Genomic DNA, 71434 nt, shown 5'->3' with positions numbered 1-71434 from the left:
CATCTCGAAGGTCCTGAATAGTATCAAATGCAAATATCCTTAAAAAAAAAAGAAAGAAAGAAAAGAGTTGGTCAGAGGGTCTAGAGGGAAGAAGGGATTTTTGAAGTATGCACTAAGTCAACAGACCCATGAGCTGTGGGACAGTAAAATTTCACAGTCAGGCTTTGATCTGGATTTCAGAAAAATGAAGCCATAAATGTAGAATGTTTTATGAACCCCAAAATAAGAAACTCTTTGTCTTTTATCTAAAATGTCTACTGAGAAAAATCAGAGGATTATCTAAACGTCGAGCTGGTTATATTTTATTTGTGGCAAGGTAAAAAGAGAGCACACAAATATTTACCAAGGTTTGTTTTAACTCTAAATAAACTAAACATTGTCTTTAAGAATATGTATATACACATATTACATATTTCTTTTTTTTTTTTTTTACAAGTGGGTTTCAATAGGCAAATCTATCAGCCCAAATAGGTAGAAATGAATGCATTTTCTTGCTGAAATGAAATTTCCCCTCAGAGGCTGCCATGACCTCAATGGAAGTTTTGTCTGCTGTCGGCTCTGCAGGTAAAAAACGCTGCCTCCACATTGCTACTCACCCGCTCCACGTCCCAGTCGATGTTTCTGAACTTCAGTCGCCTTGTTTTGCACGCTGAGAGGACTGAACAGATGAACCCGAGGCCCCCTTCTACCAGGAGTTTGTGCGCTCTCAAATGGCTTCTTTTTTAAGAGGAAGTGGGGGAGAGAAAGAAACTTCTAAACAAAGTTTCTAGTAAAGACTGCTCTCCTAAAAGAAGGGGGCAACCTTCACCCTTTGACAAAGGGAGTTGGGGAGGGACCTGCTGCCCAGCTGTGTCTCACCTGAGCCAGGTGGCAGGAAAGAAGCTGCCAGGTGAGCCTCCAGGGGTCGCCAGCTGGGTTCCCGTCTCAGCTCAGTAACTGTGGGGAAGCTACCTCACCTCTCCAGGCTTCAGCCTCCTCACCTGAGAAGGGAGAACCCAAGGCACCCATCTCAAGGCCTTGCTGAGGGCATCAGGTAAGACTGTGCAGGTGGCAGGGCCTGGCACGCAGGGGCGCTCAGTCAACAACGGGCAGGGTCCCTCAGAGAGGGTCCGTGTCAGCTTTTCTTGACCTCCATCTGGGCAAACAGATGTCTCAGGCTGCCAGGATGTGAGCGTGCTCTACGCAGGAAGCAAAGCCGCTTCGGGGTGAGATTGCTCAGGAAAACAGGGTTCTCTATGCAGAAAACCCGAAAACACTCACAGCGCCTGCTCCCTTGGCTTTCCCACCGCACAGAGCTCCATTCGGGGCTAACGTGTTTTTAATAGAAATAACTCAGTTATTCATCGTCATGCTGCGAAGCAGGCAGGCCATCACGAGAATCTCACTTATAGACGAGGCAGCAGGCTCAGAGCACCCATCGGGTGACCTGTCCCAGCTCTAGCCAAGCTGACTCTCAAATGCAAAATCTTGGGATCCCAAATCTCTTTCCAAAATCCTCAGGGCTTTGATCGCTTTTTTCCCCCCTGAAACAGTGTGGTCTCCTTCTTGGTGAAAACTAAAGCACCAACTTCCTGAAAAGCCTTGCACGTTTTATATTTGATTATTCTGCTATTTGGGCAAATAATGAGAATTTATTTTTTTTTAAGTTTCATGTCTTCACCTAATATCCTTTCAACATCATGTGATAATAGCAGAAGTTGGGAGGGGTACTTGTGATGTTTTTCTTTTCTTTTAAATTAAATATTAATAATAAAAAAGAAGCAACAATGAGAACCCTTGCAGTCACTAAATTCTTTACACAATTATGTCCATCTTTACTGCAAAAGTGCTTGTATTAACGAGGATATTATCTGATATTTTGTACTTACTCCCAAATCTTCAAGGAGCCAATGACCTAATGATGACAACTGACACATGTGACAGATGCCGTCACAATGCAAAAGCCATCAGCACCTTACATTTGTCATCTCTCTTACTTCTCTGCACCCAGTGCCTATTTTAGTACTTGCTGCATAATTGATGCTCAGAAAACATCAACCACCTGAGTCTTTTCACTGGAGTTAAATCCTCACTGGACAGATGCCCCTGAGCCCATTTTATAGCTAAGCAGACTGAGAACAGAAGAGCTTATATAATTTCTTCAGGCTCATGCAGCCAGTATTTAAGCCCAAAGGGCACATTTTTTCCATGGCACCTGCTGCTTGTAAAGTCAGCAAAGAGACAGTGCAAGGGAGGGAAGCAATCCAAGGAAAATGAAAATACTACCAGCACATGGAAAGGAGAGAAAGGGTGATCTGAACAAATTGCTCAGAGGAGGAAGGGATCCTTGTTCCCTGGTACCTCCTCCTCTGCACACAAGCTGGAGCTTATAAAACACGCCAACTTGGCTTAGCAATTGGAGAGGCAGACACACAAATGCTCTGGATGCCTTGATCCTATTGGATACAAGGTCAGTGTTTCTGCTGTCATGGATTCACCTCTACAGAACCCTCCCTGCCCCGATGCACCGGGCTTCCATCTCCCCACTGACTCCAACCAGCCTCAGCATATACCCTGTGAAGACCTGCGCCCCCTGTTCGTCCTGCGCTGCTGTTATATTGTGTTTTTCCACAATTGCCCCACCTGCTAGGGTAGGTGGCTTCATTCCACTACCTTTCTCAAAGTGCTTTGCTCATGGGTCACTTAGAAAAGGTAGTGGATTGTTTGCAGGCACTCTACTCCTGCGGTTTCATAACACACTAGTGGGTCACAAAGTCGGTGTAATGGCTAATAACCATCTTTTAAAAGAGTAGAACAAGATAGATTAGGATCAGATGGAATGGAATGGAATGGAATGGAATGGAATGGAATGGAATGGAATGGGATGGAATGGAATGGGATGGAATGGGATGGGATGGAATGGAATGGAATGGAATGGAATGGAATGGAATGGAATGGAATGGAATGGAATGGAATGGAACAGGAGACATTTCACATGGTAAGAAGAGACATTGTTTTTTAAACATTTGTATCTGTTGTGCATGTGTACACATTTGTGTGTGCATGCATGAGTGTGTATTCTGGATGCATTAGTCAAGCAATATGCTATGGCTGCTGTAATAAAGAGAACCAAAATATCATATCATGGTTCAACAAGGTAGAATTGTGCCTCCCTCTCCTGCACCAGTCCAGAAGTGGGCAGGTGGCCAGGGTTAGTGGATGCTTCTATTCTGTGGGATAATCTAGACATTCAGATTCTTCCCATCTTGGTTTTTACCCCATTAGCATGGCCTGAGCTGACTCACACCCTCAGCCTATGGGAAGTGGAAGGCAAGCGCTTTCCTTTTCTATGTACTAGACCAGATCTTAGCACAGGTTTCCTCTTGTATCCTATTGGCCAGAACTTAGTCTCAAGGTTACACCTACTTTGCTAGGAGAGACTGATGGGAAACGTAGTCTTCCAGCTGATCAATCAGGTACCCACGAAAACTTGGGAGGTTCTATTACTAAAAGCAAGAAAGGTAGAATGGAGACCAGTAAACGTTCTCTACCACTCCAGAGAACCAAGTAACCTGACTTCTCATTGGGGATGTGTTTTAAATGTTTGAAAGCCACTGCCTTATGCCATTCTTTCTAGTCCTTTAAGAAATCCCACAAGACCCTCTGATCTAGTAAAAAAGTCAGGAAAGTTAGATTGACATCTTAGCTGGCACTAACTATGACATGTACTTATGCAGACCCATGACTTTTCCCTTCAGGGTTTTCAGCAGTAAGATGCAGGTGTGATACCCAGGTCCCTAATTCACAGTGCTCCTCGGAGTCTGAAAGGAGATCAGGAATGTAAATCACCTTAGAAAAGTGAAGGATGGCCTCTAAAAGTCAGACAGGATCATTCTTTTCAGCTTACCCCTCTGCTGTTCATTCACCACATCCTTGGGTGAGTTTCTTCCCCTCCAGGTCTCAGCTTTCACTTGAACACAGGAGAGAGTTGGATTCAGTGATCTTAAGGCCTGACGTTTTTAAACCTCTTTTTTCTCTCCTTACCCTGAGTCTTGTCTATCTGGTCCAGAGTTCATCAACTATGAGTTTAAACAAATGAGCTGGAATATTATCGGAATGTTGCTGTCTTTATCATACATGCACTGAAGAAGAAAGTAATACACAACTATTGAGGGACATGTTTGTGCTTTCCCATGATCACAGTGAGGCCTGGTTTGTCGCTGAGTTTGCTGATATGAACTCACGGGGGTGGGGGGGGAGGCAAACACTAAAATATTTTTTAAAAATCTTTCTCATTTAAGTGACTGTGTCAGAGGACCTCCTTTCTAGCATCCAAATATCCATGTTGTTTAAAAAGACAGAGATTGAAGTGAGGTGACATTTTTATTGAATTTATTGGGGTGACATTGGTTTGCAAAACCATACAGGTTTCAAGTGCACAATTCAATGAACTACTAGCTGCCCACTGTATTGTGTGCTCATCACCCCAAACAATGTCTCTTTCCATCTGCTTCCCCACCCTTCGCTCACCTCCACCGACCGCCATACCCCCCTTCCCTCTGACTATCACCACACCGTTGCCTGTGTCTCTGTTTATATATATATATTATGTTAAGCAATATATATTTTGCTTAATCCTTTCACCTTCTTTCACCCAGTTCCCCAACTCCTTTCTCCTCAACAGCTGTCAGTCTGTCCCTGTGACATTTTGTTCATCAGCTTATTTTGTTCAATAGATTCCACACATAAGTGAGATCATATGGTACTTGTCTTTCTGGCTAACTTATTTCACTTCACATAATAATCTCCAGGTTCATTCATACTATCACAAAAAGGTAAGATTTCTTTTCTTTTTAATGACCAAGTAGTATTCCATTATATACATGTACCACAGCTTTTTTTATCCACTCATTTACTGATGGGCACTTGGGCTGCTTCCACATCTTCATTAATGTAAATGACACTGCAATTAACAAAGGGATGTATATATTCTTTCAAATAAGTGTTTCAGGATTCTTTGGATATATTTCCCAAAGTGGGGTGTCTGAGTCAAAAGGCAGTTCCATTTTTAATTTTTTGAGGAAACCCCATACTATGTTCCACAGTGGCGGCACCAGCATGGAGTGACTTTTTAAACAGAATGGCCACGTGTCAAGAATGCTTTCTTGCTCAGCCTTCTCTACCTATCTCCAAGGTCACCTACCAAAGCCAGTCCAAGATCAGCTAAACAAAGAGCCATCAACCAACATTCCCAACAAAAGGCAATGACTTTGGTTTCCATGCCATATCATTATACCTTAAAATTGGGCTCTTGACATGCTGTTCTTGAAATGTACAACTTTTAGCTAATTAGAAGGCTGAAAAATGCAACTTAATGAATTCAAGACTTGTTTATACTAACCTGCCAAGGCGTTTGGCAATGAAAAAGTGTGACTTGGTGAACATCTGATTACAGGCCGTGTGGAATTCCATATGCAGAGAGGCTGGGTTGGATCCGATTTTTATTGAACTATTGTCTAGAATGTGAACTAATTTCCGACTACCTCATAAGGACTTCTAAGCAGGGTTGACAAAGGATTTATCATAATTATTGCTCTGGCCAGCGCCGTGATTATAAGTGATACATGTGTAAATTGTGTTTATAAAGTTTCCGAGTCACAATTAAAACATGCTGTAATTTTTCTCCCTTTTCCCCTTTTTTCCTCCTAGTGATGACTTGCTTTTAAAAAACTTCCCTTTTTTTCTCCCTCAAATTAATACCTGCCAGAGCTTTCCTTTGGACAGAACAGACTCCCAGCACATACCCACACACATTCTCAAGGAGCTTTGATCTGCCATTTTTTTTTCAAACCCGCTCCTTAGAAAGTAGTTTAGCTATCAATACTCTACACAGCCCTTCTTTTCAAAACCACAAACTGAAAGTAATTTGCAAATGCCATTCAATGCTCCATTCTTTTTCTTCCTTAGCGCCACACAATTTAAAAATCATAGAGTACACTGAGAACGTGCCTAAAAACAGAAACAAAATGGGGTTCTGGAAGATGGAAGAAAAAAAGGGGGGGAAATGTGTTAAGAGCAGGGATAAAAATATCCCTAAAAAACGGTGTATCCTGCTTGTTGGGCATAAAGTTCCATATGTGTCTGTGAGAGCAAACTTAGTAACGATGTTATCCAAAGCTTCCATATGTTATTTTTGTCTGTTTGAGCTGTCAGGGACCAAAACGATGTGTTTTCAAATCTCCAACAAGTGAACACTTGATGATTCATCTATTTGTCCTGATAATGCTGTCAAGTGTGGATTTATTGATAGGACCATTACAGAATTATAGAGCATTTTAAGGAAAAAAAAATAACTTAAAAAAACAGAAAGTTTATAAAAAAAAAAAAAAGCAAGATCCAAGAAGAGGAAGTGATGTTTGTGACCCAGACCCTGACACACTTGAGCCCCATAAGGGCAGCACTGGGCATCCACCTTCAGTACCATGGTTTCTTGACCACATCTAATTGGCCCAGGGCCTTCCCTCAGATCAAGAGCAGCCAATCCATGGCTTCCCAGTAGCCAATGATGTGACTTGACAGAGGCAGATAGGATGGGCCAATCAGAAGCCCTCTCTCCGGAAAGTGGACTAGGATATACCCTTGCATAAAGTCTCAGCAGAGGGCACTGAAGACAGGGAGGTGATGTGAAGGAATGCAGGGTTGGAAGGCATCTTCCTCTGGACCACGAATTGCATTAGGGCAGGATTGTGTTTTCTTAGTGGACCTGTATGATTGGCTTAAGTTTTCGTATTAGAAATCCTCAGGGTTTTGGAAAGCCAAAGCCACGAGGAAGCAGAAAACCATGAGGCAAAAGTAAGATACCCAGAGCAGAGAGCAGGAGGGCAGCAGAAATAGAAAGTCACCCTGGTCCTAAGTCCCCGCACTGCGGACACCTGCAGAGAGACCCACAGCAGCCAGGGCCTGCAGCTGCCTCTGGCTTCTCCATGCAGCCCTCCCAACCTCTTCTGTCCCAGGTCACACGGGGCCATAGAGGAGACCACATTCCACAAAGTTTCCCAATGAGCCCCTGCTCCCTACACCAGCACACTGAACTTACTCACAGACCCATTGCAAGGACTCTGACTTGTGGACCCTTTCCTACACTGTGGTCCCAGGAAAGAGCATCAGAAGACTCAGCTACCTGAGAGGGCATGACATCACTCAGCAAGGAATAAGAGAAGAAGAAAATACAGAAGTGAGTTACATACAGTTCTTACCCTAAAATGTCTGGTAAAATGTGTAAGAGCATCCTGATGGTCCCAAAACTTCCCGGGGGCTGCAGCTGGCTGCATTCCACACCCATATTCTTTGTCTCCCTGGCCCACTGTACCATCTACCTTATCATGTCATCCTGTAGAGGGTCAGCACCGGTTCTCACCAAGCAAACCGTCTCCTGTCTGAAATATAGCCAAGATTGTCCCATGGGTGTCTAACGGCTCTGGTAGGAAGTAATGTGTGGAAAAGCACAAAGAAACTAACCAGGCGGTGGCACAGTGGATAGAGAGTTAGACTGGGATGCAGAGGACCCAGGTTCTAAACCCCAAGGTCATTGGCTTAAGCATGGGCTCATCTGGCTTGAGCATAGAATCACCAGCTTGAGAGCAGGATCATAGACATGATCGCTGGCTTGAAATCAAAGGTGGTCACTGGCTTGAGCAAGGCGTCACTCGGTCTGCTGTACCCCCCCCCCATCAAGGCACATATGAGAAAGCCATCACTGAACAACTAAAGTGCCACAACAAAGAATTGATGCTTCTCATCTCTCTCCCTTCCTGTCTCTTTAAAAAAAAAAAAAAAGGCACAAAGGTTCAATTTCCTCTCATGTAAATGGGAACATGAAGAGTCCCTGCTCATACATGAAGACTCAGTAAATGGGAGCCTTCGCTAGCCATAGTTCAAGATTAGCTTCTGCTTAGGAGACTGAGCTGCGAACGTGTATACTCAGTGATTATTTCTATATGTGTTAGTCTCTTCCCTCCCATGCCTGAGGACACGGTTAGGTTCCATGAGGGAAGGGACTCTGTCTGTTTAGCTCACAGGTCAAGTGCCCAGGAGAGGGACTGGTATACATTAAGAGATCAATAAATATTTGTTAAATAAATGGATGAATAAAAAATGAATACAAGTCAACATTTTGCTAGGTATAGTCTGCCATACACTGTACGTGAAAGTAGATAGGTATCATGTGAGATAAAAGGGGATTCCACAGTAGATCAATTTTAGAAATGCCTGTGGTGGCGCAGTGGATAAAGCATTGATCTGGAATGCTGAGGTTGCTGGTTTGAAACCCTGGGCTTGCCTGGTCAAGGCACATATGGGAGTTGATGCTTCCTGCTCCTCCCTTCCTCCCTTCTCTCTCTCTCTCTCTCTCTCTCTCTCTCTCTTTCTCTCTCTCTCTCTCCTCTCTAAAATGAATAAATAAAATCTTTTAAAATTAAAAAAAAAAGAAAAAATACCTTATTTTTTTCTTTTTAATTTGAGAAGTATGCCTCACTCTCCCTCCCCTCCAACTTTACTGAAACATAATTGACACATAATATTGCGTAAGTTTAAGGTACACAGCCTGCTGATTTGATACATGTGTATATTACAAAATGATTTCCACCATGGTGTCAGCTGGAGCCTCCATCCCATCACATAGTAGCCATTTCTCTTTTGTAGCATTTAAGATCTACTCTCTTAGCAGCATTCAAGTATTGTTAGCTGTAATCACCAGGCTGGACTGGACGTTAGATCCACAAATAAGTTAATTTTCTAACTGAAAGTTCACACCCTTGGAAATGTCTTCTTTAGCACAGGCTTCTTTGAGCCTTTCACATGTTAAAGAACATTTTGGATCCTTCTGGACTTTTCTGAAACATCTCGGGGAGGGGAAGGGTTATTCCATAGGGCACACTTTGAGGAATGAGCAAACTCCAGGGGTATCTTGAAAAATTCTCCATGTAACCATCCTGAAGTAGGCTGATGTCTCCCGAGTGATCAGTCATGAGCTGTTCTCATACTCCAATCAGCAAACATATGCTCTGTTAACTTTTGGACCTTGGATGAATGAAACCTAAAAATTGCTTGAAAGCTTTGAAACATTTAATTTTAAAGGAAAAGAGAGGGTTTTAGAGATCATGTAGTTTGCCCCTTTCATTTCACATTAGAAAACACTGTACTGGTCAGTACTCCCCCAAGAAAGTGAACTCTGAGCCCGAGGGCCTGTGTTCAAATCCCAGCTCCACTGCTTCTTAGCTGAATGACCTTGGGGAAGTCGCTTAACCTCTCTAAGCTTTATTTTCCTTATTTGTAAAAATAAAGGAAACAAAAACAGTGCCCGTTACACGGTTTGCTGTAGGGATCTTTTGGATGAGAAATGCACAGAATGCATTTATCACAGCACCTGGCACTTAGTAACCACTCTGTAACTATTACTTATTATAGTCACTTTTCTTTATTACATTTTGCTGGGACTAAGAATAAAGCTGAGGCTGAGCGGTCTAGTGGTTTCACATTTGAATTTCTAAGTCAGACCACCTGGGTTCAAGTCTTTGCTTTGCAACTAACCAGCTGTGGAACTTTTGGCAATTTGCTTAACCTGCTGTGCCTCAGTATCTTTATGCTCCTAATAGGGAGAACTATAGCACCTAGATAAGGGGGTTGTTAAAATTTAATGAGCTAACATTTGTAAATGCACTTAACACGGTGCCCAGCACAGGGTTTATGCTCAATGAACAGTAATTACGTCCACTTTCTCTCTTTCAGAACACACCAGAAGGCCACTTGAATGATCTCTGCACTCAGTTCTTCCATAAGGAATGCTTGTCCCAGGAAACTCCCTTCCTGAGGCCTGGAGCCATGCTTCTTGCTTTTCTGTAGGCCAGCTTCCGGCCCACGCTGTCCCGAGACAGGTACTCCGACGGGACTAGATGACTAGGTGTACCTTCCCCGGGGGCTAGCAGCTGTGCTGTTCCCATGGGCCCTGGCCATGCTCGTCAGAAGACAGGCTTGTCATCCATCACACTCACGCAATGCCTGTCATCAAAGACGGAAGCGCAGAGGAGCAGGGTACTCAGCAGCAGGCAGCTTGCTGAGTGAGTGTCACTGTCTCCAGTCACCAGTGCCTCCGATGGAAGTCCCTGAGGCTGAGTGTGCTTTGTCCCCGTCCCTGTACGTCTTGCGGTGAGAAGAGATGAGCCTAGCCTTTCCTCCCCAATGTCCTGCTGCCATCTGGGCCAAGTCTGAGAAGCCAAAGAACAGAGAGTGTGGCCCTCTGGGACCTCAGCTGAGAGCATCCACTCTGACCCATTGGCTCTAGTCCCTCCTTCTGCCTGCAGGACAAGGAGAGCAGTACTCAGTGACATGCCACGTTCTAACTCATGGCACCGGTGTCCTCAATAGTTAAAGCAGGGGTCTGTAGACTTTTTGGCTGAATGAGCCATGAACGCCACATATTTTAAAATGTAATTCCATGAGAGCCATACAACGACCTGTGTACCTTACGCATTATCCAATAAAAATTGGTGTTGTCCTGGAGGACAGCTATAATTGGCTCCAGCCACCTGCAACCATGAACATGAGCGGTAGGAAATGAATGGATTGTAATACACGAGAATGTTTTATATTTTTAATGTTATTATTTTTTTATTAAAGAGCCAGATGCAGCCATCAAAAGAGCCACATCTCGCTCGCAAGCCATAGGTTCCCGACCCCTGAGTTAAAGGATCACATCTGGATGGAGTACCTCTTAGGATTGTCCCACCAATGGGCCAGGATTCTGAGGCATATACTCCCAACTCTTTTCTCCCATTGATTACAGGGAGCTCCCGAGGGCATTGGCTCGTGGCCCTTTGACCTATCTTGTGCATGGGCAGAGAATGTCCTCAGACAGTCTTAGAAATGCAGACAGCCATTGGCATGTGGCAGACTGTCTGCCTCTGACCTTCAGGTGTACTCCGCCCTGTCTCGCCCAGCATGTCCACTGGGAAGGGCCTTGGCTGCCCAGAGTGGTAAACCGCTCATGAAGGAATCCTTTATTGCCTTTCTCACTTCCCTGTCTCACTCCCTCAGACCACCTGCACAAGTCCATGGCTCAGACTTTGCTTCAGGGAGGTCCAAACTAAGACAAGGCTGGCCCATAGCCTCTAGAGGCAAGAGCCCTGCATCCTGAGGTCCGATCTGAAATGCGACTTTCCTCTCCGATTTTAGTAACGTGACCTTGGGCGGTAAAGTCACTTAATCACAGTTCTTCATTTGTAAAATGATTATGATGATGCTCTCTCTCTCTCTCTCCTCATGTTGCTCTCGGGATTGACTGAGTTTGAATACAGGAAGGGCTTAGAATATCTGTGTCTAGGAACCCAGCAGCAGCCAGGGCAGCTGCTATTTTGTGTGCACTTAGCCCATTTTCTTAGCCAACTGCAGTCTCAGTTTGCACATTCATAAAATCAGTGACAAATACTAATACAACACTGGCTGAGAACCCACACAGAGGAGGAACTCAATAAATATCAACCATTGTTAAAAGAACGCTTATTTATAGTGATATTAATCTCTGTGTCATGCATGACCGACACCCAGAAATGCCCTGTAATGCGGCTGAGAAACAGCAAAGCACGGAGCTGAGTGGAAGCAGCCCAGAGCCTGTGATGATGCCCCGCTTCCAGTGTTCCACATAGACTGCTAGGCAATGAGTCTTTGCAGTGAGCTGTCATTCCCAAAGTGTCCCCATTCATGCAGGAATTACGGCCAAATTGCTCAGGGCACCTGGAGGCGAAGCTCTTTGACCATACCTGTGCTCTAAGCCCTTTCTATGTCTGGCCTGTTGCTTCCTGGGCAGCGGCTCAGAGAGCTTTGGGCCAAGGTGGAGTCATTGCTGCTTCACAATGAACCTGAGGCAGCCATGGGTACGGAGTGGGTGAGACCCCTGGCAGAGGCCATGCTGAGAAGGGGTGGTGGGAGTCCCTCCACATGAGGACACAGGCTTTAAGGAAGAAGGCACACTCTTCACAATGCAAAACCGCCCCTGAAAGGAAGCCACAGACAGGGTGCTTTGTGCCAGTCCTGCCAAAAAGACCCATTTCCTTACGGGCAGCTGCCCCGGAAACCCACAGTCCTGGCATCGGCCATCTTACCGACCCAGAGCCCCCCCCCCAACTCCTCGCCTCTGTCAGGAACACAATCTCACTTTAGGTACTTCCTCTACAGGGAATTGAATAGAAGGATGGGTTACACAACTGATAAGAGCAGAGAAGCCTCAGAGGGGACTGTGAGCAACCTAGACATCAAGAGCAGCCAGCAGAGACCACCACTGAGGCTTCCTCTGCCCAGAGCCCCAGCATCCGGTCGGATCAGAGAAAGGACCCTGGCGGTGTCATCCAGGACTGTGGAGGAAGAAGCTGGGAGCACAGAGGAGGCGAGGAGGCTCAGCTGGAGAGAGCCTCTTCTACTCCCCACCCCGATCTCTGGTCTTGGCCAGGGCTCCCCACTGGGCAAACTTATAGCAGTAGCCAGGGCTTAAGATCCCTGGAGGCGCTTTCAGAGAGAAACAGGAGAGGAGAAGGGCTGGATCTGAGGACGGGCATATTCTCGTCTGGCAGTGTTGCCCACCACCACCCCCTGCAAGAAAAAGAAGTCCCTTTTCTCCCAGGGTAGCTAGGCGGTCTTTGTGGGCACCTTCCCCTCACTGTCCCTTTCTGGAGAAGACTCCTCTGGCCCTCCCTAACATGCAACAAGCTGGCAGCTTCCCTCTTTGGAAGAGGAAGGATCGTGAGCACCTTGAGCCTCAGCGCAGGATAAAACCCCTTATTATTAACCCCGTGATTAGTCCTACCACTTCCTGCTAAGTCACTCCCTCCTTCCAGAATGTTCAGCCACTTACCAGAAAGATGAATAAGAGGACTTCCAGCCACATAAAAACCTGCACAGTAATCCCACAATCCCCCCAGATTGTGCTGCAAAGGCCACGCATGTGCCAAAAAATGGACCACCAACTACCCAGACGGGTTGGGTGAGCAATCAGAGATGGGACAAAGCCACTAGCAGCCTCTCCACCAGGCCCATAACTCAATCTCCTATTCTCCCCTGGCCATGCTCTCCCCCCCCCCCCCACCGCCCCCAGCCCTCACCTTCTTGCATAGCTTGGAAGTCAACGTTCCTGGATGGGGTTCAAACATCTATACATTTTTATCAGCTTTTTAAAAATGGAAGTTAAAAGTCTAATGGGATTGCTGAGTAGAGATTGAACGGTTCCAGGGGAGGAAGTAATATGGGATAAAAAGGGGGTGTTCAGTTTCAAAGGCTTCTAAATGGAACGTTGGAGAAGGCTCGCATAGAAAGCACTTGTCTTGGAGTGCCAGATTTTATTATGGATATCTGGTCAGAAAAAAAAAAAGTGAAAATGTCAAGTAGAACAAGAAATTAGGGTGACCAAGGACTTTCATGGTGGGAGGAAATGTTTAACTAAGTGCATTATTCATTTTTCATTGACTGAAATGCCAGTGGCTTTAGCTCATAGTGTGGGGCTGGCAATAATGTCCAGGCCCGACCAAGCTAGGCAGTTACACTTTTTTTCCCTTTTGTAGTCTCAGTTAAAGAGTTCTGGTCTTGAGGGGTCTTTTGGCTGAGGGCAAATATCCTGTCTCCTCTAGGGAAACTCTGCCTTTTTACTTGACAGAAAAAATGGAAATGGTAACCTAATAAAACTTGCATTTCTCTGGTTACCAGGACTTCGTGAGCCTTTAATCTCCATTGAATTACCCCATCCCCTGGGATTGGGTGGGAGGTCTTTGAGTCAGTGAAAAGTTCACTGTGGTTTTGACATGGGCCTGCTATTTCTTGCATCTCCATCGGGGACTCTATGAGTGAGCCATTCTTGAAATCAGACAGAAATGCCTTCCTTTTGCTTTCTGACGGTGACATACAACAGTGATTGCTCCTTCTTATCTGATGTGTTTCAAAAGGCTGTAGTTGCTGCAAACTATTTCCCTAATTGATCCGGAATGCAGACTAATTCCTGTGCCTTGAATTGGTTTATGTGTCCCAAATATGAAAATTGTTTGATACATTTAAGCCTAGTCTTGCAAGTACTGCAATTTAGAGTTGTGTTTAACAAACAGATTTTTTTTAAATGTAGCAGAAGAATATGAACTCTGACCCAATTATAAATGTGTTTTAAACATCCTACAAACATTGTAGTAATAATTATGATAATAACAAAAGTAGAAGCAAGTTGTATTGCGATACTATCTGTTGGGCACTATACTGAGTATCTTACATTAAGAAGGCATTGATTTTCCTAATTATTTGTGTGAGAGACACAAATAAGTTCACAGAGGTATACAGAAGGGGTGTGGCTTGTTCAAGTTCACACAGACAATAGGAGGTGGACTAGGACAAGGTTCTCTTTGGTTGAGACTCACTGTCATCTGAATGATTCTGGATATAGCATTTATGGGTATCCACAGGCCTGCAATAACTGTTGCTGCAGCCTTATCATAACAAAAGCTGCTAATTAAGTAAAGAATAAAAACCAACACCCAATTTCTTCTTCCCACTCATGCATTCCGGGGACATTTTCTAGTCCATGGCTTACTTTAGATGTTGGACGCAACACTTTTATTGGCCAGAAGTTAGTCACATGACCATGCATGGGAGGCTGGGAAATGTAGTCCTTGCTGGGCAGCCATGTACTCAGCTAAAACACTAAGATTCTGCGACAAAGGGAAAGGGGCAGGTGGATATTGAATGACAATTAGCTGCTGTGTCTGCTGCAATCTTATTCATCACTGTGCCCTAGCACCTTTCTCAATCTCCAGTACATAAGTCTTGAATAAATGAACTCACCTATCACAACAGAGGTTGCCAACCTCTGATAAGAACCCTAACCATGATTCCAAGCCTCTGGAAATCTCAACATTAAATGTAAAAATTTTCTTATCAGTATAAGGTGAATGTTGATATCCCCATTTATAGTCGAGGGTATAATTATCCATGCTCCTCTACTTCCTTCTCAACAGGACCCAAATTTTAGCCATACTTCTTCCTTACAGAAGAATTCTAAAGAATGTATGTAGATGCTCTCCACTTCAAGTGGAGCTTAATCCTGCTCTTAGTATGAGCTGAACTTAGTGCCTTCTAATGAATATAGAATAAGAAGAATCTTCCATGGAAAAACCTGGAAGACACTATGTTGGCCAGGTGGTTAAGGTCAACATCACCAGTGATAAGTTATGTGAGTACGATGCTTCTTGCCCAAGTATCATGTAAGGAGAAGGGCATTTTATCTCTGTGGTGTTCTCCCCCAAACACATAACTCTAGTCTAATTATGAGAAAAATTCAAGTTGATAGACAAACCCAAGTTGAGAGACATTCTATAAAACATCTGACTAGTTCTCTTAGAAACTGTCAAGGTCATAAAAAAAAAAGCAAGGAAAGTCTGAGAAATTGTCACAGTTCAGAGGAGGCTAAGGAGATACGAAGACTAACTGCAATATGGGATCTGGGACACACGAAAGGTCCTTAGTGGAAAAACTGGTGAAATCCAAATCCTCTGGAGTAATAGTCATGTACCAATGTTAGTTTCTGACTTCTGAAAATGCACCTTGGTTGTAGAAGACAGTAACATAAGGGGAAACTGGGTAAAGGGTATACAGGAACTCTGTACTATCTCAGCAACTCTTCTGTAAATCTAAAATTAAAACGTCTAATAAAATTAAAAATACCAGCATCCCTTGCAGTTAGGGATGGCCAAATGACCGTTTACTGAGCAGGGAAATGCAAACAGATGTCTGTCCACAGAGTTGGCTTCTGGGAAAGCTATTGTGTGTGTGCATGGTGTTTTTTTTTTTTTTTTCTTTCTTTCTTTTAAATAAAATCTTGGAACATGCCTCTTTTCCTTTCTCTTATCACCTCCTCCATGTCTGAAATGCAAGCTTAATGCATGTGATAAGAACAGGAGGGCAGTAAGCCAAAAAGAGACCCAGTTCTTAACAAGTTCTTCAACAACTACAATATGTCCATCTTCAAAATTCTCATCACATGAGAAAATCAAGCCTCATGGTCTGACTTCATTTGGTCAAGTGCCAGGTCAAGTCCTATGATATGCAGCTGAGTCTACCATTAATTTATACCAAGTTGAACCATAGGAAGTTGCCAATATTTGATTGTTTTGACCTACAAAAATGGCAATTTTGCAAAGTTTGACCTGCCATGGTTAATTTTTTTTGAAATGTCATTGAACCATCTTGATTAACTATAAATCTAAATAACAAGAAGTCACAAACTGCCACTCTCCAACATTTTTATGGTGTGGTTCTTAATTTTGCCTCTTAAGAACCATAATAATAGGTGTTAAACATTGCTTTACCTGGTGTTCAATCACTTCTTGATGCTTTAGATGACTTAGTAAAAGAGATTCTCAACTGCTTACTATTGCGTGCATTTGATGACATTGAAAAACACACTATTGGTGCTTTTAGAAAATACTTATTTTTCCAGCAATTTCACTCCTAGGTATATACTCAAAAGAACTAATAACAAGGACTTACACAAATACTTGCACATGAATATTTATAGCAGCACTATTCACAATTGCCAAAAAGAAGAAACAACTCAAATGTCTAGAAACTGATGATGGACAAACCAGATGTGATCTACCATTATGGTGGAATATTGCTCAGCCATGAAAAATAATGAAGCACTGATACATGCATGGATGTAACATGGATGAAAACAGCATGCTAAGTGACAGGAGCCAGACACAAAACACCAGGTATGTATGATTCCACTTGCACGAAACACCCAGAAGAGGTGAACCAATAGAAAAGAATGCAGACTGATGGTTGCCAGGAGTTGGAGGAGGGGGAAGGGAAACAGCTGTTTAATGAAGATGGAGTTTTCTTTTAGAGAAATAAAAACCTTTGAAACTTCATAGAGGTAGTGGTTGTACAACATTGTGAAACTACTAAATTTCACTGAATTGTACACTTTAAACTGACTAATTTTATATATTATGATTTTCACTCTTAATTTAAAAAACAAAAACTTATCTTCAATATTTATATAGTAAAACCAAAATCATTATCCTGCACAATGATTTTTAATTGAGATAAAAGAAAATAAGGCCCTGGCTGGTTGGCTTATTGATAGAGCATTGGCCCAGTATGTGGATGTTCTGAGTTCTATCTAGTCCTGGTCAGGGCACACAGGAGAAGTAACCATCTGCTTCTCCACCACTACCCCTACTCTCTCTCTCTCTCCCCACTCCACAGCCATGTCTCAATTGATTCAAACAAGTTGGCCTCCTGGATGCTAAGGATTGCTCAGTGACCTCTGCCTCAGGTGCTAAAAATAACTTGGTTGCCGAGCAACAGAGCAACGCCCCAGATGGGCAGAGCATTGCCCCATAATGGGCTTGCTGGGTGGATTCCATTGGGGCACATGCAGGAGTCTGTCTCTCTGTCTCCCCTGCTCTCACTTAAATAAAAAGAAGAGAAGAGAAGAGAAAAAAAGAAAAAAAGATCAAACTAGGCAAGGACTAAAGCCCTCCATGCATGGAGTTTACATCTCAGTATTTTAGTTACTTACTGTTACGTAAGAAACCACTCCAAAATGTTGTGGTTGAAAACAATGACATTTACTTGCTTGCAAGTCTGCACCTAATGCAGAGTTCAGCAGGGATGTTTCATCTCTGCTCCACTCAGCATTACTGAGGATTCCTCAAGGCAGAGACTAGAAACACCTAAAGGTCCTCTGGCACTTGGCTAGCGGTTGGTGTGGGTGGAGACCTCAGCTGAGGCTGCTATCGGGACACCTACACGTGGCCTTTCTGTGCAGCCATTGGGCTTCCTCACAATATGGCGACTGGGTTCCAAACATGGGCACCCTCAGAGATCCAGGCAGACACTGCATTGCCTTTCATGCCGTGGCCTCAGCTGTTACACAGCACAGCTTGACTCCACAGTCACAGACCTGGGACCGGGGTCAGTGTAAGAAGAGCAGGAGGCTGCGGTAGACGGCTGCAGCCATTTGGAAAGTGCAATCTGACACATGCGTCCTGTTATAGGTCTTCGTACTCCTGCACATAAAGGACAGAAATGGGAAATACTAGGAAGAAGTCTAGTTAATAATGTGTGACTAGAAACCTAACAGTAGTTTGGGGTTGATGATGGAGATGGTCTCTGGGTTTTCACCATAGAACTTAGCAATCACTTCTCGGCACTCTTATTAATGTTAAAGGATCATGGGGAAACATCCAGCAAATGTCGCATGCCACTGAACCCCATCATCTGAGTGGTAAAACTCTCTCACCAGCAACCTCTCACTTAACAGCTGTAATGGACAACCTCTGGGCTCCTTTTCACCGAAAGATACTTAGCTCACTCCACATACACTGCAAACTGACTTAAAACATTAAGCACATCTGTGTTTACCCAATCAATAACTCCCCTCTTCCAAAAGAGAGAGAGAGAGAGAAAAGAGAGAGAGAGAAAGAAGCAAAAAGATCTATCCAAAGTTATTTGGGTTAAATGCCAGCATTTTCAACTTAGGGATGAAAACCACTTCATCCTAAGGCCAGACTTCCTTAAAACACAGCCTTAGGTCAGCTGATAAATGTTTAGGAACCAGAGAAACCCCCACTGCTTAGCCTCGCCCCATAATTCAACATCTTCCCCGAGGCACCTTTATGCACAAGGTAGACTTATTCCTCCCTCCACCTCCCGCCAGATTTCCGTAACCTCCCAAGTGGGACCCCACAGATCGCGGGGAGCCTGGATAAGCCGGGAGGTGGAGGATTGACCTTGAGTGGCAAATGCAGAGTATTTCCCATGACACCAGAGCCACCGGCCCTCCTGTCCCGTCTGCCCCTCTGCCCACTTCTCTCTTTAAACTTCAGTGTTGCATTTTTTGACGGAACACAGCTGAAGGCCGACGAATGTATGAAGAGAGAGAAGTCAAAGCCTATGGCTCTCAGTACCTATTATGGAAAACACGATCTACTTTGTACTATTTGGTGGAGAGGTGAGAGGTCAAATAGGGCTGTGACCCGCAGTCTGCCCTCTCCAGCACCCCCTTCTAGCACAGAAAACACAAAGCAGCGCTCTCCCACATGTAAAAACCAGCTCCTGGCAAAAATAAGAATTGTTTAAGTCCTATGTGTTACTTGTTTCTCATTACGACGTAATGTTTCTCATTCTGTTGGCGATATATCATCTTATTGGAGAGGCATTTTCAAATCTGTGAGAGCAAAACTTCCACCGGGCCCTTGGAAGATTAAAGAGCGACCATAACAGAGCGGCCTGTGTCTGTGCTTAGCATCACCCAGCCCCGCCAGACGGGCTGACTGCTGATCCCATGCAGGGCCTCGTGCGAGATTGGCCAGCTACTCGGATAAAAGCATGTTGCTCAAGTGCCTTCCTCTATTGCTCACTTCAGGGGGGTGACTTGGACCCCAGCCCCATCTGGAATGGCTGCACTTCCTGTGGGAGCTACACGCCGGAGACCAGGTGCTAGCTCTGGGATGGGTCCCTTCTCCGGAAAATAAAAGGAATGACCCCCGGCAGAGGGGTATGGGTCACTGTTTAACTGCCCCACTGGGTGATCTTGGGTAATTCTCAATGTTTGTATCAGCTCTTCTCGCCATCTCTGGGGTTACTTCTCCACGGCACCTTTACTTCCCAGGTTGGAGTTTGGAGGGGCAGCAGCCAGCTCAAGCCACTAGGTTCTGGGCCACTGAGCCGCCAACTCTGTCATTTGCTTATTGTGAAGTCAGTTCTGAGCTCTGACGTGCCAACACTGAGCTCAGCCTGCGGTGGAGAAAGGTGGGAGGCAGAGGCTGTCTCAGACTCCAGAGCCCATGATCTAGAGCAGGGGTAGTCAACCTCTTTACACCTACCGCCCACTTTTGTATCTCTGTTAGTAGTAAAATTTTCTAACCACCCACCGGTTCCACAGTCATGGTGATTTATAAAGTAGGGAAGTAACTTTACTTTATAAAATTTATAAAGCAGAATCACAGCAAGTTCAAGCATAGAATAATAATCACTTAACCGAGTACTTTATGTTGGATTTTCACTAAGTTTGGCAGAATAAATCTTTATAAAACAACTTACTCTAGTTAAATCTATCTTTTTATTTATACTTTGGTTGCTCTGCTACCGCCCACCATGAAAGCTAGAACACCCACTAGTGGGCGGTAGGGACCAGGTTGACTACCGCTGCTCTAGAGGGAATCAAACAGTATGAGCCACATGGAGATTCCCTCAGGAGCTAATGGATGGGCGGGAGCCTGGCCAGCCAGGTGAAGGGCTGGATGCTACAGGCCGAGGAAACAGTGGTGGAAACATGGATCTGTTTAAGTATTTGCACCAGTTTCTTCACCTGGAAAATGCAAAATGTAGTTACCTGGTCTTGGTGCCTCCACTGGAGCCCCGTAAGTTCTGCTCCGCATACATGGGCTGCAGTGATTCTTTTAAAACCTGAGTCAGATGTTGCTCCTCTGCTCAAAAGCCTCCAGAGGCTTCCCACTTCCCTTTGCATTAATAAAGTCTTTGCAAGATCCACAGACCTTGGCTCCCCTCACCCACCTCTCCAGCCTCCTACTCTCTATGCCCCTACCCTGCCCCTGCTCACTCTGCTGCAATTACACTCCTGATCTTGCTGTTTGCAAACAAAGATGCCTGCCTCAGGGCATTTGCACTGGCTGTTCCATTCCCTCCGCCAGGAAGTTCTTCCCCAGACACCCTCCCTCCACACTTTTAATGCACTCTCTGATAGGCTGTCCCTGTCCTCCTGTGTGACATCACTGCCCCTCTCCCCCATCGCTCTGTACTCCAGGACCCTGCTTTATTTTCTTTGGTGGAACTTTTTGCCACTTAATACAATGTATCTTTTTCTATTCAGTGTTAGTGTTGGTCTTCCTCTAGTTTGCTCATGGCTGTATCCCCACACCTAGCCCAGTGCCAGGCACATAACAAGGGCCTCCAACAGGGCACTTAGTAGCCCATGACTTGTGTGGTCCTACTATAATTGGGGCCGGTCCTAGGTGACCAGTAGAACACCAGGAGATGATGCAGGTGACTCCTGAGACAAAGCCACAAAAGGCCCTACAGCTTCCATTGTGGGCTTACAGGACATTTGACCAGGAACCCTGAGCCGCCATGTACAAAATCCAGCTTCCTGGAGGCCACCATGCCAGAGCGACCCAGAGGAGGGCCTACATGAAGAAAGGGAGATGCCCACTCCAGCCCTTCCATGCCTCCAGATAAGGCCTCTGACAAAATGGAGCAGAGACATTCACTCCCTGTGAGTCCTGCCCAAATCAGAGTCACATGCAAAAGAAAAGACACTATTGTTTCAGAATAATTTGTTATGGAGCAATGGATAACCAGAACATCTGCCAGATAGATCCTTATCACAGGGTCAGCCCCTGCGGGACCCCACTTTGACCAGTTAAGTTATGAGCCAAATGAAAAAAGCATGCATAGCATCTGCCCTCCTACACACCTGACAGTGGCTCACTGTCCCTGCCACACGTTAACTTACCCCGGGAAGCTTTACAGACATAGGGACAACACTTTAGCTCAGTGCATCACACAGTGTCTGCACGGGGCCTGAGTGAGTGGAGACATGGTAGCTGGGAGGGCGTGGGGTGAGCGGAGAAAGTGGACTGAACCAGGCTTTCCCGAGATGCTCGGTACTTCTCCTGGATCAGAGTCAGTAATTAAAATGTAGCCAGGTGGACATATTATTCACATGAAATGATGCTTTGTACAAAGTCACAGCAAATTGAAATCACCGGGCAGGAGGACCCTAGGGCTGGGAGAAGGTGCCTGTGCCCAGGGACCATGGAAAGTGGTTCCACTCAGCCCCCCACCCAGCAGCACAGAAGTGAGCTGCAGAGGCCGGGGGTTGGGGGGGGGGCCATGCCTTTAAAAGAGGCCAAAAGTCAGGATTCTAACCCCAAGTGGACAGACGCGCAACAGGGGAGCTGCCGGGATGCAGAGTGATTAGGTTTTCTGACAGAGACTCCAGAGGAGACAGCAAGATCAAAAGAGGCCTTGGTCACAGGCCTGGGATCTCCGCCCAGACCAGGGCTCTGTCTCAGGCCTCCAGAGCAGCCTGGGAACTGGGATTTCCCCGCCCCATAACTGACTCTACTAAGACCCCTTGGGAGGCCGGGACAGCAGTCCCCATCATGGAAAGGCTGCAGTCACAGAAAGCTTGTGCCATCTGCCCCAGCCTCCACGCTCAGTGTTTCCTATGAATCATCTCAGTGAGTCCCCACCACACCCTGAGCTCCCCCATTCTCCAGAGGAGCAAACCAAGTCTGAGAGGCTCAGTTCAAGGCTCATCACTATAGAGGGAGCTCTCGGCACACCCAGATCTATCTGCCACCAAAGCCCATTTCTTGAAATCAACTTTCTTTTTTTAGATACTATTTACACATAATAGAAGGTACACGTTTTACATGTACCGCTTGATGAATTTTGACTTGTGAACACTTGGCTAACCACCATCCCTACTGAGATATAGAACATTTCCTCCATTTCCGGGAACCTTAGGTGCCCCTTGACCATTCATTCACACCCCTCCTTATTCCTGGCCCCGGGAGGTCACTATTGATTAGTTCTTCTTTTTTCTAGAATATTCTATAAATCATTACCCAGTATGTACTTTGTGTCTCGCTCCGTTCACGCGATGTAGTATTTTTACGGAACGGCCTCTCTGATCCACACATCAACGTTAAGGGCTGCTCCATCATGTGGGTTTTACCCAGCTCATTCACTCAGTCAGCCTTGCTGGGTCAGTGGGGCTTTTTCCAAGGTGGGCTGTTAGGAATGAACCTGTCATGCACCATTTCATACAAGTCTTTGTGTGACTATGTCTTCATTCCCCTTTGGGTAAACACCAGGAGTAAAATATCATAACTGGATTGTATAGTATAAACTGAACTTTATGAGAGATTGTCACACTATTTTCCAAAGTGACTGTGCCACGGTTCACTCTGAAGTCTATGTGTCTAACTAACTACTACACTGTCGGGCTAGTCTCAGACACCAGGCTCTTCCTCCACCAATACCCTTGGCTAATGACTCCGTTTCGTAGGATGGTGCTGCCTTCCTCTGGGAACCCATGTTTAAACCCACTCCAGACAAGTTGAGTGTGAGTCTCTGTGGCTCCAGAGGTGCCCCACATTTCTTTGATGCTCTGCAATTGATCTGATGCGCTGGAGTCAAGGCTGCGAGCCGCTCCTTTGGTGGGTAACAAGCACATGCGCAAACACCCGGCTTTGAATCCCAGCGCTGGCACCAGAATACCACAACTGTGAGGACTTAAATGAGTGCCTTCCCTTTACGAGTGTCGGTCTCCTTATCTGTAAAGTGGGGATGGTGTGTGTATCTTGGGGGCCCTTCACTGGGATTCATACTTGGCCACGCAGTCTGGTGGGTAAGTGGCCACCGGCTTTTATTTGCCTGGGTTGAGACACATGGGGAGCAGCCTGAGAAGATGTGGTTCTTACAGCACTTAGAGTTCAGATTAGTGAGAGAGAGAAATCAATGACACAGGAAGTCCATTGCTGAGCTATGTTCAGAAGGTCCTTGTCCCGTAGCATCCATGGGGGTCCTGCAAGGATCTACCCCCCCCCCCAGTTCTGCCCTTACCCTACCCCTGGGTGCCCAGGGGCCTTGCTATCTAGGAAGAAAATTGATTTGTTGGACAATCAGTTCCTTCAAAGCTTTGAAATCAGAAGACTTAGGCTCAAGCCCCAGCCTGGCTGTGTGACCTTTCAATCAAGTGACTTAACCTCTCTGGGCTACCTTCTCTAACTGTGCCAAGCAGGAAGAACCCTTTAAGGTCATTGTGAGTATAAAAGGAGGCATTCTATTCACTCAATAAATATTATTATATTGAATTATTGTGGCTTTCATGAAATGTGTTAAGGAATGGGTAGGATTTTGAAAGAAGGTTAGAAAATGAAGAAATCAAAAGGAAAAATAGTTTCAGCTTTTCAGAAAACACCCAAATGCTCTCAATGGAATCTATTTTCCAGCTGCGACAGCACCGCCCCCGGCCTTCCTGGTTTAGTGGAAAAGGCCTGTAACGAACCCTGGAAGCTGCATCCAAGGCTGTCAGTGCTGAGATCGGCTCCCGGCCTCCAGGAGGGCGGGTTCCATCCAGTCTGACCAGAGCTGGGGTGTTTTCCTGGGTGCTCAGGATTGTCTAGACGTGGCCTGGCCGTGTCCAAGCATGCGAACCTCTCCTGTGGGGCCTGACAGCTCTGTTTGGTAACAGGCTGGGCTGAATGATGGGCGCCAGGACTGCGAGGATGACGAAGTGCTGAAATCTTCCTGAGACGGTGTCATATCAGATTGTGCAGCTGCCAGCTCTGGGCTCCATGCTCAGCAAGCGTGTCCTCAGTAACCGATGGAGAGATAGGAGGGCCAACATGACAGCCGTCAGCCCGAGGAGCTGGCCAGGAGGGTCCTCGGGGCTGGGTGAGTCTTCCCTTCCCAAGGGAGCCAGCATGGGTGGTAGGAAGGAGGCCCACACTGAGAGGAAGGCCCTCGATCCTGCTCCTGTCGCTGACCAGGTGATGAGAGAAACAGCTAAGATGAAGAGTGAAGCCCCTGATGTCATTGGCACTGTGTGGAACTCACCTGCCTCCTAACCTGAATGGTCGGATGGATGGACGGATGACTATACATAAATAGATGAATAGATAAGAGAGAAAGAATAGAGATAGATAGATAGATAGATAGATAGATAGATAGATAGATAGATAGATAGATAGATGTGGATGTGTAGACAGATGATAGCAGATGGAGCTAAGTAGATATAGATATAGATCATACAGGTGGGTATATAGAAATTTTAAATTTTCAATAGTAATTTGATTATTTTGAATCATTGTTGTTTAATTTTTAGATGTGAAAATGGTACTATACAGAGAGCAAGCCTGACCAATCAAAATCCTTCTTCATGAATTTAATGCTCAGCACATATGCTGAGCAGAGAGAAGTTTCTACTTACCTCTTGGATCTCTAGGACCCAACAGGAAGCAAGAAAGGGAGACATAAGATCATCATTTAGTGCGGTGAGTTCTCTGCCGGGTGCGTGCTTGGTGTGGGCCAGACAGATGAATGAGGCGGGGCTCATGGTCTCACGCCCACTGTCCAGTACAGAACCCAGCAGCCACAGACAGCCATTTCAATTTGTTGTTAAAAGTAGATGACATTAAAAAATCCAGTTCCTCAATCACACCAGCCACACATTCAAGTGCTCTAATAGCCTCTAATAGCCACATGTGGCAACCCCCCTGGGACAGCACAGTTCTAGAATATTCCGTGGTTGCACAAAATTCTACCGGGCAGCACTATTCTAGGGAGTCACAGTTTGAGAATAAACAAATGTTATTGGGGCAATGAGCCAAGAGGCGTGGCAAAGCCGGATGGCAGTGAGGGCCATGAGCACTGTGCACACACGGCAGGGGTGGTTGAGATGGACTCAGACTTGTGTCCGGGAGCCTCCCTATTCCATTCCCCTCAGAACTTATGTCTAGTGTAGAAAGCATGCATTAACCAGCTAATCTACTATATTCATTTGTGCGTGAAGGTGGCTGCTTGTCAACCAACCAGGGTGGTTGGGAGGGGCAGAAAGTGGTTACTAACTTCCCAAGTTAGAGTCACTCTGTTGTAGGGAAGCTCCGGGTCTGCATCTGGCATTTTCTCCTCAGTCCATGTTTCTGTGTGTGTCCAACTGTCTCTCCCCAAGTTTCCACTCCCAGATGCCCGTTTAGTTATACTCAGCATACAAAGCAGGCCAGCCATGCCAGCGATTTCCCTCTGGTGGCTGACAACCATAAATAGCCCGAGCCTACAGCCCAATTACTGCTCACCACTAACAGCTCCGGCCCCTTTCCCCCGCTAGCCTAGACCCGAGCCCTGAGACCCCCCAACAGCCTTTCTGTCCAGGACTCCAATTCCCAAATGACCTAGATCTAAACCCTAGCATTTTGTCGTTCGAGTATTTGCTGGTGACAGGAGAAAACCAAGGATGGCCCTCTCCACATGAACCACAATGACACTCTGTCTCCTTCTTGGGAGGAAGGGAAATTTTTGCTCAGCATGGACTCAATGCCCACATCCTGGGTTTCAGATGAACTTCAAATCCTTTGAGATTAAAGGTCCGCTTTCCTTTTTGACTCTATGTTTATTCTAGACTTGATGGAAGCTAGCTGCCTAAACTGACTTTTAAGATGTCTGGGCTCTAAATGGACATTGGTAAAAGATTTATTGGAACATGGTATGGCTTTGGATAATACTGACTATTGGTGACGCAGTTTCTCCACTCATCTGGCTGGCATGGGTCAGGATGAGGTAACATAAATGTTGGTCCCAACACTGACAAGGTAAGAGGTGGGAAGGACTGGGTTTGCTGGGCTTGGGAGCTGTTGATAAAATAGATCACAGAGAGCCCGTAGGAAGGTCTATTGGGGTGGGGTTGGTGGGGGCAGAAGGACCACTGGTGGCTGAATGTTGGCGATGCAGGTGCAGCTGTGGAGCCTGAGAACACAGTGCTGGGCAGCAGGTGGCGGTCAGGGACCAAGAGCTCCAGCAGGTGGGCAGGGTTCCAGCCCAGAAGGGAGAGGGCAGCCACCAGAGGCAATGAGATTTGAGTGCACCTCATGGTCCTCTGTGATGCCAGATTCAGGAAGGACTGAGAAAAATCAAACAGAGCCCACGTCTGAGAGAGATGGAGAATCAGGCCAGGTCAGCAGCAAGGCAGAAAGACACAGGCTGAGACCAGAACCTGGGGGGCCTGCGGTTATGAGGAAAAAACTAACAGCCCAGTTGCTGGAACTTACTTGGCCCAGAAATGAATTAAATGTACATATTTTCCCCAGAAAAATTCTGAAATGATTGTGGATGCTACCTGAAACCCCATGTGTGCCAAGCCCTTTACAAACCAATGCCTGGCCTGTTCCACACCCCTGTGGGCCCCTACTTCTCCATCATTACACTGGATGGACACAGATTCGCTCTGCTCAATGACTCCGCCCACACTCAAAGCCCCATGGGCGGGGCCAGGCCGTCTTGTTCCAAGTGCATTCAGGATCCACTCCCAGGAAAGACCTGTGGGGGGGGGGGGGAGAGGAGGCATGGAAGGAAGGAGAGATAAAAGAACAGGGGGAGGGTACTGGGAAGGAGGGATGGAGAGATTTTGGGAGAAAGGGCAGGTATGAAGAAAAGGAAGAAAACAGGGAAGAGGGAAGGAGGCAGAGAGAAAGGGAGGTTCTCATCCTGAAGACAACCTCAGCCATCTGTGCCAGCGTGACCCCCTCATCCTTCTGTGGTGGGGGCCAGGCACGGGCATGTGCTAGCACCCCAAGGAGCCAATGGGGAAAGTGCAGAGTGTTTCAAAAGAGTAGAGAAAAGAGAGTGAGATGGGACTTTTAACCTTCAGCACACCATTGCCCCCACCCTCAGAAACACTTCTTACCCTCTGTTCCTCAGAGCTGTAGCATTGTATTCTACTCTGCACGATTTGGGTCTGCTATGCCCGTGTCAGTCATATGTGGCCAGCATATTAATAAATCTCCTCCTTTTAATAAAACCCTTCAAATTTCAAAAAAAAAAAAAATTCAGCAATTTCAGAACACCAGGGAAAATCCCACCACACCAGGGTACATCCCACCACACTCTCTTCTCACTGAGCAGGAAAAGAAGGTGCTTTTCTAGGGTCTTAGTGTGCCACTCTTCTTAAATGAGACTGCCCTGAGAATTAAATAGGAAAATGGACTCTCGAGTTTTCCAAGGTGGTGCACACGGGAGAGGTCAGGGGGCCCTCCAATTATGTCACTAGCATGGGAAGGCTCAGCAGGGCCAAGGCACATCGATGTCACACTCTGGTTACAAGATTGGGATGAGTGGTGACAACCAGAGATGCTTTTATGCAACCTATGTTACCACAGGCTCTGAACGAGGGACACGTATTCAAAGAGCTGTTGTTCTATTTGTTTAATAATAACAATAGGACCTAAAGTTAACTGGATGCAGCCAAGAACTGTTCTTTTTAAAAACAATTTTTTTTTTAACTATGAGTCTAGGTACTTGTGAAAGTGTTGTATGGTAGAGAGGGTAGGGAGTAAGGAAATCCATTTGGGGGCGCCAACTGGTTGAGACAATTTTTGTGAGGGGCATCATGGTTACATCCCATAAAATATTTTTAAGTACTTATCTTTCGACTTAAGATTCTTCAAGAAACTTATCCTGAGAAACATGTTTATAAATGTGCCAAAATAACTATACAAGGATCTTCACTGTAGCACCATTTGTCATTGCAAATCATTAACAACAACCCGAACATGCACCCATAGAGGATTATGGGTTAGATAAATGACAATCCAACAAAAATATTATCCAGCCATTAAGAAGAGCCATGTGGATAAGCACGGAGAGAATGCCCGGAGCCTAGCACTAAGTGAAAAAGAAGGCATCAAACAGGAGGTAAGGTTCACTCCCATTTTTATTAAAAAGAAATGAAAATAATATACACTGGGTGAGCATGCAAATTTGCTCCAGTCTCTGAATGTGGTTCTCCTGAGAGTGGGGACTGATACTCCCTCCAATATACCTTTTGAGTTATTTGAATTAAAAAAAAAAATAACAGTATGTCACTTATTTAGTTAAGAACATATTTAAATAAAATATAAGTGAAGAAATAATTACTGTAAAGTTACAGTTTAAAATGCCAGAGGGTTTTGCCTTGACCGGTGGTACGGTGGATAGAGTGTCGTCCTAGAGCACTGAGGTCTCTGGTTCTATCCTGGGGATGCCAACTCAAGCCCAGAGTTAATGATCTCTTAGTTGCTGGCTTGATCCCAAGGGTGCCAGCTTGACCCCTGAGGTTGCTGGTTTGAGCCCCAGTCAGAGCACATATGAAAAGTAATTAATGTCACAACTAAGTGGAACAATGAAATGATATTTCTCTCTTTCTCTTCCTTCCCCCTTCCTCTCTCTCAACGATAAAAATTCTAATAGTAACAATAATAATAAAGAAATAAAATGCCAGAGTTGAATAAAAAAAATTGTTTTTAATTAAGTGAGAGGCAGGGAAGCAGAAACAGACTTCTGCATGTGCCCCAACCAAGATCCACCCCATACCAGCCTACGTTCTGCCAATCTGGGGCTGCTGCTCTGTTGCTCAGCAACCAAGCTATTTTAGCACCTGAGGCAAGGCCATGGAGCCATCCTCAGTGCCTGGGGCCAAGTTGCTCAAATCTTTTGAGCTATAGCTGTGGGAAGGGAGGAAAGAGAAAGAGAGAGAGAGAGAGAGGAAGAGGAGAGAGAAGGGGAGGGGTGAAGAAACAGATGTTCGCTTCTCCTGTGTGCCCTGACCAAGAATCAAACCTGAGACATCCACACACTGGGCTGATGCTCTACCGCTGAGCCAACCCAACAGGGCCAGAATAAATATTTTAAAAAGTAAAATCTTCTATACATCTGTGATACTTGCATTTTATACAAATGTATGTGAATTTTGCTGGGGGAAAGGCTTAGAACTTTTTAAAACTCAGCTGCTAGTACTTTGTAAACCTTTGGAGAAGTTTATCTCATTTTTATTCTCCTGAATGAAATTTCCCTTTCTGCTAACAATAAGGCATGGTAAATATTTGCATTCTCTTCACTCTGGAGAGAGCAAAAGAAACATTCCAAATGCCCTCTCCAAGTGCTTTGAGTCTAATTTAAGTAAAAAAGTGCACCAAATATTATCAGAGTTGATAATCTATGTGCTACTTTTCTTTCTAATTATTTTTACGAAGAATGATTAAGCCAGTTCTACAATAGTAAGACACTCTTCCTACAGATGGCCACCTTTTCACTGTGTCCTCACAGAGTGGAGGGGGCCATGGATCTCTCTGGGTTCTTTAGTAAGGGACACTAATTCCATTCATGGGGGCTTCATCCTCATGCTCTAATCACTTCCCAAAGTTCCCCACTTCCTAATGTCATCACATTAGGGGTTAAAACTTCAACGTATTAATTTTGAGGGACACAACATTCAGATGATAGCAGCATCTTTAAACTCTGTTTTTCTCTTTGTTTATTTTACTCACAGAGGCAGAATGGCTGCCTGAGCACCAGCCTTGCATTCTATCTTCCTGAACTCCCCAGCTTAATAGAGAAATTCTTTTCCCAATGTTCCATGACCACTGTGTCTCTTTGATTTATATGGGTCCCATACCTGTCCCTGACCCTAGCACTGTGGCAGAGGGAGAATGTGGTTGGTCAGCCTGAATCCCCAGGTCACTCTGGACACAGAAGTAAATTACTCTCACCCAAACCAAATGGACTGAGTGTGGAGGAGGATTTTCCATGTGCCATGGAAAATCACAGTGCTATGTCAGCAGATAGGAAAAAAGATACTAAATAGGCAGAAACAATAGATGCCAGTCTTGTCTTGATGTAGGACCACACCACACTGCACTCCCTCAGATTTCTGAGTGTGTGGAGGTGGCACTTGCGCACTCTCTTATGATGTTAGAATTGTTTGCTGGATATCACCATTTATCTCCACCTCTATACCGCAGGGCTAGAAGATAGAGAACTACATTTCTCCAGACTCCTGGCTTCCAGAGTTCTACATACATTGCATGAAAGAGCAACTCTCACATGAAGTTCAGAAGGCAGAAGCCACTCTTATTTCTCCAGCGGCCATACAGGGTGTGTGGGCTTTGGCAAATGGAAGTTTTTGTAGCCACAGCTGTGTCTCCTTGCCAGAACCCAGCTCGGGACTGTGTGGCAGCCCTGTTAGCAGTGGTTTCCTGCAGTTTTCTGACCTGTGGGCAACGGCACCAACTCACTGAATTGTTGAATGACACAGTGACAAACCCGAAAGCCGGATGCAGCCTCTCCTGACTTTGCTCCCACAGGTTTTCTGGACTTTTTGTAAACATCTATTCCCTTAATCTAGTCCCTTTTCTTTGATATACCTAGTGTAGTTTTTTTTTCCTAACTGGACCCTGACTGTAATATTACAATATTATGCTCCAGTGGAAAATTCTAAGAAGCTCTAATCGATCCAAACTTCTCTTTTTGCTGATGAGAAAACAAAGGCCCACACCACACTGCACCACTTCCAGTCAGGCTGATTTAGTTTTAATTCATTTAAATTTTAGTGACCGGTGGCTATGGTATTAGCAGTGCAGGCTTAGGGGAAATTCTGCAAATTCTCAGCGGTACAGTGTCAGCCTGGCATATGGAAGTCCCGGGTTCGATTCCTGGTCAGGGCACATAGAAGCGCCCATCCGTTTCTCCTCCCTTTCCCTGTTCTCTCTCTCTTTCTCTTTCCCTTCCGCAACCATGGCTTGAATAGTTCAAGCAAGTTGACCCCGGGCACTGAGGATGGTTCCATGGCCTCGCCTTATACACTAAAATAGCTCAGCTCCTGAGCAACAGAGCAGAGGCCCCAGATGGGCAGAGCATAGCCCGGTATGGAGCTTACCAGGTGGATCCCAGGCTGAGTGCATTGGGAGTCTATCTCACTGCTTCCCCACTTCTCACTTAATAATAATAATAATAAAACCTAAATCAAATTTGAAATTCAGTTCCTCAATTGTTCTCAACACATTTCAAATACTCAGTGCCACTTGTGACCAGTGACCACATTCTAAGAGTGCATGCACCTGCCATCTTATTAAACATTTCCATTGTCACAGAATGTTTTATCAGTGAGTGCTGTTCTAAGCATTCATAGTATAAATCTCTACCCCTTCTGACATTAATTTTCTTCTCAATAAATAGTAGCATTAGAAAGATGACTCGTCCTTTGTTAACAAATGGGGAAACTGAGACCTAGAGTCAAATAGTGACTGAAGAGAACCCAGTGGCCCAACAAGGACATAGCTCCACTAATGTGAGTCATCTAGTAGGTCAAATCAATATTGTATATATTTATGTCAAATACAACACTAACATTAAAAAGAATGGTAAGCCCTGGCTGGATGGCTCAGAGCATCATCCCAAAGCACAGAGGTTTGGATTTGATCGCCAGCTAAGGCATATACAGGAACAGATTGATGTTCCTCTCTCTCTCTCTCTCTCTCTCTCTCTCTCTCTCTCTCTTTCCATTCTTCTCTCACTGAAATCAATAAATAAAAATTTTAAAAATAAAAAGAATGGTAAGAAAAAAGCAAGCAAGTAGTTATTCTTATAAATAACCCATTAATACTGATTTTTTTAATGGATTCAACTCCTTTTTAAATAACATGGTGGGATTTTTTATACCTCAAATAAAAACATTTTGTGTCTGATTCAGATTCCAAGATTCTAAGTAGAATTTAAAAGGTAACCTGTGTTGGCTTGTCCTCTCAGAGCTCATTCTGTGAATCACACAACAGGTCTGTTTTCTATAAGCTGGTTGCTGGGGGATAGGGGATAAGAATCCCTCCCAATAAAATGACTTAACTGAGACCATTTCTTAAATCACTGTGGAAAAAAAACATTTTCTTACAAGGAACCATGAGTGTTTTAGAGGAAAAAAGCATTATTTTTTAGAACACTTTTTTCCCTCTTTATGGCTTCTCAGAAAGACGAGCTAGGCTCTGACCAGCTGGGTGTCCAGGGGATGCCCCACTTGGAGGCCGTGAAGAATAGCGTGGGACCCAGTGTCAGCAGTCTCTGAAATGAACGAGCGCACAGAACACCACAGGGAAGCAATGTGCTTCTCTTCAACACAACGTTTCCTCCCCCTACACAGCATCAGAGACCGTCGGAAGCTGGGCGTCATTCCAAAGGTTAGAGACGGGGCCAAAACATATCATTTTAGCCTTTTCAGATGGCCTTTTCTGTCTCTGAAATGTTAAATACTGTCTCACCACAGTTGCAAAAGTCCATCCCTCAAACACAGAGCCTGGCAGCAGAACATGTGCCATCTGTTTGGTGTCCCCAAACCATGATGTCCCAACTCCTCACCAAGCTTCTGTGACCTGACCCAGCCTTCCTCTCCAAGCTCCTAGCAGGCCAACTCTTCTTAGCTCAAGGTGGCCACTCCGGCAACTTGTTTGAAATTGTGTTAACTCACAGCTCCTGCCAACCTTGGAAGGCAAGATTTATGATTCCCAAATTTCAAATGAGGGGAAAAGGTTCAAGGAGGTTAGGTGGCTCGCCCAGGGTCACACAGCTGGGAAATGACCGACCTGCGGCACCAACCTGGCTTTTCTGGCTCCGGATTCAGTGCCCTGGCACCCTGCCGCTCTGCCAAAACACCAGCAGGAAACTATCCCTGAAACGTTGTGAGCCTCGTCACTGTGACCTACAACATATGGCAGTGACTGAGTCGGGAGAGGGAACATTTATCTATATTAGTCCTACAGTCAAGTCAACTGCCTCGTCCTAGGGCAGTGACTATACTATCTGAGTAGACACAACAAACTTTTAATAACTCTACACAGCTTTAAAACAGAAGTATATTTTTACTCTTGTGAGTCAGCCGTTTATTTGTCAATAGGGGCCAGTCAAGGGTAAGGCCCAGGGGCCGGTTATAAACAGATGATAGCCCTGGAGACATCCCCGGGGGAGCCGAACTATTTAGGAATGCGCTTGTCCCTGAAAACAACGCCAGGAACAGCGGAGCTGCTGAGGGCTGTCTGGAAAGCGGGTTGTTGGGGAGCGCCAAAGGCAGACAGGCCTCAGAGGTGGACAGGATGGCAACCAGAGCACACGGGCCTCCGGCAGATCCATATCCCAGCTCCATCACGTAGGAACCGTGGGGGCACAGTGACTCACTCCTCTGAACCTCAGCTCCATTATCTGTAAAGTGGGCACAACGGAGCCAGCCTCGTGGGGCTTTGCAAAGATTAGAGATTAGTTATGTAATGAGCAGTGCTTAAATGCCATCTGTCCTGGTGGCAAGGATGTTAGTGGTGACTGTGATGATGGTGTGATGGAAGGGGGATTTGTTCACTACATTCGCTGCACGTCTACTACATGCCAGGTGCTTACCATGTGTTGAGAGAGAAAGAGGAGGAAGTGTGTGTGTGTGAATGCAGCCTCTCTGAAAAGAATAAATGGAGGAACAGCAACGTTACCTCGCCAGAATCTTCCAAAACTAAAAATGCATACACTCATGACCAGCAATTCCTTTTCTGAGTGTATACCCAAGAGAACCAACATTTATGTTCTTTTTTTTTTTTTCAGAGACAGAGAGAGAGTCAGAGAGAGGGATAGGGAGGGACAGACAGACAGGAACAAAGAGATGAGAATCATTAATCATTAGTTTTTCGTTGCGCATTGCAACACCTTAATTGTTCATTGATTGCCTTCTCATACGTGCCTTGACCGTGGGCCTTCAGCAGACTGAGTAACCCCTTGCTCGAGCCAGTGACCTTGGGCTCAAGCTGCTGAGCTTTTGCTCAAGCAAATGAGCCCTCACTCAAGCTGGCGACCTCAGGGTCTCGAACCTGGGTCTTCCGCATCCCAGTCTGATGCTCTATCCACTGCGCCACCGCCTGGTCAGGCCATTTATGTTCTTTAAGAAAACATGCAAGAATACACATAGCAACTTTGCTTTTCATGGTCAAGGACTACAAACAACCCAAGCTTCTGTCAAAGGTAGAATGAATAGATTGTGGTATATTCATGTAAGGGAGTATTATGCTGTAATGAAAAATGAATGAATCACTGCCACACACTATCGCATGGATGAGCCTCACCCTATAATACTGAGGAAAAGAAGTCAGACACAAAAGAGCACACACTGTGTGATTTCATTTGTTCAGAGAAATAAAACTAATCTATGATGATAGAAGTCAAGGTAGCAGCTACCTGTAGGGTGGGGAAGGGCACAAAGGAACTCTCTGGAGTGATGAAAAGATTCCACATTATAATCTGAAAGGTGATCAAAAGAGTGTATACATGTGTAAAACTTTATATATACTGCTCAGAAAAATTAGGGGATATTTCAAAATAAATATGAAGCGATAAAAGAAGCATTTGATATTTTTTTTATTAAACAACATCAGAAAAGCAAACAACAAGTCAAAGAAAGTTGTTCAATTATGCAAACTGGATGCAAAACCAATTTTTATTTCATTGGTGAAAATGCACTATCTAAGAGGCTGAAAGTACTGGAGTATCTGCATGTTTCCTGATGCCCTAATGTTTATGAGTGGTGTATGTTGTACCTATGTATTTTTTGTTTGTTTGTTTGTTTTTGTTTTTGTTTTTGTTTGTATTTTTCTGAAGCTGGAAACGGGGAGGCAGTCAGACAGACTCCCACATGCGCCCAACCAGGATCCACTCGGCACGCCCACCAGGGGGCAATGCTCTGCCACAATCAGAGCCATTCTAGCTCCTGAGGCAGAGGCCACAGAGCCATCCTCAGCGCCCGGGCCAACTTTGCTCCAGTGGAGCCTCGGCTGCAGGAGGGGAAGAGAGAGACAGAGAGGAAGGAGAGGGGGAGGGGTGGAGAAGCAGGTGGGCGCTTCTCCTGTGTGCCCTGGCCGGGAATCGAACCCAGAACTCCTGCATGCCAGGCCGACGCTCTACCACTGAGCCAACCGGCCAGGGCTTGTACCTATGTATTTTTTTTTTTAAGAGGAAGACATAATCATAGAACTGTCATGACAGGAAAGTACCCATGAGATGAGATCACTCTGTAACCCAGGGGTTGCAAACTCAAGTGTCTGCAGGGCCAGGAGAAGAGTAAACTTGCTGACACGGGCCAGATGTAAGGCGGTAGACAACAGGTTGCTCAGATCGCTACCAAGAGTAAGAGCTGTGATATATAGTGTGATTTAAAATATGCGTTGTTGAACCAAAGAAAACAGCCAAGGCTGCAAGTCTGTGCCCTCTGTATTGAATGTTTGTTTCACAGTGGGGTGACACAAAGAGACCTGCCCAAGCTGGAGCAGTGATAGAAAGCCAATCAAGGGAACTCTCTTAGAGTGAGCTTTATTCACACACTGCAAACCAGACAGTAGGCTGCGGTGAAAGGACCTGGGTTGGAAAGTTAAAAGAAATAGTGATGGAAGGAAACTTGACTTGGGGTGAGGAACACACAATACAATATTCAGAAGCTGTATAATGGAATTGTACACCTGAAACCTATATAATTTTATTAACCAATGTCATCCCAATACACTCAATAAAAATTAAAGTAAAAAAGATATGGCCCTCCAGTGATGAGAGCAAAGCCTTAGGCTACCTTCCCATAGCCATGAGGTATCTTCTCTGGTCACCAAAGCAGAGCATGCAATTTGGAGTTATCTTTACCTTTTCTCTAAGTTGTGCCAAACCATTCATTTATGTTTTACAATTTGTACCATTCCTTTAAGTAAATTGATTTGGTACTTCTTACCCAAGAAGAGATATTATCCTACTCCTGATTCCATCTGAAAGCCCTACGACTCCAGGGTTAAGTTACTTAAACCTCTTGGTGCCTTGGTTTCTTTATCAAATGGATGGCCTACTTAATAGTACTTGAATATCACCTACTTGGATATAGAAACTCCTGCTTACATCTTTGCCATCCTCCCAGGGTGCCCCACTCACGGCAGGTATTCAGCAAATATTGCTTGGTCAAATTAATCAATCATTCTTGATCATATCAAAGGGGTGATCTAAGACAGAAATGGTAAACATGAAAGCACTTAGTAAGGTTACCCAAATGCAGGGTGTTATGTGAACTAGTCTGTTACCAAAAACCAGACCTTAGCGATGATGACGCTGAGGAAACTTAAGGTTCAGATACTTAGACTAGGAATGCAGCTTTTCTCTCCAAAGACATCCTGTTCTTTAGACACCAAACGGTCTGAAATGTGCTTTTAAATGTAATTTTAATAAATATAGTTTATCAGAACTCTTTGGTTGAAGGTGACAAAAATACAACACAATTTGGCTTAAGTGAACTAATTTAAGAATTTTTTGGCTCCTTTAATCAAGTGTCAGGGGCAGAGTGAACCTCAAAGATTCCAATGCTTTTTCTCTCCCTCTCTCCTGCTCTTTTTTTCTTCCAAGAAAATGAAACCACCAAACTGCAACTCTCCTCCTTAACATAATCAGATGGTGTAGAAGAAAATCAAAAAGGGGGAAAACCTCACTGGGTGGCTTTCAGGTCAGCTCCACCCACCCACCCACGGCTGGAACCACAGTCACAGGCACCTCCATCCTTTCTCAAAGAATATTCACCTATCAGCTCCAGTGAGAAAAATCCTGCAGTGGACTCTGATTGGCCCCATAGGAGTCACATGTCTCAAGCTAGGCCAATCACTGTGGCCCAGGGGTGGAGTTTTATATACAGGCATAACTACTGGAGGAATCAATAGGCTGACAGCTGAAATTATTTTTGGTTCTTCAAATAAATATTTGTGATTTTCTTTTTAGTCTCTATCAAACTGCCTTCATTACATTCTTTTATATAGTTCTAGAAAAATGTCAGGAGAGTGGAGGAATCAAGAAGAGAACATAAAGACATTAAAGGAGGAGTGAAAAGAAATGGTGGGCAGAGGCCTGCAGAAGAGATGATTAAATTATGCAGAATAATTCTTGCTCACAGACACTCTTTGCTCCTCAGCTGAAACGTTGGAAGGTGAGATGGGGGTTCAAGGCAAGTATCACCCTCCCCACTCTCTAAGTGAGACAGATTGCAGAGAGGTGAAGTGTCTTAGCCTGCGTTTACTTGTTAGATTATAAAGAGGAGTAAAAAGACCTAAAGGTGCCCACTGCCACCTCAGCTCTCCCTCCTCCCCTGTATTGCCTCCCAAACATCAGCCATGCCCCTGAGTATGGTGTTTCCCATAGTACAGACCACTGTTGCACTATTTCATGAGTATTTTCTTTTAAGTTGACTCATACTGTTTACTTTAACAATATTTCTTTCTTTATTTATTTATTTATTTATAATTAAGTGAGAGCAAGGGAGGCAGAAAGACAGATTCCTGCATGTGCCCCAACCAAGATCCACTTACAAACCCCCTAAGGGATATTGTTCCATTGCTCCACAACCAAGATATTTTTAGTACCTGAGGCAGAAGCCATAAAGCCATCCTCAGTGCCCGGGACCAACTCGCTTGAACCAATAGAGCCATGGCTTTTGGATGAAGGAGGGAAAGAGAGAGAAAGAGGGGAAGGGTACATTGAAGTGGAAGGGTAGAGAAGCAAATAGTCACTTCTCCTATGTGCCCTGACTGGGAATTGAATCCTGGACATCTACACTCTGGTCGATACTCTACCACTGAGCCAACTAAAAAGTAGGCCATGGTCTACTTTAATAATTTTTAAAAGTATAGTTTATAGGATTGCTGTCAATGAGAAATCACGATCTCTCCATAAGTAGACTGTACCTAAAAACGGATCCAACAAAAATGGAGCAATGATGCCTGGCCGGTAGTGGTGCAGTGAATAAAACATCAACCTACAACACTGAGGTCACCAGTTCAAAACTCTGAGACTCTGAGCAGGAGCTAGTCAGCATGGGTTCACTAGCTTGAGCAGGAGATCGTCCACATGATCCCAGTGTTCACCTGTTTGAGTCCAAAGGTGCCGGCATGAAAAGCCCAAGGTGGTTGACTTGAACAAGGAGATACTGGCACGGCCCCAGTCAAGGCATGTACGTGAAGCTCAATGCACAGCCAAAGTGAAGGCAACTATGAGTTGATGCTTCTCACCCTCTCTCTCCCTTCCTGTCTCTCTCTCTCCCTCACACATTCTCTCTCTCTCTCTCTCTCTCTCTCTAGAAAAAAGCAATGTTGTTCAACTCTAGCTAGACATTGTTACCTGCTCAATTCTCCGTGCTAGGCCTTGATCTGTCTTCCGTGAATGAGAAGATTAGCAAATGTCAGAGAGAAATGAACATCAGTTGAGACTCTCCTTGATGTAATCAGATGGTGTGGAAGAGTATGGAAAAGGGAAAAGCTTTCTCACTGGGCGGCTCAATATGTAATGCACCTCTGAGCACAACCTAAAAGTGAAATATGAAAAACGTGTTTATTTTAGTTATATGTTCACTTTCTGAATATCTTTGATTTCTCCTGTCCCTCATTTCCGACAGGTATTATTACATGATTACATGATGGAACGGGGCACATTTATGTCTTGTAATTGTGGGTCCAAAAAAAAAAGTGTGTGTGTGTGTGTGTGTGTGGTATACCCAGAGAATGGAGTTATATGTAGGGCCAAAGGGAATATTTCAAGGTAGAAAAAAGTAAATATTAAGTTACCAAAATGTAAAATAAATTTTTCTAATAGGATTGACTGCATAAAGTATTTATATGCATAAACCTTAAAATTTTTATATTTTCTAGGGGAAAAGAAACTTGTTGGATGCAAGGATGTAATAAAATAAAATCCGCAATGTGGGAAATGCTTCGTGATAAATTACCTATTTCTTCAACAAATAAATTGTCAAAAGAAAGAAGGGAGTAATCAAAGGATTAAAAGCAACCTAAGAAATAAAGCAACCAATTGCAATATGTGGTTCTTATTTAGATCCTGATAAAAAAACTTTGTTTAAATACATACATAAATACATACATACATACATACATACATATATTTATATAGAGAAATATAGAGAATGAAGAAAAATAAGTCACTAAAAGGATATTGTATGACATTTAAAAATTTATTGTCAATTTATGATCAGGTATTATGTTTTAAGAGTCAGTCTTTCCTTATATTTTAGAGAAATATACTGTAGTATTAAGGAATGAAATGAGGTGAAGTCCAGGATTTATTTCAAAATCAAATTTAGTACTGAGCTGATAATCGCTGAAGCTTAGTGAGTAAGTAGTACATGGGCATTCTCTCCTCTCATAAAAAGCTTAAAATAATTCCGACTTTATAAACAAATTAGAAGTCTCTCTAAGTTACGTTTCCCTGAAATGTGGAAAACCAGCCCTCATGACGTCTCCCAGGCTGCCTTCCCTGGGCAGAGTCAAGGTGGTCAAGGGAATGGTTCCACTCTTCGTGTCATTCACCCGGCCAATGATGAGACTCCTGGACGCACAGGCGGTGAGGCCACTGGTCCCGGATCTGGGGGAGGGGTCCGGACTGGTCTTCAGAAGAGGCAGATTTTACCCATTTCACAGCCCACTGAGAATTCACAGTTCCCTAATTGTGAACCAAACATGAACTTTTTTCGGATTGGGAGCTCATTTATGCTTGGCAAGAGGCAACATCTCATTTCAAAGCTGGGAAGGGAAGACTTTAAAGGATTTAAAATCCAACTCCGAAAGCTCCTTGGACATCAAATAGCTTTTTTGAAATAAGGTTTTGATGAGTTAAGAGCAAATGAATCAGAAACATATGGATTAAATTCCCCTTCAAATCCACATAGGCTTAAAAATGAAGAAGAAAGGGGCTTGGCAAATATCTTTTCGGTTTTATCAAACCCAAGCATTCTGCAAACAGTGTGTGATGGTCGGCAAATCTAGCATGCCGTTGATTTCACCCAATGTTAGTAGCAAAGCTCAGGAGAGGACTCTACTGAACACGTTGGGAACACTACGCCAGGGTGAACATGAGCTTCCCTCCATCCAATAAGCACAGAAAGTTGGGAGCTGAAAACTTCAGCCGACAGTGCCATAAGGTAGTTCTCTGGTCTTTGCAGTCTCCTTGTCCTTCTCGCTAGCTACATTAAAGGAAATTGCAAAAGTCAGCATTTCAATATTGTTCTGTCTCCTCCCCACAATGAGAGACTCCCTCCAGAATTCCCATCTATGGGGAACCAGAATGGCTCCCACCAGAAGAAAGTAATGTGAGCTCAGCTCTACGTGCCTGAGATGGGGCCCCTGCCTCGGGCTCTGAACAAAAGTAAAGCACATGTCCTTTGAGAATCAGAGTCTGGAATCTAGAAGTCGATTCTGTAGTCAGGTATATATGAACCCAGCGCCTTTGAGCTCAAATGGCAGAGAATGAACAGTCCTCGGCCTTCACTGGAGTGAATCCCCTTTTAATACGGGCAAGGAAACAGTTCAGAGAGCACAGGGTCCTGCTGGGGGCGGGGGATCACCTGTTGAGATACACAGCAGCAATGCCGGTGATGGTATCCAAAGTTCCTGACACCCAGGACACACACAGGCTATATTTCAATATCAGGTGTTGCACAACTTGAAGAAAACAGTCTGGAGCATAACTTTGAAAATCCTTGTGAATGGTATCACTTAAACAGTGCAAAAAAAATGCGCTGGTGGCCAGCACATTTCCAGAGTAAGCGCCACACTGGGCCATGTCGGTGCTATCCGAGGGCAACGCCCCTTCCACACATGGTCACTGAGTACCGGTCAAGCAGATGGATGAGAATGGTGGTAAGAAAATGGACTCTGGAGGCAATTTGCCCAGGTTTGTCTCCCAGCTCTACCACTTAGAGCTGTGTGATGTTGGTCAAGCACCCTAACCTCTCTGTTTGCCCAGATCGCTCATCTGTAAAGTGAGGAGAACGATAGCTCCCTCTCAGAGTGTTGCACAAGTTCCTGCATATTAGGCTATTGGTGTGGGTCTGGCCCAGAGCACGCGCTCAGTCAGCACTCACCTGGGTGATTGTTATGCCGTGCCAGCCACCACAGATAAATGACCTCATCCCATTTAGTCCTCACCACCCTCTGGATGTTATTACCCCATTTGTGGGATCAGGAATCTGAGGCTCCAAGAGGCTGAACAACTTGCAAACAAGTAGCAAAGCCAGATCTCCAGTCCAGATAGGGTTGGTTTCTAGGCCACCCGGAACCCAGAAGGCGCCTCTTCTCCGAAGTACACAATGTGGCGAGCAGAGCGCAGGCGGATTTTCAGTCACCATCAGCCTCTTGGCCAGTTCCGCGCAGTGGAGAAGCTTGTACAACCAATCGCCACGGGCCTGTCCTGTCTGAATCCAGGGCCTCCACTTTCTGAGCAAGTAGAGAGATAAAGGTGGGAAGATGTCATTCCAGTGCAGTGTCCAAAGCCCTGTTCTTAGCTTCAGTCTCAGCCCTACCACTTCCCAGCAGGGTAATCTTGAGAAAGTTAACTCACTGTGCCTTAATCCCCTCATCTGTAAAATGGGCACTTACATCACATAGTTGGGAAAAATAAATGACAGAGACCTACCTGTAATGTGCTCACTTGGCAAGGGTCCCAGCACATTCTAATTGCCTAATAATTCTGAACCCACTCATGACTATGTGGTCACTGCCAACCAGACGCTCCACCCTCCGCCTCCAGAAGTACTCATGTCTCCATTACAGTGTCCTTCAGATGCTGTTTTCTGTCTACAACTCACCTCCACGGCATCCCTGTACCCGGCATCGTGCTTACCAGATCCTGCCCAAGATAGAGGCACGGTAATGCAAAGCAGGGCTAGGGCTCCCACTGTCTGCATATCTGCACCGACACTCCAGGGGTCGTCTTCATGGGTGAGCCAGGTATTCAGCGATGGTTTTGTCCGTGAACATGAACATGGCTGCCTCTAGTCACACTTTAAGATCTGATACCAAGTGAGAAATCTGAGGCTTCAAGAAGCTGAGTGAGTTGCAAACAAGTAGCAAAGCCACAACGCCAGTCCAGATAGAGCTGCCTCCCAGGCCACCCGGAACCCAGAATGTACCTCTTCTCCAAGGTGCACAACTTGGCAAGCTGGGGGACAGGCTGATTTTCAGCCTCAGCTCAGCCTCTTGGCTACAATTCTAAGATGTCACCAAAAATAGGGTCATGTAAATAGGTCGTGTTTTCCAGCATGATGGATACAGACTTGAATTTTCCTCAACTCTAGTTTTTTTCATGCTCAAAACAGAGCCAATAATACCTGCTTCTAAAGGGTGGTAGCAAGAACAAGAAAATGCTCAATTAATGGTATTTCCCACCACTGGAGACTTGACTCCCATCCCCAAGCCAGCTTCACATTAAAAGCCAAGAAAACTGTAGGTCAACCCATTAGCAACAGGCAAAAGTGATGAGCCCATCCCCTGGGCTCACTGAAGATGAAAAGACTTACTTTGCTATGTCAAGATCACAAACCTATTACACTTTTAAAACCCAAAGAGGAGGCCCAGGCCCTTTGAAGCCAACCTAAATACAACTGTTTAACAGCTTACTTTAACTATCCAATGGGAGCCGCTGGGTTGCTTAGATGGATTCCCGTTGCCAGCAATCTCTTTCAGAGACATGGTATTTGTTGGAAATCAGGATTTTACTAAATGTCCTGCGGTCGCCTCCGCTTTGTTTCTTAACAGGGCTGTCTTTATGTGAGTTTTCTTTGGCTTCCCAATAGAAGAGTACCAGATTCCTTTTGAAGTTTTTTATTGATGAATGAGCCGCTATAAATAACCCTTCATGGCAGCCGCCCGATCTCTGAAGTTTATTCTGGAATAATAGTAGCAGTGGGAATGAAGGGCAATTTACGGCAGCGTGTCACGAAATAGTTTAATGGGCTTCATACTGTTTAACTTAATCTTTACAGATGTAAAAACAGAAATACAATTATTTTAACAACTATTATTACATATTGCTTTGCTAATGAAAACAAAGGCGTGGGCAGCCCTCTGAGACGCTGAGGGGATCTTATGAAATTGAGAGGTGGAGAGAGTGTTGGAGGCTGGCAGGGTCCCCCTCAGTTTGGGGACAGATGAAGGGCCATTGTGGAGATTCTTGATTCCTCTCTCTCCCCCCCCCCCCAAAAAAGTCTTTTTCTGGCTCTCAACTTTATCACACGCACATACACAACCACACACACACACACACACACACACACACACACACACAGGTCATCATGATGTGTTCATACTGAGGGCAGCTTCTCTGAGCTGACTTCAAGCTCAGCTCTGCGGTATAAATTATGGGGCCCATGGAGAATTTCTGTTGCTGGGAAAGACAACCACTTGCTCTTAATGGAGCCTGAAGGACTTTTCCTGTTTCTCACAGTCCCCAGCTGCCACCCCGCCTCCCTGTTCCTATCCCATCCCCCCATCTTCACAACTCCAGTTTCCAGGGAGCATCCTTTTTGCCAGAGGGGATCGGGATACAACTCACTCAAGAACCTATAAATGCAGAGGTCGAGTGTGCAGTTTAAATGTTCTCCCTGCCCTTCTGGGAAGTCGCAGAGATTAAACACGGAACCCCTGGGTGTCGTCCACAGTGATATAAAGACTGCCCTTCTCTTTGATTCTTCAGGGAGGTCCCTGCCTACAGAGGCGGTCCAGAGCCCAGAAACGCTATTCCGGTTAGCATTTTTCTCATGAGCTGCAGCCTAAACCCCCTGCACTCCAGACTGGGAGCTAGGAGCCCCCACGCGACCCTTCGCTATTTAATGTTGTGCCTTGGGGAGTTCACGTCTCTCTGCCCTCGGTGGGGTTCTCACCAGTAAAACTAGGAGGTTGCCTGAATTCTGCACCATTTGGAAAATGACAGAAGTGGGCAGAGAGAAGTCAAAACATTTATTTTAAAAGCTCAGTTGGAGACTGCGGCTTACATTCGTGGTGAGCAAAATACTTGCCCACTAGTCAGCGGCAGCTCAGGACCACCGCAGCCCCCCACCTCGTAGGTGGGCGGGGAGTGGGCAGACTCTTGAGAATAAAATAAAATGTGTACTTTTGGAGAGCAGCTCACTCCCAGGGAATAAAGAGCCAGGCTGGGTCCCCAGATACCGAGTTAATCTTACCTATGTTTCCCCATCAGATAAGCCCCACTGCTCCCAAACCCCCCACCCCAGGCTGAATGAGTCTAGGGGTGGAGAGCAACCCTTTATGGAAGATAACATGAGTGGGGGAAAGTGCTTTCATGAGATGATACATCTGGTCGACAAATATATATATACTGTCTGTTATGCACCAAGCACTTGTTTATAATACGCTGAAGGACATTCACTCTAGCAGGAGAGTTGAGCATCAAGAAAAAGGTAATTCTGTAATAAACATTTTTTGGATGCCTACTCTGTGGCTCTGTCACTTCCCAAGGTCTGAGAAAGCCTGTGGAAGCCCTCTTTGTGAGATCTTGACCCCAAAGAGCAGAGCTAATGGCATAAACTATATTTCTATCATCTTATCTCTCTGGGATATCAAAATGACAGGCCATTAATGCATCTTAATCAGGGGTACTTTTTTTTATCTTCTAGGCCAGTGAACCCCCCAAAAAGAGTAATTTAACCACTTTTAGTAGCCACATTAAAAGAAAAAGAAAGAAAACACTTATAAGACCTTGGAAAGTGACTAAGTTTAAGTTTACAAAGCCTGCTACCTCACCTGTAAAGAAGGGAATGCTCGAGTCCTTCACTCCCAGGGACTCTGGGAAATTGAATGAGGAATAATAAAGTAAAGGACTTACAACAGTCCCCAGCAGAGGCCAATTACTCAGCACATATTAAAATGATCGTTAGCCCCCCTTAGATTTTATCACTCTTTTATCACCTTAACTTTTCACTGCAAACTCTCCTTCATTTACACAGAAAGGGCTTGCACAGGGCTCACACAATCTTTGTAGCAGAGACGGAAAAATGGATTCTGGTTGAGCTTTCAGGAGTGAAGGGCCCTCCTCGATCCTGCAGAACTGACCACCAAGGTAGCCGCTGCTGCCTCTAAGCTCAAAGACTTCGAATCTGGAAGCGGCTGTCAGGCCACTGGCTCATGGTCTGCAGGCATCAAAACCACACCATGCCCTCAGCTTTGCCCACCCGGCTCCCAAGGTTCACACCTGTCCATTTGGTGGTGGACCCCACCTTAACACACAGAAACAAGTAGGAATTTCTTTATTTTTATTTTATATCAGGAAGACCAATTGAAACTATGGGAATCTATCAGAGAGTGGACAATGTTTAAAAGATTTTTGAATAACCATAATATCCGGAGTGTATTACCTGGTGCGTGTCAATTTGCTTCTCTAGTTTTCCCCACTTGAATATAAGCCCTTCGAGGGCAGGATCTGGGCTTGGTTCACCTATATATTCCTAAGGCATGTCACAGGCCTGGCAGTTAATGCACACTCACTCATTATTTGTTTGATGAAGAATGACAAACTATTCTGATTACAAAGGCTACTTGGTACAAGTTATGTTCCTGACCATGGACAAATATAAACCCTCCTTCTCCTTTGTGCATATTCCTAAATGCCTGGGCTTCCTTTATCCTGACCTGAAACTTGTGTTAACATAAATGAAACTCTAGCATGTGCCCCACTGATGATGGTGTGAAAGAGAGTGGGAGCCTTAGGAACAACTGGCCTTAATTTTTTTTTTTTTTTTTGTATTTTTCTGAAGCTGGAAATGGGGAGGCAGTCAGACAGACTCCCGCATGTGCCCGACTGGGACCCACCCGGCACGCCCACCAGGGGGCGATGCTCTGCCAATCAGAGGCGTCTCTCCGTCGCGACCAGAGCCACTCTAGTGCCTGGGGCAGAGGCCAAGGAGCCATCCCCAGCGTCTGGGCCATCTTTTGCTCCAATGGACCCTGAGCTTTGGGAGGGGAAGAGAGAGACAGAGAGGAAGGAGAGGGGGAGGGGTGGAGAAGCAGATGGGCGCTTCTCCTGTGTGCCCTGGCCGGGAATCGAATCTGGGACTTCCGCACGTCAGGCCGATGCTCTACCACTGAGCCAACCAGCCAGGGCCTGGCCTTACTTTTTGAACAAGGTTCTTCCCAACTATGTGCCATTGGTCAAGTCCTCTTACCCCAACTTCAATTTCTATCCACCAAGTGGGAAGACTCTAAGCAATCTCACAGGGTTATTGAAATGATTAAATGTGATGATGTGCTCAATACCTTCTCCCAAGAGGGCAAGAAGAAGGGAAGACATAAGCCCTGAGTAATGTGAACAGCTGGTCTGCTTCATTTAGTCCCGAACCTACTTTTTTTGTTTCTTCATGCCAAATAGTTTCTCTGAATAATCCGGGCAATTGACCTCAAGCTTTTCCTTACTGATATTGAAACCACTGGTTCCTTAGCTCAGCTACATAGTAGAATTTTTTTTTTTTTTTTGAGAGAGAGAGAGACAGAGAGAGAAAAGGAGAGACATGGGGAGGAGAGAGAGAGAAGCATCGATCTGTCATGGCTTCACTTTAGTCGTACACTAATTGCTTCTTGTACATGCTTTGACCAAGGATGGGCTGGGCGACTGACCACTCAAGCTGACCCAATGGCCCCTTGCTCAAGTAAGCAACCTTGGGCTCAAGCCGGCTACCTTGGAACAATCCTGCGCTCAAGCCAGTGACCCCATGCTCAAGCTGGTGAGCCTGTACTCAAGCCGGAGGTGACCTCCGCATTCCAGGTCGATGCTCTGTTCATGGCATGACCACCAGTCAGGCACTAGAATCAGTTAAGAAGGTTCTAAAATACCATCTGGGGTTGTGATGCAGTGGTCAGTGTTCCTTTTAAGACACCCCTCCATTCCCTGGTGATTCCAGGGCTTACTCCAGGCAGAGCTCCACCCATCTAAACAGGCAAGGAGAATCGAGTTTCTAACTGGTAGCTATTTCCATAACCGATGGAAGAATGGAAGCCAACATGAAAATGGAACTTAGGTTCTGGCTTGGCTTAGATAGAGAAGCTGGCATGGCTCCCCCATGACAATGAGGGAGGGGACAGTGAGGTCACTCATTGGATCTGTCAACCAGTGGTTACTTGGTGGGGGCCTGTCCTCATTCCTGGTGCCAGACATCAGGGCAGGGGGTCAGTAAAAACCACAGTGCTGGGAGTATGTTCCAGGACTAATTCTGAAACTGACTACCACAGGCCTTAGGACAAGCCAGCTGTCCTCTCGGTATGTGTGTGTTTAAATGGAGATTGTGGTAACACCTACCTCATTCGAGGGAGGTTGAAATTAAATGAGAAAATGGATATGAAAAGTTTGCACAAAATAAGTCTCTTTTGCCTCCCTACACATTTTTTGTATCTTCTAAACTTGTAATTATTGCAAAATTTAAAAAGTTTAAGTCAATAAGTCAATCAATCTATCTATCCCATTCATCTCTTTATGTTGCCAAGCTATTGATAATTAAAGTAAAAGAATTGTGCCTTACAGAGGCACTGCACAAGGGTGCTGGGAAGCTCTTTGGTGATGATGATGATGATGATTGATAATGATGATGATGGTGTTAGCATCGATGAAGTAAAAACTATATGTATATGTATATGTATATGTGTATGTATATATCATCAAAGCAATATCAAAGGGTATTAGAAATACCAGCCATTACCTCTTAGAGGTAGAATTATTACAGATGATCATGGAATTAAGGTTTGTTCTCCTTTTAATACTTTTCTATATACTCCACATTTCTTTTGTGAACGCATGTAACTTCTATAGTGGAGGGAAACTCCACTCAAAGTAAAGAAGGATGGCTGAGGGTGTGGAAAGAAGCTGAAAGTCTATGGTGTATGAATGTGGATGGAGGAAAAGAAAGAATAAAAGATGAACACGTGGTCCTTCCCACCTGACTGCCACCATCATGGACACGAGTCACATGCAAGCTATCATGCTAGCCAGGGTCACCAGGTGCTTGGGCAGGACCGGTTCCCAGGGACAGTGCATGCAGGTGCACCAGGAATCCATGGACAAGAGTTGCTCGATCATCTGCAACGTGCAAGGCCCTCGGTGTGAGGGCGACGTGCTCACCTGATTGGAGTCAGAGTGAGAGGCTTGGAAGCTGCGCCGAATTTGTGTCTGGGTCCTAGATATCTGGGTGGACCACATGGCCTGTGGGGATGATATTTGAGTTAATAAAGCATTGAAATTAAAAAAGAAAGGATGAACAAACCACTTTGACCCCAACTGATACATCTGATGGCATTGGGACCTTACCGCTGTGGCTTTCAATTCTAGCTCAAGAACTGACTCTCCTGAGGAGCTTTTAGAAAGACACCGTCTGGTCCCACTACAGGCTAAACAAGTGGGGATAAGACGTGGGTACCGGGACGGGGCAAGCGCTTGAGGTCATCCTGCAGCAAAGAAGAGGACACCATGGCCTTCTGAGTTTGTTCTCATTTCATGTAAGCCCAGTGAGCACTAGAACAAACAGCAAGGACAGAAAGTGAAATGCACCTGGCCTGTGGTGGCGCAGTGGATAGAGCGCTGATCTGGAATGCTGAGGTTGCTGGCTTGAAACCCTGGCTTGCCCGGTCAAGGCACAGACGGGAATATGAGTTGATGCTTACTGCTCCTCCCTACCCTCCTTTCTCTCTCCTCTCTCTAAAATCAACAAATAAAATCCTTTAAAAAAATAATAAAATAAAATTTGGGAAAATAAAAAGAAATGAAATGCACTGGAAATAGATTTCTTTCTCTTTAATCCCACTTCCTGTGTCACTGAGTAACCCTTATTCACACCAGACACTGGGCTGAACCTGACTGTGTCTCCCACCCCACCCCATCCCCATCTTATAACCCTGCACCCAGGGAGGTGAAGGAGAAGTCACTCCAGTGTATTCAGGGCACCAGCGAGAGCCCAACATGAATTATTCATCACCCCCCCCCCATCATGCTCTCCAGAGGAAGCCCCCAGTGCTGACTTGAAGTCCAAAAATGTGGGAAAGTTTATTTATTTCTCCAAAACATTCCTGATTTGTAATGTGCTTTCTAAAAATGTTCTAACTGACCAAGCCCCTGCTATATTTAGCCAACAGCATTTAAAGAAATGTTCCTTACACTTTATAAGGCGGGCTTTGAAACGCATGAATTTAGGAAAAGCTGCTCCCCCAGTCTGGTCCTTGTCTCCCCAGAAGCGGGGTGGAGCCTCTCCCCGGCCTACAGGAATGGTCTTGGTGCTGGAGCCAGAAATAAGGAGTTTGATTCATTCCCAAAGCCCTTGAGTTCACAATGGCTGGACAGCCAGCAATGGGAGCCCCTTCTAAGTTCCTGGGCAAAGCAAGGAAACACCAAGGGGACTGTGTTCTCTTCAGCCCGTGAAAACCGACCCGCCTGTGGTTTTCCTGGGCTCCCCTGCCATCGGAGTTGCTTATTTTGCTTTTGGTTTCGTGTTCAAACGGTTGGATCATCTCAAGAGATGTAACACTGCAATGAAGAGATGAAAACAGAGCCCAGCCCACCCGGCTGGGAGAACTGGAGAAGTGAGCCCCCAGGAGTCTCCTGTTACCTCCAGAATTATATAACGTGAGCTAGAGTTGTCGGTTCACAATTTGGTTACCGGACTAAGAAGTCACAATGGAATTGTAAAACAAATGTGTGTAGATTAGAGGCTATGTCTGTCTACAACGATAAGACCTCCCCTTACTGAACGCTCCCTGTGTACCAGATATGGCGGATAGATGAGCTAATTTAATTCTGACAAAGTTTCGATGCAAGAGGAGTTATGATTATTCCCATTTCTCAGATGAGAACTAGGACAACTAGGACAGGTGCTAGCCTATGAATTCACACCTGTGTTGGCCCTGGCCGGTTGGCTCAGCGGTAGAGCGTCGGCCTGGCGTGCGGGGGACCCGGGTTCGATTCCCGGCCAGGGCACATAGGAGAAGCGCCCATTTGCTTCTCCACCCCACCCCGTCCTTCCTCTCTGTCTCTCTCTTCCCCTTTCGCAGCCAAGGCTCCATTGGAGCAAAGATGGCCCGGGTGCTGGGGATGGCTCCTTGGCCTCTGCCCCAGGCGCTAGAGTGGCTCTGGTCGCTGCAGAGCGACGCCCCGGAGGGGCAGAGCATTGCCCCCTGGTGGGCAGAGCTTCGCCCCTGGTGGGCGTGCCGGGTGGATCCCGGTCGGGCCCATGCGGGAGTCTGTCTGACTGTCTCTCCCCGTTTCCAGCTTCTAAAAAGAGAAATAAATAAATAAATAAAAATTAAAATAAAAAAAAAATGAATTCACACCTGTCATTTAATTACTCCTCACAACAGCTCAGTGAGGCAGTTACTATTATTATCTCCATTTGTACAGATGAGAAAGTTAAGGCACAGACGACTAAAGCTACTTTACTCTTAAGCTGGGTCTAGTGGAGCTCCGAGGTCACACATATAAAAAGGCCAATGTAGCCCTCCCCAGGCTCACCTGAGTGTCAAATTGCTGCATGGTGACAAATCAATAAGACATTAATGAGAGGGATGTGTCCACAGAGACCTGGAAAATCTCAGAATGGGAAGTGGTGACCAGCTACCTGAGAAAGACGTGTGATGGCCAGTTGCCGGAGAGGCAAGGCTCCGGTATTTGACATTGCACATTATGAGCATCTGAGTCATGCTTTAAAGTTTCTGTTGTGCAAGGTGGCGTGATCTTGTGAACACCAGGGTGTCATCTCTCCACCCTTCCAAGAGGGCCTGACCTAGACGCTGCCTGGGGCCGAGACACTTCATTTGCACCTTACTTCCCCTGGTCTTCCAGCAGGAGGACCCCCTCTCCAGTGTGTGGTCCACCCGTTCCAGAAGTGCGAGATAGTATCAGCCACCCAGTGAGAGGACACCACCCAGGGAGAGATAACTTCATTTTTAGGTGCTCAGTGAACTGGTCACTAATCTATGTGCAGTCATTCACAACCCCAGCGGCTCAGCAAGACTTTGCCAGGCTCAAAGCTGTGAAGGCAGAGTCTGTATGTCCAGGGGACAAGGTCCTGGGGAGCTAAGTCCAGGCCTAGACCCTGCCCAATTAAGAGGGCCTCAGATTAGGATCTAGAGCCACCTTCTCTTGGAAGCTTGCCAGATGAGAGAATACAGTCTCCTAGAAGGCCAAGAAGTAGCCACCAATATCCTCAGAAACAGCTCAGTCTTGGTTCCTGGATGTCAAAGGTGTGGTCAGGGAAGCTGCAACCCACTGGCCCCAGAGGACAGCCCTCCGCTGTGCTGGCCGTCTCTGTTTGCCCCACCTCCAGTGGGTGCGTGCCCAGCCCCTGCTCTGCCCCTGCAGGCTGACCACGATGAACTCACTGTACGCTAGATTTCTAGAGGGGTTCAGGCCATTCCGAGGTCTCAACGTGAGGAGGGTAAGAAAGGAGAAAGGTGAGGTGTTCCTCCTGACTCTGCCTGCGCCAGCACTGTGTCTGCAGCCACATCCCCTGTGCTCACCCTGGGCGGGGCATTCCCTTCCCTTGTCCCTCCCCGGTAACTAGTCCCTTCACTCTCCTCTTTCCCAGTGGCCCATCTAAGTGGGTTTCTGTTTTCCTCCTGGAATCTTGATTCTTGTGCCTGAGAGAAAAAAGACACTGGGACCCAATCTTTGCTCCCCCCCCATCTCCCCTCGGCCCTCTCTCCTCACTGCTGGTCATTCAGGACACCTGACTTGACTATGTGCATCCAAGACTTATGACTGGTGCTCCTCTACCCCCACATACACCCAGCCTGAGCCACTTCCCAGGAGGAGAATTAAATTCTGTGCTCCGTCTCATCTGCCCACCATGGTGTGGACCCTGGGCTTGAATCCACATCTGGCCAGTGAGCCCAATGTAGTTGGCATTTGAACTCCACTGGAAGAGACAGGCCCCTCCCCCAGTCAGTCCAGGCTCCACCACTCCCGATTGCCCACTGTAGGTCACTCTTCACATCTAGGGCATCTGCCTGACCCCAAGAATCCTGAGTTTGGGGCCTCTGTATAAAGAGAGGTGTAGTAAAAAAAAAAAAACTTGTCAGTTGGCTATTCAGGTATTTTGTAAAAACTGCCTGAAATGTGTATCAAAATACTTACTTTCCTAACAAACTGATGTTCTGTAATTCTAATAACAAGCCTTGCTCATTATTGTGTATTTTTGACTCTATAAAACAATTCCCACTTCATGGGAGCAAGATTCCAGCTACCTTGTACACGAGAAGTCCACCAAGTTCTGGCACTCACTCCAGCTCATTCCTGGAAATGTCACCCACTTTGGTGATGTTAACATTCCCATGTCTGGGCAGATAGGCCCTGGCCTCCAGCTGTAACAATATCATCACGTGTGGCTAATTCCTTAACCCACACATGGATATACACTGACCACTCTGCATGAAATGGTACAGACCACATGTGGCCTCCTTTTCAGAGAGACACAATTATAGGAGAAAATGGCTAAACATATCTTATTCAGGTTCTAGAAAACTTGGAGCATTTGAGACCCAGGAGGCCATTAGCCTCTACAAAATCTAGCAAATAGCCAAGGCCAAACAAAGCAAAGTCCTTTGCAAAGTTCTCTGATCCTTGTAAAAGTCATGGAGGTGGAGGTCTCTAGTAGGTACATCTTCCAAGCTTCTTTCACAGACTTTGTACGTTTCACTATAAAAGTGAAAAAACAGAATTATTCCTGGCTTGAACTATAGAGAAAAACAAAATCTTTCCAAGAGTATCAAGACTCAATAATTGGGTTATTCTGAAAGGATTCAGCACTAGATTTGAGATTACCTGTCCCGCCTACATGGACAGATATATTACACGTACATACATACACATTATTTATTTATCATTGTGCATATACCTACCATATCCCGCATATGATCAGTGTACTGCTGTGAGAGTGTGTGTGTGTGTGTGTGTGTGTGTGTGTGTGTGTGTGTGTGAGAGAGAGAGAGCACAGCTAGAACCAAAGGTCATTTACAGAAAGCAGAACCTGCACCCCTTGTTTAGATGAGAGCACAGAGGCATAACTTCAGAGTGCCTAAGAGTAGAAGGATACGGTTACTTCTGGTTTACCCTAAATATTTTAATTAAGGGTAGGATCCATTTCTTGGTCTCGTTCTCCATAATTTAGAGCCCATGATTAAATCTGGAACATTAGAAAAGCTATTTGGATTACTAAGACTCAAAGCCCCTCTTTCTCTTCTGTAGGTAGACTATATGTATATATATAAAATCATATATAATTCATAGGAAATGACCCCACTGTCCATTCCTCTTGGCTTTCCTAAATCAGGTGAATGTGGGGATAAGGTAACAGAATTTCTCTTTATGTATGGATAAGGCTGCTTACAAAGTAGATGCACACTTCTGCCTTTTTTTTCCTGCGACACATAAATAAAGTTTATATTATATTTTTGGAACTATAACTCTAAAATACCAGCTTTTTAAAAAGCAAGTATTAGATTATGGACTTCTTCAGAAAACAGCTATAAATTAACAAAACATACAAGATAGCAAATCAAGCAAAAAAAAATTGAAAAATTGAAAGCAGATTCTACACAGCAGAATCTTCATCTTACTTTTTGACATTCAGGCAGTATCCACTGGTCCTGGGGTTTTCTGCTCGGGCCCCTGAGATGCTGACGGGGTTCCCAAATATAATCCCAGCCTCCTCTTTCTTATTACATCAATTGTTTATACCCGCCCCCTCCTCCCCCAGTAATCCACTGAGCCAGTCACTGAGAGGTTAATGAAAAAACAACTTTATTCACAGAGAGGCTGAGACTTGGGGATAACAAAATAGCCAATGGCAGCTCTTCCACCACATTTTAAATTAATCACAGTGAGCCTAGATCTCAACAATAAAATCTCATCAAAGTTCTTAAAGTCAAAAACAATCTGCAGCTCACTAAAGTGTTCTCACCAGCCTGGGTAGAATGCCGTCAGGGAGACATTTATGAGTCAGTAGCACATGGCTTTAAGGATGAATTCTCAGAAAGCCAACTCTGTGCTTACTAATTATTAAATTATTATGCTTGTTCTAAATGTCCTTTCCAACATATCAGCCAATAGGTTCTCTTAATGTAAAGTGTGTACCCATTTTATATAAGTCCTGGAAACTATTTAAAAGTTACTCTGAAGACTTCGCTTAACCCACCTCCAACAACTCATGACTTACTGTGCCTTTCCCACATCAGATAAAATGAAAATATCTTGGAGGTCTAGGAGATCAAGTTTCGGAACCCCTATGACAACCCAAAGAGAGATACCGGAAGAGGCTGGATGCATTATCTGAAAGTTACAAGCTGAACTGGACTGTGAAAATCTCAATCTTCTTAACCAAATCTTTGCTACAGACCCCTGCCTTGCAACCCATCCCTCCCACCAGACTTCTAGTCACCTCCATAATGGGTTTATTTAGCTGCAGTCTCTGGGTCTGCTTAGTAGGTAGGGGTTGGAGGGAGGAGCAGGACTCAGATTGCAGGCTGGGATGCAGTGGGCTGGGGATGTCTATAAGAATCCTCCCACCATGACTTATTTTCCTTGGGGTCCGGAGAGCGGCCTCAGGCAGACATCAGCAGATTCCCTTGCTCTTTCCACCCTTGATGGTAAACCTCTCCCTCTACTTGCTTTTCCTGTGTTTGTTTCACCCAACTTGTTTGATGAATAGTAGTCCTTCATTACACAATTCTGGAAAATGGACAATCAAACTTAGATCTTAGATTAAACGTGGAAATCAAAGATCTTATGCTGTCTGAGACATCTTCCCTCCCCTTCACACACTGCCGTCTCCCCTGAAATCTTCGATCCCTTAAAAACAAAAGCAAAGAGACAGGATGACCGCTATCGTTGGTAACATGCATTGGAGAACATGTGTATTGACTAATGACTAATGCTATATTATATAGAGTGCACTTTCTTAACAGTTGTTAATATAAATGTTTTCACAGAGCAATCGTTATAGTAAAAAGAGTCAAGTACTTAGGCAAAGAATAGAACATGTTTCTTTTAGTGCTTAGAAAGAAAAAAAAAGAAAAAATTTCTATTTAAAATTAAAAATGTGGTTTCTCATCTTCCACCTGGACATTGGTTGTGAATCCTCACCAGGTCTTACAATCTGCCAAAGAACCTGAAAAAACTGGGGTCACCCTCAGGGTCCCCACAACTGGACTTCAGGGACAAACCCAGCTGTGAACACCCATCTCCCAGACGGGAGAAAGCCAAGACCCGAGTCTTTGTGACAATAAAGCCGGCGACAGTAAGCTGGTAGCTCTCAGACTAAAATGACCACACTTCTTTCCTCTATCCTGCCTTCCGGCTGATTGGGCCTGCATATGTCCCAGACACGTAGGACCTGTGGTGGCTGAAGAGCACACCTTTAAACTGTCCCAAGGTCAAGAAATTCTCCTGCTGGAGCAGTGGGAGGTCTGAGATGCCTAACTCCCAGCCGGCAGGATCTTTTAAACATCCGAAGACATCCCAGTTCTGGGTCCCCTCCAAGAAGGTCTCCCCACCTGCACACATAAGTTGGAAGCACTTCCCAGGATCCACACTTCGGCAGAGGAATAGATCACTGGAAAAAAAAAAAAAAAAAAGGTGTTCCTTTCCTCAGCAATGAGAGCCGCTCAGACCAAGGCTGGGGAAAGAACGGCCCCACTGTTGGCTTTACTGGAAGTGAAGCATGGTGTCGGGGAGCTGCAAGGGGAAGTAGGAGAGGAAAGGGATCCCGAGCTGGTAAAAGCCACCCTGAACGTGCGGGTCCAGCATTAGGGAAGCGTTGAAAGGCGGGCAGAGGCTCGTGGAGGTGGCCAGAAGCGAGGTGCCCAGACAGCCGCCGGGCCCCTGCTTAGGAGCCCCTAGGAGCTCGGTCCCCGCAGCCGGCTTCTGGCCCTGACATCCCGCCAGGATGCTGTCTATGCTGAAGCTCTTGGACTTGTCGGAGCTCTTCGGAGAGCTGCGGAAGGTAGGGCGCGGCGGGGACCCCGGGCCATCCACCGTGCGCGCTCGCTGGCCCACCGCCACAGCCGCGGCCACCTGGACAGCGTCGCCCGCATCCTCCTCTGGTGACTCGGGCCCGGGGCAGAGGAGGGGCCCCGGCGTCGAGGAGCCTTCTCGGAAGGGCCAGGGAGGCGCGGGCGCTCCCTCGTGGCGGGGGCTCGCGGGCCCGGAGCGCCCTTCCCGGATCCCCGCTTCTGACTGCGCCTCTGCGCCGCTCTCGTGCGTATCGGCACGAGACCGCTTGGCCTCCGGGGCGCCGGGGCCCGGCTTGGGCTTCCTCTTCCGGCGGCGGTAGTTGCCATTCTCGAACATATCCAGGCAGCGAGGGTCCAGCGTCCAGTAGCTGCCCTTGCCCGGCCGTCCCTTCTCGCGGGGCACCTTGACGAAGCAGTCGTTGAGCGAGAGGTTGTGGCGGATGCTGTTCTGCCAGCCCTGCCTGTTGTCGTGGTAGAAGGGGAAGCGGTCCATGATGAACTGGTAGATGCCGTTGAGGGTGACCCTCTGCTCCGGCGCGTCCTGGATGGCCATGGCTATGAGCGCGATGTAGCTGTAGGGCGGCTTCTGGGGGGGTTCCGCCCGGCCCGTGGCCGCCAGAGCTGCCGCGGGGGCGAAGGCCAGAGGCAGCCCGTGTCTCTCGGGGCCGTACAGGTAGAGCATGGGGGAGGCGGCCAGCGCAGGCAGCCGGGAGCCGAAGAGGTGGCTCATGGCGAGCGTGGAGCCAGCACCGCGCGCTCCCCGCGACGCAAGCGACCCCGGCGACTCAGGGACTGCGCCCCGCGCCGCGAGGGCCCTCCCGGGGAGCCTGCCGTGTGTCTGCCTCCCGCTCTGCCTCTCTCCCCGGCCGCTCCAAGCTCTGTCCCTTCTTCATGGCTTTAAAAATGTTAAATAATTGTTGTAAGTTTGCTATTATATGTTGACTTAGCGCTGGAAAATAAATTGTCTATGATAAACAGTCGTTGTGTTCTCAGCCCACCCACATTAATTAAAATTTCATTGCTGAAAAACTCCAAGCTTTTCCCTCCACGTGTCTTTTTGATACCAGCCAATCGGTTTCGGGGCTATTCCTTCATTTGTTTATAGAATTAGTCTGTTGATAAGTCCGCCCACCCAAGTTGAATCAAGCTGTGTTTATTTGGAAAAATTTCCGGGCACCCAATATATAAACGCACTGATCTGATGTTTGAAATATCACGTCCACCCCTTGACGCTGTAAGCACACACAGTCAGCGAGGCAGGATGTGGACCGCGGTGGCTGGGAGCGGGGTCTGCCGGGCCAGGAAGGCGAGGTGGGGATAGGGGGGCGGGGAGCAGGAGTGAGTTTTACCGCTGACCTGTGGGAGCCACCCCCGCAACCTTCGGGCCTCCCACAAAAAGTCTTTTCTTCTCCCAAGCTTAATAGATGTAGAGATGGCACAATCTCACAAAACACCTTCCTGGGTCTTTTAAAAACTTGACATACGTTGTGGGAAGAGGTTTCTCTAGCTAACAGATTTGGAAGTCTGATGAGACAAGGATGCAGTCATCCTTGGAAAAGTCGTGGGCATGTTCCGCAAGAGTCAGGGCCCTTCCTAGACGGCTAGTATCCCACAGGCAGCGAGCCTCAACTTCCAGGGCGCCCTAGGGACCCGGGGAAGCGGACTCAGCGAGCCCAATTTTTCTTGAAGCCAAAGGCGCCCAGACGGTGTGGGGGAGTCGGAGAGGGTGTGGGTTACCTAGTCCACAGCTCAGTTGAGGGAAGTTCAAAATAAACCCGATTGGAACTAGAGAGAGTTCAGAGAGAGAAACTAAGGTCTTTCTGATGGGGCAGAGGTTGCAAGCAAGAAACACCATAAAAGGGGAATTTGGCAGCTGGCTGGGGAGAGCTGGTATTTGTGAATGCGGGTCTCTTGCTTTATATTCTGCGCTTTCCTGTTTATAACAAGGAGGGGGGTTATAACAACTTTACAAGTGCACGCAGCTGGCCCGTGATTACATTAAGCATTTGGAAAGCCTACTTGGTCTCCCCCGACCCACCCCCATGCATTTTACATTTAGCCACGTCAGAGTTTGAATAAAAAACCCTGGATGATGCTGATTTAGTTGGAGGTATATCTGCCCTCCTTCCACCCCGTTGGGGGCAGGGAAAGGGAGCGAATGTAGCGTGACTAGCTCTTGTTTATGATCTCTGATGAATATTTTTTAAAAGAAAAAAAAACAAAAAACCCCACTCAGGATAACTGAATTAGCGTTTCATTGACTAAAGTGGCCACCATGTCAAAGATCAGAGGGAGGGGTGAGGAGGCAGATGGCATAGAAATTGTCCACAACTGGCTCCCACGAGGAATGGGGAAAGAGGCACTCAACACGCACTGGGGGGTGGGGGGTGGAGGAGGAGCTGCCACTACTGCTGTCACAGGGAGGCGACACCATGCTGCAGACTGGTTGAGACCACTCGGGAGAATCTCACCCCAAAATGGGGAGTGCAGAAGTTTAGGGGTTCCGGATAGCCCGCGGGGGAGCGGATACGTTTGAAATACCGACAAGGACATGGCAATCGGGGTCGGAAAACCGGTTTGGGTGCAGGCCGGCTTGAAGGAGCGCAGGGCCAGGCCCTGGGACACCGCTAAGGCTCCGTCCTGGGCGCTGCATTTCTAACTTAGGCCAGCCGTTCCACCTAGCCTACCGGGGCCTAGGTCTTGAGGACGGCCCTCTTGCCTGGAGGGGGCGGGGCGCTGTCCTTTCTCTGGATCTCAGGCTCTTACCGGAGCACCCCTTTCAACCCTGGAGCGAGAAAGAAAGAGCCTCAATGCCGTGCTTTTGCAACCCGCGGTCCCACAGTCCCCAGGGTTCCCCAACCTCTCTCCAGATCAGCGCGCCCCCAGCAAGCTCAAGTTTGGATTCAGCTCGATTTCCAAACTCGGTGCCCACTCTAACAGACCCAGAGCAAGAGACAAACATGTCACTACGCACCACCACCTCCACCTTTGCACCCTGAGCCCTTCACGAAGCTTCCCGAGCACCCGGAGTCCAACTCGCACACCCCTGCCTCTCCCGAAAGGCGCGCCGAAACGACACTTCTTCTAAACTCTAAGGCAAATATGAGCTTGAATTCGTATAATAATAAACACAACCCAATTTGGGCATGGGCCGGACGCAGGCGGAGATACGCGCGGCTGGTGGGCGGGGCACTGATAGTAACGGAGGAGGGGGGAGGAAAACGCGAATTTTAGACGCGGTCTGGAGAGGCACATCCAGCCCCGCGCGTTTGCTGAAGTTTGCAGTGTTTCCCAGAAGTTGCAGCCATAGAACTCCAGACTGGCGCCCCAACCCGACTCCCGCTCGGAGATGAATCCTGGGCTTCTAGGTGACCGTGACGAGTTTTTGTAACTGCTGTAGGAAGGACCGCACTGGTGCATATTTCCGGGGAGCGCAAGGCGCAAGCCCTAAAGCCTGAGAGCGGATGCGCCCTCGTGCGGAAGCTCTGTCGGGTGAGGACGGAGTGAAGGCTTAGTGGGGGGGCGAGGAGGGTATTGAGTGTGTGTGTGGGGGGGGGGGGGGGGGGGAGCTGAACCTGAGAGACAGCCGGGCAAAACGGGTGTTCCAGGGAGCCAGGTGGAGACATTAAAAGTTCCCAGTTGGTTCATAAGTCTTCAGATCCCAGAAAAGTGCGTTCATGTCTGAAGTCAGTACAAATGCCTCTACCAGTCGGCAGGGAAGCTCTGAGATGGCCGGATGCTATGGGAAGGACCACTGCGCTTCCAACTCTGGGACCCCTGAAGAAATCAGGCTCAGTGTGGGATGAGGGCAGACTGTACCATTCCCAAACCTCACCTTTCTGGAGAAAGCCTTCTCCTTGGGAAGGCTGGGCAGAGGCCAGACACCAACCCGGACCAAAATGGCCTCAGAAAAAGAGGCTGAAGGGGAGAGGCGAGCTTTAATCACTGCGCGCTCACTCCCAGAGGCACCTATGCTTCCTCGGCTTCACTGGTAAATTAAAAAGCAGACCGTCGAATTAGTGATGATCTGTGTCATCTCTCCAAATATGTGCATCACTTTCTAAGTGTGAAGACAGTTAATCAATTATATATATGATTGATGTTGCCATATGTGTGATATACCTGAGAGGGGTGAGGACGGAAAGATGCAGGACTTACTCAGCCAGGTCACCTTACTGACAACCCTGGGAAGAATGATGATAATAAGAATACTATCAATGAGGAAAATAAATGTTGTCCTGGCCAGATAGCTTGGTTGGTTAAGCATCATCCTGATATGAAAAAACGTTGCCCGTTTGATCCTGGGTCAGGGCACACACACAAACACATCAATGTTTCTCTCTCTCTCTCCCTTCCCTTCCTCTCTCTCAAATAAATACATTTTTTTTAAACTTAAAAAAAAATTTAAATAAAATGTACTGAGACTATTATATGCTAGCACCATTCTAAGGGCTGTCTTTGTGTTAGGTCATTCCATCCTCACAGCAACCCTAAGAAAGACATGTGTACCATTCCCATTCTGCAGAGCAAGAAACTAAGACCCGGAAGTTAACTCACTCCAGATCCTCCTCCAGGAAGTCTGACCAAGCCAGGAAAACAATCACATTCTAATAGCTATGGCATGTGGGTGCTGAGGGCCCTGTGGCAGTTCTCTCGAGAACCCTTGCAGCATCTCTGAAAGACAGGGATTGGCCCATTTCACAGATGATGAAACTGAGGCTGGGCACAGAACACCCCAAGACATTGGAGGTAGTAAATAGCAGAACAAGGATCGGAACCCACACTGTTTTCTCCGAAGGTGGGTTCTCTGAAGTCTGGGAGCCTCAGCTGTCCACAGAGGGTCCAGAGATGTGCCTGCAGAAAGTGAAGGGAGGGGCCCTCCAGACAGGAGAGGTATTCGGCACCACCAAACGGGTGAGATTTGGGGCATTTTAAGTAGGAAACCAAGAGTCCTCACATCCTATTAAAACCCAGAAGACCCTCCCTTCCTCTCCCCTTCCCTCCCATCCCTTCTCCTCCCCTCCTCTCCCCCTTTGAAAGGACTGGGGAACAGGGTTTTCTGATGCTTCTTGCAAGGAGTGGGGGTGGGAGCCATGAAGGTAGCTGTGGACTGGTCAGCTGGTGTTGAGTGAAGCCCAGAGAACAGGATGAGTGTTCGCCTTATTCCCAGAAATGCTTTAAAGCAGGGTAGTCAACCTTTTTATACCTACCGCCCACTTTTGTATCTCTGTTAGTAGTAAAATTTTCTAACCGTCCACTGGTTCCACAGTCATGGTGATTTATAAAGTAGGGAAGTCACTTTACTTCATAAAATGTATAAAGCAGAGTGACAGCAAGTTAAAGCATATAATAATAATTACTTACCAAGGACTTTATGTCAGATTTTTGCTAAGTTTGGCAGAATAAATCTTTATAAAACAACTTACTCTAGTTAAATCTATCTTTTTATTTATACTTTGGTTGCTCCGCTACCACCCACCATGAAAGCTGGAACGCCCACTAGTGGGCGGTAGGGACCAGGTTGACTACCACTGCTTTAAAGAGTCTAAAAAGGGCAATTAGGGCAAAAACACTGCACTGCCCAAGCTCTTTAACCTGATAGATACCATTAATTGAGACTAAAGATTCCTGTTTTTTCTGTTATCCAGGTAAATCCTACATCTAATAGTGTGTCTTTACTGTGGACCGGGCTTGGTGGAATAACTTTCATATTGTGTTTTGGATTCACTCATCTTCACAATAGCCCTATTGGTGATCCTATTATTTTTCAGTTGAGAAACAAGTGCAGTGAGCTAGAGGTAGCATGCCTGAGGTCACACGAACCCTCAGATGGCCTGAGTTGGGATGTGTGGATTCAGCTGAGACAAAAAGGCTCTGCTAGGAGCCTGCTTGCAAAAGTACGACGAAGGCAGAGACGGCCCAGAAGGGGCTCCTGGGAAAGAGAAGGCCACAAAGTCAGTGGTCACAAGGTTCTCTCTTGCCTCCATGACCTCTCAGGCTGGGTGGGCAGAGACTAAGCACAAAGCTGTACCCCAGGTTCAGAAGGCCAGGGTCTTCCCTCCCAATGCTCCCCAACTCCATTCTCTTACAGGGACCAGTCATGCCAGCAAACACATCAATCCATCAACACATCCCCTTCCCTCTTCTGCAGCCTTCCACACCCTCACCGTCCCAGGACAGTGCAGTGTCCCTGTAAGCTTGACACTGGAAAACCACAGCGCCAGAGAGACACATTCAGAGGCCACACGAGCTCTGCCTCTCCGCCTTTGCTTCGCAGCCGGGATGCTGTAAAAGCCAGAGAAAGGCTCGCACAGGTCCAGGCGGTGGCATCTTCCCAGCCGCAGCGGCGGTCCCAACCATGCGACTGTGGCTGCCCAGACTTCCAAGCTCCCTAAAACATTCCACCTCTTTCCTCACATGCCTATGTCAAAAAGCAAACATGTCAAACGCTTTGGTGAGCCGAGGCCACGCAAGAAAGAGGCAGGCAGGGAGCGCTGCTAAAAGTTTGGGAAAGCATTTCAAGTATGTGGTGCCAGAAGGCAGTCACGGGTGGTGGCTCCAGCCCAGTGTGTCCTGTTCACCTGGAGTCCAGCCTCCCCAGCTGTCCCTGGACTAAGAAACAAACCCTCAGCTTTCCCCTTGTCCATGTCCACCACACTGAGAGTCAGGGGCGTACTGTCCAGAAATGACCCCGGGCACACATTCCACGAGGTGTTAGGCACAGGCTCCAAGATCCCAGCACATGCTCAAGAAACTTAGTTCTCTCATTAATCAATGTATCTTTTCCTGGTGTCTCTCTTTCCTCACCTCAGGTTTATGAATATCAATAAATTCCCATTGGGCCAAACTTGCCCAATGCCCGGCCCAGTTTTTTAAGATTCGGAGTGAAGAGAGTAACGAGGAGAAGAGTGTTGAGCCACCGAGGCTTGTTTTGTTTTTGTTTTTGTTTTTTTTCCCAGGGGGACCTGGGAACTCTGTTCTCTGTGCTTTGAGTACAATTCAGAAGCTTGTCCCAGGCCCGGAGGTGACCCCCAGGCAGTCTTGGGGTAGAAGGGAGGAGATGGACCCCGAAAGATTTATGAGCCAAGTGCTGAAGTTCCCAGGATTCTGCGTTTTCTTCCCTCCACTTCTTGCCACCAGCAAGGAAGGGGAGAGGGGATCATCGAGGGCCCCGGGCAGGGTGCCCTGCTCTGCTGGGAGGAGAAGCGTTGGCTGCCCCGAGAGGCCCTTGCACTCACCTGGTCATGCTACAGATGAGAAGACCCAGGCCAGGGAGGGGAAGTTGTTTGTTCACTCAGCAAAGTGTGGTCTTCTCATTTCTAACCCAGTGCTCCAGCAATTCCAGGAGGCAAGTCATCAGTGATTCTGGTGGTCATAGGGACAGGCCGCTTGAACCAGGGCGGGGAGATTCAGCCAGCCACAGACCCAAGTCTGGCCTTGGGGGAGAGGCTGAGTGATCAGGCTGCGCGACAAACCTAGTCCTTTCTTCCTGAAAGCGGTGAGGTTGGGGCGTCTCTCCAAGTGTTACAAGAAGCAGAGGCTACTCCGATTGCAGCCTCTTTGGTGATGGGAATGTTCAGGACGCTTGGAGGCCACGGGGGGCTCTCCAGGCAGCGCTTTTCTGTCAAGACTGGACCCTGTTTAGAGACACAGTCCACCCAGCCAAGGCCGGTCTGAGACACAGAGTTAACTTCGAGGGAAACTGTTTCTGCCTTGGTCTTCGGTCTGCTTGCATGTAAGTTGCTGTGTCTTTGAGACCTGCAGGACTCTATCTCATTGGGTCAGGAAAGAACACGGTTATCAGACATCGATTTTGTGCAAACTGCATTCTGGCAGACACAGAGCCGCCCCAGCCCTGAGGCCCAGCAGCTTGCAATGGACTTTTGGGCCCTTCCATCTTGGACCTCCTTTTGCCTTTTCCTGAAAGGCCCTGGGCCTCCCGAGGATTGACTGGCAGAACGAAGGGGCAGCAAGTGGGTGGGAAAAGCAGACAGCCTGTGCCTGACACGCCGTCTTGCACCCAGGCAGATGTGCAGGGTGCCGAGAAGTCAGGAGAAGTGGCCCAGCCAGTGCCTGGGCTCCCCGCTGCTCAAGGTGTCCTGCTTCGGGATCTCCCCACTGCGCAGGGAGCAACAGACTCGGCGAGGCTGTGCCGAGCAAGCCCTTAGGCCCGAGGTCCGCTCTGAGCTAGGCGCCCACCCCAGCACCCAGCACACAGGCCAGCTTTCTGTACTGACCTGCGCCTACATGGGCCCTTAGGGCTTCAGACTGAGGGATCTGTAGGGGACCCTATACACCCAAGCCCTCCAAACTGCTGCTGTAATAGAGTCACCAACACAATCCCCCAAGTTGCCCATGCTCCCAAGGGAATGGAAGGGCCCCTCATCATGGTCTCCATGCCATTGGGGAAAACCTTCTCGAACCACCCACTCTGGTGAGCGGCCCACACACAGCGGGGACTTCTTTAAGAACCCTTCCCGATCCAGGGCGGGTTCAGAGGCAGCGCAGGCTGTCTTGCACCCCCCCACTCCGTCCTATCTCTCCTTGATTTTCCATGTGTCTCTCAGACCTGGTCTGAGTACTAAAACTGAAAACGAGGGCAATATTTCTGGAAGGACTCTTTGAAACACCTGAGGAAGACGAAAGCCAGTTAGAATACTATCCTTGTCTCCTGTGGCGAACAGGAGCAAAATGAAACCGGCGTGCTGAGCTGGGCAAGGAGCTGGGCTGTCTCTTTCTGCAGCTCAGAGAGGGGGTCTCTCTCTCTCTCTCTCTTTCTCTCTCTCTCTATCCCTCTCTCTCTGTAGCTGGCTGGTCCAGCTCACTCAACCAAAGCACTGTGGCCTGGGCCCCGCTGAAGTCAAGCACGGAGCCCTGGAACTCTCCGTTCCTGCGCATTTCTATGGAAAGGAATAAAATGCAGCTTTTTAACCACATGCCACCTCTTGGGCCACCGATAGAAAGAATCTGTGTCACACATATGGGAAAAAATGATTATGCTCAAACTTCCCCCAATTCTATGTCAGCACAACATAGAGACAAAACGCCATGTTTAAAACAACACAACACCCAGGTTACGTTCCACGCCCCTGCACGAAGGAAAACCACCTTTTGGGAACTCATCCTGGCCTGAAAGGTTCCGTGCGCAAAAAGCCTGCGGCCCTCGGTGAGGCACAGCTCACCTGCTGGGGTGGGAAACATCCCCCAATCTGGAGTTCCGGTCCCAAAATTTAGATACAGAAACCAGCAGGAGAGTTTGTGGGTTTGGGCCAGGGACATAGATAACAAAGCCATTTCCCCGTGGTCACATCTCACAAAGGCTGTGTTGCTATTAAAAAGAAGAAAAAAAAAAAGATGAGATATTAGAATTGAAAAGAAAAATAATCTCTCTATTATTTAAAGTCTGAAAAGATTGATAAATTTAGAACTCAAAGCATTGGAAATTATTTTTGAAGGGCAATGAAGCTTTGAGATCTTTCACTGCATTAGGGTTAAAGCTTTGGAAATCAAATCAAGAATTAAAGAGATCTGAAATCCACTTCTTACGTGGCCGCTACTTAGATGGTCAGGAAAGCCTACAGACTCCGTCCCCCTTGGCACCTTCGCCGGCCCGGGTCAGCTTCCCCTCTGAAAAACCTTTGAAGGGGGTAAGGAAGTCCGCATTTTAGGAAATGCAGGGAAAGCAGGACTCCCCCTGCTTTGTAGTTAGCTGACAAAAACTAGTTTTCCTTCCCCTCCTAAGCTGGGGATGGCTGGACACTCCTATGGAATGGCACTGTTTGTTTTGACAAGTGGAGTGTTTTTCTGCATTTAGCAAAATGCATTACGGCGAAAGACATTACAGCATGCAACCCTTCTGGCAGCCGCGTCCAGCCAGGACTGTTTCTGGATCGCCTCGACCAGGGTGAAATTTTTCATTAATCGAAAGCCTTTCTGTCAATGAACAAGACAATAGAAAATGCTTGCACTCCTCTGCGGTCATCTCTCTCTCTATATGAATATATCTGCACATTTACCCACCTGTGTAATAAAAAAATAATCAAAACAGGTGAATTTGCGAACCCACCTTCTTCTTTCTTTCTTTCCTTTTTTTTTAATGTGAGAACACAAACACACTTTTTTTGGGCAGAAAAACAACATGGGTTTATTTTAAGGTAAGTACAACAATTAAGACCACATAAGACAAACACAGGTGAAGTTAAATTTTTTAAAGTTTTTTTTTTTTTCTTTTAGGAATGCTCATGGAGAAATCTACTATACAAAACCATCATACTTTGTAAATAAAAAAAGTATCAGATACTTGATTTCTTTCTCGGCCAACAACAAAAAATAAATTATTTTCTTGTTTTGTAAAAGACCTACAACTGGGGAAACAATTATATTTCAGAATTGTACAGGGGGAGGATACCCCACATAGGTTTTTTTGAATTTTCAATTTGGCAGTTAGAAATGGTTGGGCAAGATGAAAATTATCCAGTGAACTCAACTTTAAATATTATATTAATGGCTCTGAACGACAACAACAACAAAAAAAATAGCCTGATTACAAATCCACACATTTGTACAGCACGGTTAGAGAAATTTAAAATTACACACAGCACATACAAAATCTATAGAGACTCCCATAAACCTATGGAGGTCTCTACAGAGAGTCATTTACTGGGTCGCTATGGGGTTTGGTCCATAACTTAATTTTGGAAACCCCAAGAGAAGTAGAGAGCACAGCCATCCTGGTAGGGGAAAGGGGATTTAAAAATTAATATTCATTTCGTTGGGCTGCGTCCCTTCCACGGGGGGGCTTCTTGAGAATTTCAGAAACGGGGCGGCGAATTAAAGTTACCTGCAGTTTCCCAGAGGGCTGAAGCTGGCGCGCGCGCGCTCTGCTCCCGGGTCTGAGAAAAAGCTGGTGGACGTGTTTTGGTTCTTTTTGCGTCTCTGCCAGCCTGAACTGTCTGAGAGGGTCGCGTCTGGGAGGCGAAGCCAGACCTGCCAGGGCCGGTCAGTATTTCGTGCAGTCGTAGGAATAGGGAGCGGCGTGGCGGTAGAGGGACGGCGTGGATCTGTAGGGCAGCTGACAGCTCGCGTTGCTGCTCACCTGGGGTTCCCCAAGGGTCGAGTTCTCAATCCCCAGCCGGTGGGAGTTGAACATCTCCCGGACGTTGGGAAAAGTCTGCTGCTGGGCCGCGAACGTGTGGCCGGGAAGGTGGTTCAGGTCCCCGCTGTGGTTGAGATACCAGGAAGCCGCCTGGGCCGCGGCGGACCCGGGCTGCGGCGCCGGCTGGGGCTGGGGCGCCGGCGGGGGCGGCGGTGCCTGCGGGTGGTGGTGGCCGTGATGCTGGTGGTGGTGTCCTGCGGCGGCCAGCGCGCCCTCCTGGCCCGCGGCTAGGTTGAGGGCGCTCAGGGGCGACGTGGGGCCGCTCGGGTGGTCCGAGAGGGCCTCGTCCAGCGCGGGCGGGACACACATGTGCGCCGGCCGCTCGGCGCCGGTGTACAGGCTCATGGCGCGCATGCTGCACTGGTAGCCGCCGGCCGCTCCGGCCTCCAGGCCTTGCGCGCACGGCTGCCCGTAGGCAGCGGGCGGCGCGGCGGCGTAGGGCAGCGCCAGCGGCGGCACCACCAGGCCCGTGCGCCCGGCCGCCGGGCTCAGCTCGCCGCCCGGCGGCGACGTTCGCAGCGTCATGATGTTCTCCACGCTGAAGCCGGGCAGCCCGTTGGGCGCGCCCGCGTGGTGCTCCGGCAGCGAGCCGTCGGGGGAGCCCGCGGGCGTGGAGGCCGCGCTGCGTGGGCTGCCCTGCAGCGCGCTCTCGGGGCTCAGCGTCTCCACCTTGGTGATGACCGGCAGCGCCGGCGAAGCCGCCTCGCTCTTGATCACCACCTTCTTCTCGGCCTCCTTGGGGGCGTCCGCTAGGGGGGGCCCGGCTGGGGCGCCCTTGGACGTCGCCGGGGGCGGCTCCTTGAGGTGGGCCCGCTCCTCCTTCTCCTTGGGTACGTCCTTCTTCTTGAAGCGCCGCCGGCGCCTCAGGAAGCTGCCGTTCTCGAACATATTGTAGGAGTCCGGGTCCAGGGTCCAGTAGCTGCCCTTGCCGGGTTTCTTGTCGTCGCGGGGCACCTTGACGAAGCACTCGTTGAGCGAGAGGTTGTGGCGGATGCTGTTCTGCCAGCCCTGCTTGTTCTCCCGGTAGAAGGGGAAGCGGTCCATGATGAACTGGTAAATGCCGTTCAGGGTGATCTTTTTTTCGGGCGCGTTCTGGATCGCCATGGTTATGAGCGCGATGTAGCTGTAGGGCGGCTTTACCAGGTCCTTGGGCGCCGCGGGCTGGTGGTGGTGGTAGGGTGCATAGGAGCGGCCCATGCCCGCGCCGTACTGCTCCGGATGGCCTGAGTAGACGCCCATGGGGCTGGCCATGCCGCTGTAGCTGCCCGCCGCCCGGTAGTAATTCTGCTCGCTCAAGTAGGGCACCACTCCCAGGGCGTTGGGGTCGGACACGGAGTAGCGCGCCTGCATGCTGCGTCCGAGACGGCTCGCCACCGCCTGTTCGCACGGACCGTGATGAAGGCCCTGCGAGAAAGAGAGAGGGAGAGAGAGCGAGCAAGCAAGAGAGAGCGAGCGAGCGAGCGAGCGAAAGAGTAGTCAGCGGGCGGGGGGGGGGGGAGCCCCGGGTGTCTGGAAACCTCGGGGGTGAGGTGGAGGAGGCGCCGGCGCTCGGCGCTCGAATTCGGACGGAGAAGGGGCGCTCGTTTTCAGCGAACCGGGAGGATCAGCATCCTGGAGGGCGCGCCCCGGGCAAGCGCAGCGCCGGCCCCTGCTCGCTCGCTCACGCTCAGGACCCGGCGGGTGGCAGCCCCGGCGGGCGGCTGGGGACGCAGCGGAGACGCCACGCGCGCTGCGGACCAACGTTGGTCCCCCGGTCCGTGCTAGGAGGGGGAAAGCGGCTCTCCAAGCTCCCCAGCAAATCAGTAGCCCTGAGGGTCAGCGAGCCGGGGTCCAGACTGGCTGCCCAGACGAGCCCGGAAAAAGAAGCAAAGTCCCTTTTAGGGATTGGGAAAAGTTTCAAAAGTCGTCTTGCTGAAAGCGAGTTTTTACTTTCCTCTGGCCACGCCCCCTCCGGGAGCCAATAACCAGGCAGCTATGGGGAGCTGGCACCCAATCAGGACGAGGAGCGCCGGAATCCGTCGGCTCTAAGACCCAGCCGCGCAGAGCCAGACTTTAATGCAGCTCCAGTCTTAACTTGAAAAGATTTTTTTTCAAGAAAAGAGTTATATCTTATTAAATTTTATTTTATTTTCACAGTTTGGTTAGTGGGCCCACGTGCCCAGAGCAAGAAGAAAAAAGCAACGCTCTTTTGCAAAAAAAAAAAAAAAAAAAAAAAGCTTTGAAATATAAAAGCGAATTGATTAATGTAGTCAAATATCTCTCTCCCCAAAGACCTTGTAAGTAGCAAAGACCCTGAGACTATTTTTCTTATTAATGAGTGATGAGGCGAATAATTAGATTTCCTAATTGTCGGGGCCCAGGTGTAATGGATTCAAAGCAGACGTGCTGGCTTAGCATAGAAGGGGCCTCCCCTGAATGTTGTTATTATTTAAGCAAATAATTAATAATCAACAGGGAGTGTCCAGCTTCAGGGCAGTCAAGAATAACCTATGAAGGTTTTAGAGGTAAATTACAGAAATGGAATGCCCCTCAACCCCTCCTGAAGAGAAGGGCCACAGTGTCCATAGGGGTTAGTTAGGCGGAGCGGGGAAAGTAGCAATATCTTGAGAATTGAATCCTCTAAATTCGCCATGGATTAGGTAAGTCACTCGCGTCATTGCGAACAGTTTTGTGGAATTTGGGGAAGACAGTGAACAAACTCTGTTCGGTTCCCCGCGCTCGCTCCCGCGTCGATGCCTGCAGCCCACCGGCTCCAGCTTCGCAGTGGCTCCCTTTTCCCGGACAAACGCTCTCTTTGACAAGCTGGTTCCCGCGCTCCCGAAAGCTGGGAACAATGCAGCGAGCCCCGGGCCGGGCCGTCTCCTGTGCCCCAGCCGAGAAACCCAGCGGCTCTCCGTGGGGACTCGGCCCCACGACGCGCGTCCCTAGCGCGGGCTCCCTACCGCGCCCGGCGCCTCGAACACGGACCCGAGCGCCGTTCCTCTCTGCGCAACCCGCAAAGCCCCCTTGGGATTTTCCAAGCTGACTTTTTCTATTTCAATTGTGTTTGGTCGGTTGGTATTTGATAGGTGACTTGGGCGCCGGGCCTCCGTTGGAGGACACGAGAAGCGGTTGCAAACGGTTAAAACACCCCCCCAGAGATGCTATTACTCGGGATATGGACTTGGAGCGAGTCGGGGGACTCGCCCTTCCAGGCTTTCTTCTCTCTAGGAATCCTGGAAAGTTTGTTTATTTGTGAACTGAGTATTTATTCCTTCAACACCTCGAATAATCGAACCCCCCTTTGCCCGCTTCCCCTGAAGGGGCGGGACCCCCATCAGAAGGGCTAAACGCTGGTCAGAATTCTTCTGGAAGTTGTCCATCCGGTTGGGTAGAGAAGAGGACTAGATAAAAACTTTTGTTTCAGGTTTCCTCCTAACTCCCCTCCTAACCGTTCAGATTCCTAGGGACGTGGTGAGAAAAATCTACCATCACTCGTAGCTTTTGGGAGGTGAACAGAAAGCATGGGGGGACATTTCATTTATTTTCATAAAGAACAAAAATTATTTATGTACATTATCTACGAATGCTATTATCTCATAACTCAGAATCAAAGAAAAAGTACAAAACAGGTTCCTATTAAGTCGAATATTCTACTTCTAAAACACTATATTTTTATGGCTGCTCTGGGTTCTTTTCCTGACTTGATTTTTTTTTTTTTTTTTTTTTGCAACGAAGTAAAATAAAGCTACCCAGTCCTAAACTCACAGGTAAATAGTCTGAGTGTTCTTTCACTGATCATCACCCCCCCAACTCTCACTACGACTTTATTATTATTTTTTAATACTTATAGTAC

At 47.0% G+C, this 71434-nt stretch overlaps 3 protein-coding genes across 3 annotated transcripts; 1 reads left to right on the top strand and 2 right to left on the bottom strand.

The window, feature by feature from the left end:
- Nucleotides 1-48403: 48403 nt before the first annotated feature.
- LOC136381387 (small ribosomal subunit protein eS28-like) lies at nt 48404-48574 on the top strand. The gene has a single exon (XM_066350038.1). The coding sequence runs from the start codon at nt 48404-48406 to the stop codon at nt 48572-48574; it is 171 nt and encodes a 56-aa protein (XP_066206135.1).
- A 5681-nt stretch (nt 48575-54255) lies between these two features.
- Nucleotides 54256-58467, bottom strand: FOXL1 (forkhead box L1). The gene has a single exon (XM_066349650.1). It carries the CDS (start codon nt 57172-57174, stop codon nt 56137-56139), a length of 1038 nt encoding a protein of 345 aa, XP_066205747.1. The 5' UTR covers nt 57175-58467; the 3' UTR covers nt 54256-56136.
- Nucleotides 58468-66576: 8109 nt separating this feature from the next.
- On the bottom strand, nt 66577-69474 carry FOXC2 (forkhead box C2). The gene has a single exon (XM_066349741.1). The coding sequence runs from the start codon at nt 68947-68949 to the stop codon at nt 67444-67446; it is 1506 nt and encodes a 501-aa protein (XP_066205838.1). The 5' UTR covers nt 68950-69474; the 3' UTR covers nt 66577-67443.
- Between the last annotated feature and the right edge of the window lie 1960 nt (nt 69475-71434).

The sequence above is a fragment of the Saccopteryx leptura genome, chromosome 9 (assembly GCF_036850995.1).
Source record: "Saccopteryx leptura isolate mSacLep1 chromosome 9, mSacLep1_pri_phased_curated, whole genome shotgun sequence".
NCBI lineage: Eukaryota > Metazoa > Chordata > Mammalia > Chiroptera > Emballonuridae > Saccopteryx > Saccopteryx leptura.
Note: the sequence above shows the minus strand (reverse complement) of the source record. Positions and strands in the feature narration are given on the sequence as shown.

What these genes read in the sequence shown, in the direction of transcription:
- FOXC2 (XM_066349741.1), bottom strand. Translation starts at nt 68,949, where the DNA reads ATGCAGGCGCGCTACTCCGTGTCCGACCCCAACGCCCTGGGAGTGGTG.
- FOXL1 (XM_066349650.1), bottom strand. Translation starts at nt 57,174, where the DNA reads ATGAGCCACCTCTTCGGCTCCCGGCTGCCTGCGCTGGCCGCCTCCCCC.
- LOC136381387 (XM_066350038.1), top strand. Translation starts at nt 48,404, where the DNA reads ATGGACACGAGTCACATGCAAGCTATCATGCTAGCCAGGGTCACCAGG.